A 72,089-nucleotide genomic window follows, 5' to 3' on the forward strand; every position below is an offset into this window, starting at 1 on the left:
AATATATATGAAAGAATAAATCTCACTGGAAAAGTAAAGGTGTTAATAAAGGTTGTGGATTAATGACTTTTAAAATTAGTGTGGAGGTAAAAAGACAAAAATAGTAATAATAAATATGACTTCAATTACTAATTAAGGGATATACAAGATAAAACATGTAAAATGTGACATCAAAAATGTAAAACAGAGTAAAAATGTTGAGCTTTAGAATGGGATCAAACTTAAGTTGTTTTCAACTTAAAATAGACTGTTATAGATACAAATTGTTATGTGGAAGCCTCATGGTAACCACAAAGCAAGAATCTATAGTAAATATACAAAAGATAAGAGGAACAGAATATGAGAATATCACTAATGAAAATCATCAAACCACAAAGGAAGAGAGAGCAAGAAAAGAGAAAAGAAACAGAGAGGAACTACAAAAACATATAGAAAACAATTAGATAGATGGCAATAAGCACATACCTATTAATGATTATTAAAGTGTAAATGGACTAAATTCTCCAATCAAAAGATACAGAGTGGCTGAATAGATAAAAACAGTGCCCATCCATCTGCTCCTTATAAGAGACATACTTTAGAGGTAAGGACATACACAGACTGAAAGTAATAGGAAAAGATATTTCATGCAGACAGAAACCAAAAGAAAGCTGGAAAAGCTATATTTATACCAGACAAATGAGACTTTAAAACAAAAACTGTAATAAGAGACAAGGAATAGCATTAGATAGTGATAAAGGGGTCAATCCAACAAGAGGATGTAACATTTGTAAATATTTATGCACCCAACATAGAAGCACCTAAATATATAAAGCAAATATTAACAGACCTAAAGGGAGAAATAAATATGAATACAGTAATAACAGGGTACTTTAATACCTCACTCACATCAATGGATAGATTATTATCTAGACAGAAGGTCAATAAGAAAATATCGACCTTGGGGCACCTAGGTGGCTCAGTTGGTCGAGTGTCCAACCAACTTCAGCATAGGTCATGATCTCACTATCCATGAGTTTGAGCCCCACATCGGGCTCTGTGCTGACAGCTCAGAGCCTGGAGCCTGCTTCAGATTCTGTGTCTCCCTCTGTCTCTGGCCCTTCCCCTCTTGTGCTCTGTCTCTGTCTGTCTCAAAAATAAACAAACATTAAAAATTTATTTTCAAAGAAAATATTGACCTTAAATAGCATGTTAGACCAGATGGACTTAGATATTTATAGAATATTCTATCCTACAGCAATACAATACACAGTCTTCTCAGGTGCACCTGGAACATTTTCCAAGATAGATCATATGTTAATCCACAAAACAAGTCTTAATAAATTTAAGAGGGGTAAAGTCATATCAAGCATCTTTATCAGCCACAATGATATGAAACTAGAAATTAATTACATAAAGAAATCTGGAAAATTAAAAAAAATGCATTGAGACAAACAAAAATGGAAATATACCAAAATTTATGTGACACAGCAAAAGCAGTTCTAAGAGAGAAGTTCATAGTCATAAATGCCTGTCTCAAGAAACAAGAACAGTTTCAAATAAACACCTAACTTTACACCTTAGGGAACTAGAAAAAGAACAAATGAAGCCCAAAGTCAGTAGAAGGAAGGATATAATATAGATTAGAACAGAAAACAAATGAAACAACAAAGATAACAGAAAAGATCAATGAAAGAAAGAGCTGGTCCTTTGAAAAGATAGAAGACTTGACAAACCTTCAGCTAGAATTACCAAGAAAAGAGAGAAGACTCAAATAAATAAAATCATAAATGAAAGAGGAGATGTTATAACCGATACCACAGAAATACAAAAGATCCTAAGAGACTACTGTGAACAATTATATGCAAACAAATTAGACAACCTAGAAGTGGATAAATTCCTAGAAACATGCAACCTACCAAGCCCAAATCATGATGAAATAGAAAATCTGAACAAGGGTGCCTGGGTGGCTCCGTTGGTTAATCGTTCAACTTCAGCTCAGGTCATGATCTCGTGGTTTGTGGGTTTGTGCCCCATGTTTGGCTCTGTGCTGACAGCTTGGAGCCTGGAACCTGCTTTGGATTCTGTGTCTCCCTCTTCTGACTCTCCCCTGTTTGCTCTCTCTCTCTCTGTCTCTCTCTCAAAATTAAACATTAAAAAAAATTTAAAAAAATCTGAACAGACCAATTATTAGCAAGGAGGATGAATCAGTTACCAAAGCATCCAATAAAAAGTCCAGGACCAAATGGCTTAACTGGTGAATTCTACCAAACATTCAAAGAATTAACACCAAAGTTTCTCAAATTCTTCCAAACAAATTAGGAAAGAGAGGGGAACACTTCCAAATACATTTTACAAGGTCAGCATTACTCTGGCATCAAAACCAGACAAAGATCACACACACACACACACACACACACACACACACACACACACACAGAAAATTCCAGGCTAATATTACTAATGAACATAGATGCAAAAATCCTCAATAAAATATTAGCAACCCAAATTCAGTAATACATTAAAAGAATCATTTACTATGATCAAATGGGATTTATTCCAGGGTTGTAAGGATGGTTCAACATTCACAAATTAGTCAATTGATACACCACATTAATAAAATGAAGGATTAAAAGCAACCCAAGTGTCCATCAATAGATGGTTGCATAAATAAGATGTTGCACACACACACACACTAGAATATTACCCGGCCTAATAAAGATGAGATCTTACCATTCACTACATGGATGGACCTAGAAAGTACAATGCTAAAGGAGATTATGTCAGAAAAAGGGCAAGCACCATATGATTTCACTCATATGTGGAATTTAAGAAACAAAACAAATGAACAAAGAAAAAGATACAAAAAAACCCAGACTCTTAAATACAGAGGACAAATTGATGGTTACCAGAGGAGGTGGGGAGGTGCTGAAATAGATAAAGGGGATTAAGAGGTACAAACTTCCAGTTACAAAATAATGAAGTCATGGAAATGAAAAGTGCAGCATAGGGAATATAGTCAGTAAGATTGTAATGACATTGTTTGGTGACAGATGGTGACCACACTTATCGTACTGAGGATCAAATAATGTATCAGATTTTTGAATCATTATGTTGTATACCTGAAACTGATGTAACACTGTGTTAATTATACTTCAATAAAAATAAAAAAAAATGATCATCTCAAAAGATGCAGAAAAAGCATTTGACAAAATTTAGTATTCATTTATGATAAAAACTCCCACCAAAGCTGGCATAGAGGGAACTTACCTCAACAAATAAAGACCACATATGACAGGCCCATAGATACATCATACTCAATGGCTAAAAGCTGAAAGCTTTTCTTCCAGCATCAGGAACAAGACAAGGATGTTCATCACTTTTATTCAACATGGTGTTGGATGTCCTAGCCAGTGCAATTAGCAAGAAAAAAAAGGAATACAAATTGGAAAGGAAGAAGTAAAACTGTCACAATTTTCAGATGAAATGATATTATACTTCGAAAACCCCAACAATTCCATTAAAAGACTGGTTAGAACTAAGAAATGAATTCAATACAGTTGTGGAATGCAAAAACAATACACCAAAACCTGTTATGTTTATACTAATAACAGACTATCAGAAAGAGAAATTAAGAAAATCCGATTTACAGTGAAAACCACAAGACATTAATGAAAGAAATTGAGGAAGACACAAATAAGTGAAAAGATATTCCATGCTCACAGAGTGGAAGAATTAATATTGTTAGAATGTCCATAGTGCCCAAATAAATATAGATTCAGTGCAATATCTATCAAAATTCTAATAGTATTTTTCACAGAAATTGTGCAATCCTAAAATTTGTATGAAACCACAAAAGACCCCAAATAGCCAAAGTAATCTTGAGAAAGAACAAAGCTGGAGGCACCATGCTCCATGCTGGTTTCACCATGCTGATTTCAAATCATATTACAAAGCTATAGTAATTAATTAAAACAGTATAGTATTGGTATAAAAACCAACACATAGATCAATGGAACCTAATAGCTCAGAAATAAACCCATGCATATATGGTCAATTAATTTATGACAAAGGAGCTAAGAGCATACAATGAGAGAAAGAACAATATCCTCAATAAATGGTGTTGGGAAAATAGGACAGCTACATTTAGGAATGACTCTCTTTTACCCCATTCACAAAAAAATCACCCAAAATAGATCAAAGACTTGAACATAAGACCTGAAATCATAAAACTCCTAGAAGAAAACATAGGCAGTAAACTCCTGACATTGGTGTTGGCAATGATTTTTTAAATCTGACATCAAAAGCAAAGCAACGAAAGCAAAAATAAATAGGTGAGACCACATCAAACTAAAAGATGTTTCCTTCTGCACAGCAAAGGAAATTATCAACAAAATGAAAAGAAAACTTAATGGGAGAAAATAATTGCAAATCATGTATTTGATAAGGGGCTAATATCCAAAATACTAACTCATACAACTAAAAAGCAAAAAGTGAATATGGGAAAGATCTATATAGACATTTTCCCAAAGAAGACATGCTTATAGCCAGCAGGTACATGAAAAGATGCTCAACATCATTAATCATCAGTGAAATGCAAATTGAGACCACAATGATATATCACATGCACTCGTTAGAATGGCTGTTATCAAAAGGAGAAAACAAAAAAAGACAAGAAATAACACGTGTTGGCAAAAATGTGAGGAAAAGGAACCCTTGTGCACCATTTGTGGGAATGTAAATTAGTACAACCACTGTGGGAAGCAGTATGGAAGTTTCTCAAAAAATTAAAAATAGAACTACCATATGATCCAGCAATTCTACTTCTGGTTATTTAGCCAAATAAAATGAAAGCACTAATTCAAAAAGATATACGGACCCTCATGTTCATTGCAGCATTATTTACAATAGCCAAGATATGGAAAATAACCTGTGTCCACCAATAAATGAGTGGATTAGGAAGATGTGGTGTGCATTTACCATGAAATATTACTCAGCCATAAAACTGAGTGAAATCTTGCCATTTGTGACAACATGGGTGGACCTTGAGAACATTATGCTAAATGAAATAAGTCAGACAGACTATCCTATGATATCTCTTATATGTAGAACCTAAAAACACAAACAGACAAACAAACAAACCAAAAACCCAAGCTGATAAATACAGGGAACAAATTGTTGGTTGCAACAGGCAGGGAGTGGAGGGTGGGAGAAGTGGGTGAGCTGTTTTTGTTTTTGTTTAAATAAAATTCTGAAAAAGGAAAACAAGAAAGAAAAAAGCTAAGAAAGAAGAAGGAAGGAAAAGAAAGAATGAGAGGAGGAGAAAGTAAGAAAGAAAGAAAAAAAGGGAAGGAATGGAAGGGAGGGAAGGAAGGAAGGAAGGGAGAGAAAGAAAGAAAGAGAGAAAGAAAGAAAAAAGAAAAGGCAGTGAAAGCTTTCAGTCCACTGAGTCAGAACTGAGACTAAGTCTCTGTATTTTATCTTCCCTCCCTAAATCCACTGGATGGTGACACAGCCCTGTACTCAGATGTTTAACTCAGACAGATACAAGAGGCTATTCTAGAAGTTCTTGTCTTCCAGACCTATAACATAATGATACAGTATTGAGGACTAGATATCAAATGAGATCATGGGTGAAGAGATGCATTTAAAACCCAGAGATGCTTTATAAATATAAGGTGGTGGTGGAATATTGTGATCAGTGACATTATGCCACTTGACTGGTAGAGTTGATGGCTAAGTTGTCAAACATAGGACCCACACTGATGGCCAAGTCATTACAAGTCACCTTTTCCCTGCCCAATTTAAATAGGCTGTGATCTAAGAAAGCAATGCTATTTTTGATATCAGATGCTTTGGCCACCACAAAAACCCATTTAAAACATCTGATTATAATATATGTTACACTAGATTACATATTGGTTTAGAATAGAAAACAGCTCTGACTTTTCATCTTGGGATCCCAGAAGGTTGTCTACCCATCCCATTTAGTGAGGGTGAGATTTCTTCACTTCCTGACTTTCCTCCCCCTCTCCCCTAGTGGAACTGTGGTCTATCTGCGGACACATATCCCCTGGAATCATGTAAGCCTGGAAAAGAGATGTGGAATTATTTAGTCTAACCCTTTGATGGGTGTAGTGGAGATTATAAGAGTTCACGCATGTAGAGCCTGTAGCACAATAACTAGCATGTACTAAGCCTTCAATAAAAGTTGCTATTAATAGTACTAATAGTAATATCTTGGAGCTTTTTAGTGGCAGGGCTGGGACTAGAACTCATCTCTATTCTCAATCCGGGAGACTTTGAAAAATTGTTTTAGAAGAGCTGATTATTTCTATGTAATTCATTGTGAATTCCACCATTTATATGTTCAGATAGTCCAGTTTAAGAATATCAATGCATAAAGTTTGATTTACTTTAGATTTTCAAATTATTTTTCCCATTTCCTTTCATAAAAGTAGCCCAGACATAAAAAGCAAATGTGGTGAAGAAAATCCCTGAATTATTACTTTCATTAAAATTGTATTTGCTTGAAAATTAGATAATATACCTTTATATCTCAGGGCTCCAGCTGTATAATTTAACAATAACCAGCACCTACAGACATATTTTAGCAAATATACTCCCACAGGATGCTCCAGGCTATACAAAATGCCATGGCTGCAGGAGAACAGCTAGGAACCATGACTTCCTGAGCTTTATCCAAAAACAAAACAAAACATGAAAATTATTCCAGCCCTCAATGAAACAGTAAAATATCCTCCTCCCCCTGAAAGTAATGCAGGGCATATCCAACTTAGTTAATTATACTTTACTTTGTGAACAAATAAGTTGAATGATTTGATTCTACCAGACCACAAAAATAAATGTGGCCCCATAACCTCTGTGCCTAAATAACATGATTATGACTTGAAATGAATCAAACACTGGGCATTTAAATTTAAGTAATGATAATAACAATTATAAAGATAATGGCAGGATCACATGGTAGGATTTTACAAAAACAGAGTATAGCCAAGGGATTATCCCTTCCTACCCAAAGACACAGAGAACTCATTCTTTGGAGAAAATGAACCAGAGAACCTGGTAGACGTGATTGTCCAGCCTGGTAGAGGTCAGGAGAGAAGTCAGAGGTGATATAAGAGGCAAAAAATGGGGGTTTAATGAAAGTCTGTAAGTGAAAAGATGAGATCCTCCCAGAACACTGGCTGCTAGGCTACTATAAACAAGGCAACAAAATGGAAAGTCTTAGAGAGAAACAGAACAAAACAAACCCAGATGCTTAGAAAGCCTCAGGTACCGTAATTTGGGTTGACTGACAGAAAAGCTAACTCTCAGCCCTTTCATCCTACAACGATGTCATGCACTTAGTTCCCAATCAACTTTGTAGTGCCTCACTCTTGAATGGAGAGACACAACTTCAGACATAGGAGGAACACTTCCAATAAATATGAAAAACACATAGACATTAAAAGCTACAGTTTAATGGAACTCAAGACATTTTAGAAAAGAGGATAAAACACAAAACCAAAACATAAGACATATACATAAGAGAAGATATTAAACCATGAAATAAACAGAATCTGGGGCTGGGAGATAGAGGACAGGAGGAAAAACACCTCAGAGAATCCAAAAAATATCACGGAAATTTAAAAGTACTACAGCAGAAAAAAGCCCATAAGAAGTTTGGAGTATAATGAAGATATTTCCCAGAAAGCAGAATAAAAAGACAAAAAACATGAGCCATTGAAAGAAAAGGACACAAAATTAGAAGGATAAACTAAGAAGTAAAAAATCTAACTAATATGGATGACCAAAAAAAATGAGAGAAAACAGGAGAAAGAATGTGTGTGAGAGAAAAATAATTACATTTTTAGGTATATAGTTTTTAAAAATAGACTATTTTTAGAACAGTTTTGGGTTACAGCAAAATTAAGCAGAAAACACAGAGTTCCCATATACTGTCTGCACCCACATGCACAGCCTCTTTTCCTTCCATCGTTATCTCCCAAGGCTCATTGTTTACATTAGGGTTCCCTCTTGGTGTTACACATTGGATGGCTTACAACAAATGTATGATAACATGTACCCACTGTTACAGTATCATACAGAGTGGTGCCACTGCATTAAGAAATCATCTATGCTCTACTATTCATCCTTTCATCTTCCCTACCCACTGGCAACCACTGATCCTTTTACTGTCTCCATAGTTTTGCTAAGGCTTCTTTTACTTAGTAATATACATCTAAGTTTACTCCATGTCTTTTCATGACTTGATAGTTTATTTCTTTTTAGTGTTGAATATTCCATCGTCTGGGTGTACCATAGTTTGTTTATCCATTCACCTACTGAAGGAAATCTTGATTGTTTCAAAGTTTGGCAATTATACATAAAGCTCCTATAAATATCTGTGTGTAGGTGTTTGTGTGGATATAAGTTTTCAGCTCCTTGGGGTAAATCCCAAGGAGTGCATTTGCTGTACCGTATGGTAAAAGTATGTTTAATTTTGTTAGAAATTGCCAAACCATCTTCCAAAGTGGAGTTGCCATTTTGCATTCCTACCACAATGAAAGAGTTCTTCTTGTTCCATATCCTTGTCAGCATTTAGTGTTGTCAGTACTTTGAACTTAGGCCCTTCCAATAGATGTGTACTGGTATTTTTAATTTGTACTGGTCGTTTTAATTTGTAATTCCCTAATGGCATATGATGTCAAACATGTTCTCATATGTTTATTTGCGATCTGTATATTTTCTTTGGTGAGGTGCTTATTCAGGTCTTCTGCCCATTTTTTGTTGGGTTGTTTGTCTTAGTGTTGAGGTGTTAGAGTTCTTTGGATAACAGTTCTTTATCAGTTAAGTCTTTTGCAAATATTTTCTCCCAGTGTGTGGCTTGTCTTCTTATTTTCTTGACAGTGTTTTTCCCAGAGCAAAACTTTTTAATGTTAATTGAACTTAGGTGTATATTACTAAGTAAAAGAAGCCTTAGCAAAACTATGGAGGTAGTAAAAGGATCAGGGGTTGCCAGCAGGTAGGGAAGATGAAAGGATGAATAGTAGAACATAGAAGATTTCTTAAGGAAGTGGCACCACTCTGTATGATAACCATAACAGTGGGTACTTGTTATCATATATTCGTTATAATGGTGTGCAGCTTATCAATTATTTCTTTCATGGATTGCACCTTTGGTGTTTTATCTAAAAAGTCATCACCTTGATCAAGGTCATCTGGATTTTTTTCTGTATTATATTCTAGAAGTTTTATAGTGTTGTGTTTTACATTTCACTCAGTAACCCATTTTGAGTTAATTTTTTTGAAGAGACTAATATGTAGGTCCAAATGATGATGATGAGGAGGAAGAGGAGCAGGATGATGATTTTGCATGTGGCTGTCCAGTTGTTCCAGCACCATTTGTTGTAAAGACTATTTTTCCTTCATTGTATTGTCTTTGCTCCTTTGTCAAAGATCACTTGACTATATTCATGTGGGTCTATTTCTGGGCTTTCTATTCTGTTCTATTGATTTATCTTTTTTTTTTTTTTGTCAATACTACACTGATTTGTCATAGTTTCATATTAAGTCTTGAAGTCAAGTAGTGTCATTCCTCCAATTTTGGGCTTCTTCACTATTGTTTTAGCTATTCTGGTCTTTTGCTTCTCTATATAAATTTTAGAATCAGTTTGTTGATATCCATGAAATAAACTTGCCTGGAATTTGATTGAGATTGTGTTAAATCTATAGATCAAGTTGGGAAGAACTGACATCTTGACAGTATCAAGTCCTTCTATCCAGGGGCATGAAATATCTATTTTTTTTTAGATATTTCTTTGATTTCTTTATGAGAGTTTTGTAGTTTTCTTCACATTGACTACATATTTTGTTAAATTTATACCTAAGTATTCCATTCTTTTGGGTGCTAATATCACTGGCATTGTGTTTTTAAATTCAAGTTCCACTTGTTCATTTCTGGTATATTGGAAAGAGGTCAACTTTTACATATTAACCTTGAATCCTGCATCTTTTGTATATTAACTTTTTATCCTTATAACTTCTATAGTCAGTTATCAGTTCCAGGAGTTTTTTGATTGATTCTTTTGGATTTTCCATGTAGACAATCATGTCATCTGCAAGCAATGACAGGTTTATTTCTTTATTTCTAATTATTGTACCTTTTATTTCCTTTTCTTGTCTTGTTATGTTATCTGGGGCTTCCAGAAAGATGTTGAAAAGCAGTGGTGAGAGGGGACATACTTGCCTTGATCCTGAACTTAGTGGGAAAGCTTCTAGGGGCTCACCATTAACAGTGATGTTATATATATATATATACACATATACATATATATATGTATATGTATATATGTATATATACACACACACACACACACACACACACACACACACACACACATATATATATATATATATATTTGGTAGATGTTCTTTATCAAGTTCTTTATGAATATCCCCTCTATTCAAGTTTGCTGAGAGTTTTTATCATGAATGGGTGTTGGATTTTGTCAAATGCTTTTTCTGCCTCTATTGATATGATCATGTGATTTTTTTCTTCTTTAACCTGTTTATGTGATAGATTGCATTAATTGGTTTTCAAATGTTGAGCCAGCCTTGCATATTTGAGATAAATCCTACTTGGTCTTAGTGTATAATTCCTTTTATACATTGTTGAATTGGAGTTGTAAATTTTTGTTGAAAATTTTTGCAACTATGTTCATGAATGATATTGGTCTGTAATTTTCTTCTCTTGTGATGTTTGGTTTTGTTGTTAAGGTAATGCTGGCTTCATAGGATAAGTTATGAAGTATTCCTTCTACTTCTGTCTTTGGAAGAGATTGTAGAGAATTTGTGTAATTTCTTCCTTAAATGTTTGGTAGAATTAACCAGTGAACCCATCTGGGCCTCATACTTTCTATTTTGAAAAGTTGTTGATTATTGATTCAATGTCTTTAGTAGATATAGGCCTATTCAAATGGTTTCTTCTTGTGTGAGTTTTGATAGATTGAGTCTTTCAAGGAATTGGTCCATTTCATCTAGGTTATCAAATTTGTGGAAATAGAGTTGTTCATAGTATTCCTTTGTTGTTCTTGTAATGTTCATGGGATCATTAATGATATCCCTTCTTTCATTACGGATATTAATAATTTGTGTCTTTTTTTCATAGTTAACTTGTCTAGAGGCTTATTGATTTTATTGATCTTTCAAAGAATCACCTTTTCATTTCATTGACTTTCTTTTTATTTTCTCTTCAATTTCATTGGTTTCTGTTCTACTATTTATTATTTCTTTTCTTCTGCTTATTTTGGACTTAATTTGCTCCTCTTTTTCTAGTTTTCTATGGTGGAAACTAAGATTATTGATTTTAGAACTTTCTTATTTTCAAATATATGCATCCAGTACTATAAGTTCCCCTCTATGCATTGTTTTCACTACCTCTTCAAAATTTTGGTAAGTTGTACATTCATTTTCATTTAGCTCAAAATATTTTTGAATTTCTCTTGAAATTTCTCCTTTGATGCACAGGTTATTGAGAAGTGTCTTGTTTAATCTCCAAGTATTTGGGGATTTTCCAGATACCTTTCTGTCACTGGTTTCTAGTTTGATTACATTGTGGTCTGAGAGCAGACACTGTATGATTTCTATTATTTTGAATTTGTGAAGGTATGTGTTATGGCCCAGAATGTGGTCTGTCTTGGTGAATGTTCTATGTGAACTTGAGAAGAATGTATATTTTGCTTTTGTTTGATGAGATAGTCTATAAATGTCAATTATATACAGTTGATTAGTGATACTGTTCAGTTCAACTATGTACTTACTGATTTTCTGTCTTCCGTATCTGTCCATTTCTGATAAAGGGGTGTTCAAGTCTCCAACTACGATAGTGGATTCATCTATTTCTCCTTACAATTTTATCAGTTTTTGCCCACATATTTTGACACTTGATTGTTAGGCATATATACATTAAGGATTATTATGTAAATCAAAACCTTCCTCCAGAGAACTAAGTCAAAGTCTACATTTTCTGTATCAATAAATGCTTTCTGTCAAAAATATATATGAACTATTCCAATTTTCATATATCTTAAATCACACAGAACTATCCGTAATGCTTAACCCTTGCATTTTTCTTAATTTTTTTTCTAAACTCTATTAGCTATCCTAATGCTTATCTTATAAACAGCCTGAGAGTCTCAAACTAAAATGTAGACATCTATACCTTCAGTAATATTTAATTTTTAATATTTCAGGCAACAGGGCTTTTTAACCTGTCAGTATTTGATATCTGAAATGATTTTAAGAATCCATGAGTCGAGTCTAAAATGATGACACTGGAAGTCAGGATTTTTTGATAGATTTTGTAACTCAGAACCCAAATTTTATTCTTCAAAATGTGTAGATATAATTTTCAGGTCAAATAGGTCTCCTAGCAGCAAAGATCATATCACAGTTATATTGAGTCAAGTCCCAGACCTCAAGAAAGACCATTCTCCTAATCAGTGCCAAACTGTCTCACTTTTAAGGTGTTTTTTTTTTTTTTTGTTTGTTTTTTGTTTTTTTTTTTTTTTTTTTTAGTAAGCTCTATACCCAACATGGGGCTTAAACTCATAACCCTGAGACCAAGAGTTGAACATTCCACCAACTGAGCCATCCAGGTGCCCCCACCCCAGACTTCCTCACTTTTAAGGTATCTGTGAATGAGACAGAGGGAGAGAGTTTTAATAACAGGGTTGAGTACTTTTTTATGCCAAACTAAGCACTCTAAATGCATTAGTTCATTCCTTAAATACCCCTTTTAGATAAATTGTTACTCTTCCTAGTTTACAGAGGAGGGAACTGAAGTTTATTTTATTTATTTATTTATTTATTTTTTTCTTTTTTTCTTTTTTTTTAATTTAATTTTTTTTTATGAAATTTATTGACAAATTGGTTTCCATACAACACCCAGTGCTCATCCCAAAAGGTGCCCTCCTCAATACCCATCACCCACCCTCTCCTCCCTCCCACCCCCCATCAACCCTCAGTTTGTTCTCAGTTTTTAACAGTCTCTTATGCTTTGGCTCTCTCCCATTCTAACCTCTTTTTTTTTTTTTTCCCTTCCCCTCCCCATGGGTTCCCGTTAAGTTTCTCAGGATCCACATAAGAGTGAAACCATATGGTATCTGTCTTTCTCTGTATGGCTTATTTCACTTAGCATCACACTCTCCAGTTCCATCCACGTTGCTACCAAAGGCCATATTTCATTTTTTCTCATTGCCACGTAATATTCCATTGTGTATATAAACCACAATTTCTTTATCCATTCATCAGTTGATGGACATTTCGGCTCTTTCCATAATTTGGCTATTGTTGAGAGTGCTGCTATGAACATTGGCGTACAAGTGGCCCTATGCATCAGTACTCCTGTATCCCTTGGATAAATTCCTAGCAGTGCTATTGCTGGGTCATAGGGTAGGTCTATTTTTAATTTTCTGAGGAACCTCCACACTGCTTTCCAGAGCGGCTGCACCAATTTGCATTCCCACCAACAGTGCAAGAGGGTTCCCGTTTCTCCACATCCTCTCCAGCATCTATAGTCTCCTGATTTGTTCATTTTGGCCACTCTGACTGGCGTGAGGTGATACCTGAGTGTGGTTTTGATTTGTATTTCCCTGATAAGGAGCGACGCTGAACATCTTTTCATGTGCCTGTTGGCCATCCGGATGTCTTCTTTAGAGAAGTGTCTATTCATGTTTTCTGCCCATTTCTTCACTGGGTTATTTGTTTTTCGGGTGTGGAGTTTGGTGAGCTCTTTATAGATTTTGGATACTAGCCCTTTGTCCGATATGTCATTTGCGAATATCTTTTCCCATTCCGTTGGTTGCCTTTTAGTTTTGTTGGTTGTTTCCTTTGCTGTGCAGAAGCTTTTTATCTTCATAAGGTCCCAGTAATTCACTTTTGCTTTTAATTCCCTTGCCTTTGGGGATGTGTCGAGTAAGAGATTGCTACGGCTGAGGTCAGAGAGGTCTTTTCCTGCTTTCTCCTCTAAGGTTTTGATGGTTTCCTGTCTCACATTTAGGTCCTTTGAGTTTATTTTTGTGAATGGTGTGAGAAAGTGGTCTAGTTTCAACCTTCTGCATGTTGCTGTCCAGTTCTCCCAGCACCATTTGTTAAAGAGGCTGTCTTTTTTCCATTGGATGTTCTTTCCTGCTTTGTCAAAGATGAGTTGGCCATACGTTTGTGGGTCTAGTTCTGGGGTTTCTATTCTATTCCATTGGTCTATGTGTCTGTTTTTGTGCCAATACCATGCTGTCTTGATGATGACAGCTTTGTAGTAGAGGCTAAAGTCTGGGATTGTGATGCCTCCTGCTTTGGTCTTCTTCTTCAAAATTCCTTTGGCTATTCGGGGCCTTTTGTGATTCCATATGAATTTTAGGATTGCTTGTTCTAGTTTCGAGAAGAATGCTGGTGCAATTTTGATTGGGATTGCATTGAATGTGTAGATAGCTTTGGGTAGTATTGACATTTTGACAATATTTATTTTTCCAATCCATGAGCAGGGAATGTCTTTCCATTTCTTTAAATCTTCTTCAATTTCCTTCATAAGCTTTCTATAGTTTTCAGCATACAGATCCTTTACATCTTTGGTTAGATTTATTCCTAGGTATTTTATGCTTCTTGGTGCAATTGTGAATGGGATCAGTTTCTTTATTTGTCTTTCTGTTGCTTCATTGTTAGTGTATAAGAATGCAACTGATTTCTGTACATTGATTTTGTATCCTGCAACTTTGCTGAATTCATGTATCAGTTCTAGCAGACTTTTGGTGGAGTCTATCGGATTTTCCATGTATAATATCATGTCATCTGCAAAAAGCGAAAGCTTGACTTCATCTTTGCCAATTTTGATGCCTTTGATTTCCTTTTGTTGTCTGATTGCTGATGCTAGAACTTCCAGCACTATGTTAAACAGCAGCGCTGAGAGTGGGCATCCCTGTCGTGTTCCTGATCTCAGGGAAAAAGCTCTCAGTTTTTCCCCGTTGAGGATGATGTTAGCTGTGGGCTTTTCATAAATGGCTTGTATGATCTTTAAGTATGTTCCTTCTATCCCGACTTTCTCAAGGGTTTTTATTAAGAAAGGGTGCTGGATTTTGTCGAAGGCCTTTTCTGCATCGATTGACAGGATCATATGGTTCTTCTCTTTTTTTTTGTTAATGTGATGTATCACGTTGATTGATTTGCGAATGTTGAACCAGCCCTGCATCCCAGGAATGAATCCCACTTGATCATGGTGAATAATTCTTTTTATATGCCGTTGAATTCGATTTGCTAGTATCTTATTGAGAATTTTTGCATCCATATTCATCAGGGATATTGGCCTGTAGTTCTCTTTTTTTACTGGGTCTCTGTCTGGTTTAGGAATCAAAGTAATACTGGCTTCATAGAATGAGTCTGGAAGTTTTCCTTCCCTTTCTATTTCTTGGAATAGCTTGAGAAGGATAGGTATTATCTCTGCTTTAAGCGTCTGGTAGAACTCCCCTGGGAAGCCATCTGGTCCTGGACTCTTATTTGTTGGGAGATTTTTGATAACCGATTCAATTTCTTCGCTGGTTATGGGTCTGTTCAAGCTTTCTATTTCCTCCTGATTGAGTTTTGGAAGAGTGTGGGTATTCAGGAATTTGTCCATTTCTTCCAGGTTGTCCAATTTGTTGGCATATAATTTTTCATAGTATTCCCTGATGATTGTTTGTATCTCTGAGGGATTGGTTGTAATAATTCCATTTTCATTCATGATTTTATCTATTTGGGTCATCTCCCTTTTCTTTTTGGGAAGCCTGGCTAGAGGTTTGTCAATTTTGTTTATTTTTTCAAAAAACCAACTCCTGGTTTCGTTGATCTGCTCTATAGTTTTTTTAGATTCTATATTGTTTATTTCTGCTCTGATCTTTATTATTTCTCTTCTTCTGCTGGGCTTAGGCTGCCTTTGCTGTTCTGCTTCTAGTTCCTTTAGGTGTGCTGTTAGATTTTGTATTTGGGATTTTTCTTGTTTCTTGAGATAGGCCTGGATTGCAATGTATTTTCCTCTCAGGACTGCCTTTGCTGCGTCCCAAAGCGTTTGGATTGTTGTATTTTCATTTTCGTTTGTTTCCATATATTTTTTAATTTCTTCTCTAATTGCCTGGTTGGCCCACTCATTCGTTAGTAGGGTGTTCTTTAACCTCCATGCTTTTGGAGGTTTTCCAGACTTTTTTCTGTGGTTGATTTCAAGCTTCATAGCATTGTGGTCTGAAAGTAAGCATGGTATAATTTCAATTCTTGTAAACTTATGAAGGGCTGTTTTGTGACCCAGTATATGATCTATCTTGGAGAATGTTCCATGTGCACTCGAGAAGAAAGTATATTCTGTTGCTTTGGGATGCAGAGTTCTAAATATATCTGTCAAGTCCATCTGATCCAATGTCTCATTCAGGGCCCTTGTTTCTTTATTGACCGTGTGTCTAGATGATCTATCCATTTCTGTAAGTGGTGTATTAAAGTCCCCTGCAATTACCACATTCTTATCAATAAGGTTGCTTGTGTTTATGAGTAATTGTTTTATATATTTGGGGGCTCCGGTATACGGCGCATAGACATTTATAATTGTTAGCTCTTCCTGATGGATAGACCCTGTAACTATTATATAATGTCCTTCTTCATCTCTTGTTACAGCCTTTAATTTAAAGTCTAGTTTGTCTGATATAAGTATGGCTACTCCAGCTTTCTTTTGGCTTCCAGTCGCATGATAAATAGTTTTCCATCCCCTCACTCTCAATCTAAAGGTGTCCTCAGGTCTAAAATGAGCCTCTTGTAGACAGCAAATAGATGGGTCTTGTTTTTTTATCCATTCTGATACCCTATGTCTTTTGGTTGGCGCATTTAATCCATTTACATTCAGTGTTATTATAGAAAGATATGGGTTTAGAGTCATTGTGATGTCTGTATGTTTTATGCTTGTAGTGATGTCTCTGGGACTTTGTCTCACAGGGTCCCCCTTAGGATCTCTTGTAGGGCTGGTTTAGTGGTGACAAATTCCTTCAGTTTTTGTTTGTTTGGGAAGACCTTTATCTCTCCTTCTATTCTAAATGACAGACTTGCTGGATAGAGGATTCTTGGCTGCATATTTTTTCTGTCTAGCACACTGAAAATCTCGTGCCAATTCTTTCTGGCCTGCCAAGTTTCAAAAGAGAGATCAGTCATGAGTCTTATAGGTCTCCCTTTATATGTCAGGGCACGTTTACCCCTCGCTGCTTTCAGAATTTTCTCTTTATTGTTGTATTTTGCCAGTTTCACTATGATATGTCGTGCAGAAGATCGATTCAAGTTACGTCTGAAGGGAGTTCTCTGTGCCTCTTGGATTTCAATGCCTTTTTCCTTCCCCAGTTCAGGGAAGTTCTCAGCTATGATTTCTTCAAGTACCCCTTCAGCACCTTTCCCTCTCTCTTCCTTCTCTGGGATACCAATTATGCGTATATTATTTCTTTTTAGTGTATCACTTAGTTCTCTAATTTTCCCCTCATACTCCTGGATTTTTTTATCTCTCTTTTTCTCAGCTTCCTCTTTTTCCATAACTTTATCTTCTAGTTCACCTATTCTCTCCTCTGCCTCTTCAAGCCGAGCTGTGGTGGTTTCCATTTTGTTATGCATTTCGTTTAAAGCGTTTTTCAGCTCCTCGTGACTGTTCCTTAGTCCCTTGATCTCTGTAGCAAGAGATTCTCTGCTGTCCTGTATACTGTTTTCAAGCCCAGCGATTAATTTTATGACTATTATTCTAAATTCACTTTCTGTTATGTTATTTAAGTCCTTTTTGATCAGCTCATTAGCTGTTGTTATTTCCTGGAGATTCTTCTGAGGGGAATTCTTCCGCTTGGTCATTTTGGATATCCCTGGCGTGGTGATGACCTGCAGGGCACTTCCCCTGTGCTGTGGTGTATAACTGGAGTTGGTGGGCGGGGCCGCAGTCAGACCTGATGTCTGCCCCCAGCCCACCGCTGGGGCCACGGTCAGACTGGTGTGTGCCTTCTCTTCCCCTCTCCTAGGGGTGGGATTCACTGTGGGGTGGTGTGGCTCGTCTGGGCTACTTGCACCCTGCCAGGCTTGTGATGCTGGGGATCTGGCGTATTAGCTGGGGTGGGTAGGCAAGGTGCTCGGGGGCAGGAGGGGCAGGCTTAGATCGCTTCTCCTTAGGTGATCCACTTCAGGAGGGGCCCTGTGGCAGCGGGAGGGAGTCAGATCCGCTGCCGGAGGCTTGGCTCCGCAGAAGCGCAGAGTTGGGTGTTTGCGCGGAGCGAGCAAGTTCCCTGGCAGGAACCGGTTCTCTTTGGGATTTTGGCTGGGGGATGGGCGGGGGAGATGGCGCTGGCGAGCGCCTTTGTTCCCCACCAAACTGAGCTCTGTCGTCCGGGAGCTCAGCAGCTCTCCCTCCCTTTGTCCTCCAGCCTTCCCGCTTTCCGAGCAGATCTGTTAACTTATGACCTCCCAGACGCTAAGTCGTGCTTGCTGTCGGAACACAGTCCGTCAGGCCCCTCCGCTTTTGCAAGCCAGACTCGGGGGCTCTGTTTGGCCGGCGAGCCGCCCCTCCACCCCGGCTCCCTCCCGCCAGTCTGTGGAGCGCGCACCGCCTCGCCGCCCTTCCTACCCTCTTCCGTGGGCCTTCTCGTGGGCCTCTCGTCTGCGTTTGGCTCCGGCTACTCCGTTCTGCTAATCCTCTGGTGGTTTTCTGGGTTATTTAGGCAGGTGTAGATGGAATCTAAGTGATCAGCAGGACGAGCAGTGAGCCCAGCGTCCTCCTAAGCCGCCATCTTGCAAAACCCCGGGAACTGAAGTTTAAAGAGGTTATATATGCTGTCTTAGGGCACATGCCTTAAAAGTTGGCCAAGCAAAGATTTGAACCTGTATCTGACTCCAGCAGAGCTCAGCTATGTTCGATCAAGTACTGCTTTGTTCATCAGCAATCCTGGATCTACAGGAATGCAGGATAACAGACAGCCTGGATCAATAATTGCAAATTAAGAGTGGAATCCCTATGCTTTTGCTGTTAAATATGACTCTACCAAGGTGCAGGCATATTATTTGAAATTAACATGACAATTGTTCTACAACCCAACCCACAGGTGTCCCTTACTATTTGTAAAGAAAAGCAGTGTTCTTATACATTGCATTCTTACCAACACTGCTTGCTGGGTCATCTGCTTTTGCTACTAAGCCCAGCTCTTTCTGCACCCTTTGAGCACCCACATGTATTTTGTTATCTAGCCCATCATCAGAACCAAACTGCTTTTACAAATTCAGTTGGCTCCTCCACTCAAGACTTCCTGCCTTTAGACAAAGAGACTGACACTCTCTTTCAGAGCTTTCCCAGTATCCTTGCTAAGCCACAGAGCAGACCCTGATTTTGTCCTCATCCCAGTTTTAAGTGCTTCTAAACTTAAGAGGAAAAGGATGGTAAATAGGTCCCCCCACCCTTGTTTTCTTTTTGAGAGAGAGCATGCATGCACGCAAGCAGGGGAGGGGTAGAGGGAAAGGGAGAGAGAGAAAATCCCAAAGCAGGCTGCATGCCCAGCACAGAGCCTGATTCGTGACTCGATCTCACAGCTGTGAGATCATGACTTGAACCGAAATCAAGAGTCAGATGCATAATTGACTGAGCCACCCTGGTGCCCCAGGTTTCCCTTTTTACTAAAGCCAATCATTAGTACGCCCTACTGGCCCACCATATTGAGAGGATTCTAAGACTGTCTAGGCTCACTGGAAGAGAGAATGATGTTTGGCTAGCCATCTGTGGTGGGGTCAGAGAGAAGCAGCACATGTTAACAGGAACTTGCAGTCCCTTAAGGGATTGCTCAAGCACTCCAATTATTGCCTCATGAATTCTCATGGTTCATGAGGAACATGTTAGCAAAGTAAAGTAAAAGGAGCCTGGGTACCATATGTCACTATCTCCTTTTAAACTTTCACTTTTATTCCCAAGGCAATTAATTTAAAAATTCATCAAAAACCCTCTTCCCAGGGTGACTAAAAAGATTTTTTCCAGAGGTTGAAGGTCATTGCCACACTCAAAGAAGACATAGGACTGACTGCCCTTGACCGCAGGATGACAACAGCTCCCTGAGTCAACCACAGAGCATGTTACAAGTGAAGGAGGGCAATCAGCCAGCATTTTAGGATGTGGTTGTGACACTAAGCAGAGTGAGCTCCAGAGCCCTGCCACATGTATAATCAATTCCACGAAGTTCAGCAGAAGGAAGGAGAAGTGGTGTGGACAGCTGACAGACCTGGATTCTCATCCATGCTGTTTCACTGCCTGAACTACCTGTTACACATTCATAAAGGAGAAGACTCGATATTGTGAAAATGTGAATTTTCTCCAAATTCATCTATAAATTCCAGATGAGAACCCCCAGAGCATTTTGATGAGCCGACTCTAAAACACATACGGAGGAGCCAAGGACAAAAGTTTTGAGGAAAGTCAGGATGCAGAGTTGGGGCAAAAGGAGCAGGGAGATTTCCTAACTAGATATGAAGAGTTTTTGTATCAAAGCTGTAACAAGGCAGTGGTATATTTGTGTGGGATAAATAATTAGAATGATGGAATAAGAGCTGAGTAACAAACACACATGGGTATGGGAGGCTGATATACTTATGTGTACCCATTTATTCATTTTATGTGGATAGAACACCTACCATATGTCAGGTACTGCTCTGGGAGAAGGAGCTAAGCAGTAAAAAATGAGGCGAAAACAGATATAAATCTCTGATTTCGTAAAAATTTTGTTGGAATGTGGGAGAAATCAAAATAATATGAAAATACTTTGCATGTTAAATAGCAATGTCTTAGGGGAAAGCAAGGAAGTATTAAGGAGAGGTTGAGACTTTATTTGGGGTTGCCAAGGAAGGCCTCCCTAGGAAAGGGACATTTTTATTTATTAAAAAAACTTTTTTTTAATGTTTATTTATTTTTGAGAGAGAGGGAGAGACAGAGTGTGAGCCAAGAAGGGGCAGAGAGAAAGAGGGAGACACAGAATCTGAAGCAGGCTCCAGGTTCTGAGCTGTCAGCACAGAGCCCAATGTGGGGCTCGAACCCACGAACCATGAGGTCATGACCTGAGCCAAAGTCTGGTGCTTAACCCACTGAACCACCCAGGTGCCACAGAGAGGGACATTTTTAAAGGATACCTAAGGAAATAAGGAAACAACCGGCTCCCCCAGGCTTGAAAGAGTGGAACCTTTTCATCTAGCCCCAGCTTTTGGTTCTCAAACTCCTGTGATTGTGTAAGCAGCTGAATATATTTTCAGTGGTTAAGGATGTGCCAAGACCTGTCAGTGTCCCAAAGGGGAGGATCTAAGCATCTAGATTCAGGCTGACCAGATGCCAGATCCTCAGGCAGCAGCTTATAAAAATATACAAATATATACAGTTCTGAGGGGCCACAGGCAGAAGCCCTGCTGCCCCCCAGAACCAGGTAGTAAAGAGGCATCTCCTGGCAACACAAAAATTGGGATTCCAGACAGGGGAATGGGCTCCTCCCTGGGGTGACACTTTTTATTCCAGTGCCATGTGACAGGAACACAGGCTCCCCTAGCCTCAAAAGCCATGTGATCAAGAGGCAAGCATCCCCTGGGCAGCAGCTGCAAAAATCAGGGCCCTAGATGCATGTAAAGGGTCCCTCTTGGGAGACACAGTGGAGCACAGCAAAGGGAGCACAAAGATGGCACCTTCCAGTGTCCGTCCCTGGAGAACATTCCAGTGGTTTCCTGAATGCGTATGCTCAATCAGACGCCAGTTTCTCAGGCAGCATCTTTAATAGAAGCAGGTGAGCCTCCCTCACTTTGTCTGGGAGCCACGGCCGCCTCAGGGCCTGGTGGGGATGTGGGCCCTTTTTAAGAGCCCTTTCTCAGATCACTACTGTTTTGTGGGTCTTGGGACATGAGCCCCTCTGATTTTCAAAATTAGATTTTTTTTTTGGAGGTTCATCTCTCAAGTGTGTGTCTTCAAAGCTGGGATTCATGATGTGGGGTTTGAGCCCTTTGCTCCTCAGGGAGAAGCTCTGGGTTTTGAGTTCCCATCCAAGTGTGGGTCACAGTGCCAGGGACAGGATTTATGGTGAGACTGTGTCTCAGCCTCTCTCACCCAGTTTTCTTCTCATTTACCCAATGTATAATCATTACTCAGCCAGCCTTGAGGGATTTTTAAGAGGAGACTGTTCCATATGTAGCTGTAGACTCAGTCTGTGGAGGAGGTGACTTCAGGATCTATGTTGCCAGATGATTTGTAATTGGCTTCTCTGCATCAGTAGGATGGCCTTGGTCCAAGGGGCCATTCTGGCAAGGGAACAGTGTGACAGACAGAATCCTATTTATAGTGCAAGTGTCCCAATGTACAATTAGGGAGTGTGGGTCACTTCCATCTAGATTATGCCTTCTTTTGATGTACAGGCATGATAGAACTCACCATCCATCCATTACGTTCCTAAAAGGTCTCTCACAAAACAGAGGGTGCTTTCAGAATTCCTAGGAAAGTGAGCTGGATGTATATTGAACTCTGGTATTCTTCTGAGCTCATCTTACCCTTTAACTTGTTATATCTACTCAGAGACAATTGGGAAGGTTTTTCCTCTGCTCAGTTCTCACTGGGGTTTTAGTCATTCTATTTCCCTGTCCCCATTAGGAAATAACTATGTCTTAAATAGCTGGCCAAAGAAGAAGATGAAATGAATTAGAGTTTAAATAAGATCTTCTGAGTATAATTTTTTTAGTAGGTAAAACCTTCCTTATATTTTACATGAGAGGGGCCTTATTAAAAAACCTGAAAACTCTATTTTTTCAAGTAGTCTCAATAATTTGATAGTTCTAGGAGAATGGCTGGGCCATTCAGTTTGAAGCAGGCTGATTTTCTAGGGTCCAGATCACATAGCCAAGAGTTTATAGAGATTCCGGCACCTCTAACAATCATGAAAAGGCGACTTCTACACAAAATGCCATGGCGTGGGTGCAGGGACAGCCTCCGACCAGGCTAAAATCCTGCAATTAGAGATTCATTACTTTGGCTGAAGATATTTAACACTCAGCAAATAAAAAAACAAAACAAAACACATGTCAGAGTCGGCATGGTCAATGTGATGAATTTATCAAAACCTTTAATGAGAGCAGGTCTTGATATTGATGGATGGAACAAAACAGACAGCTAGGCACTGAGAGAAGGGATTGACAATGGCAGGGAAGTCAGGGCAGGGGAAGGGGAGCTTGGAAGGAAGGCTGAGAAAGGGCAGCTGGGGATGGGGAAGGGTGCAAGAACATGAAAGATCAATTTCACCTGTTTTGTTCATTTATTTATTCAACAAAGATTAGCTAGGAATCTACTTTGTTGATTGAGAAGCACTGGGGCTGGGGAAGAAATAATCATGCTCGCAGGGGGTGCAGGTGTAGGGGAGAGGCAGCCATATCAGCTGGTATGGAAAGCACAATGTACAAACTCATAAAATGGGGCAGAGAGGGTGGTGTGATCCCAGAAGAAGTATGTGGGGGATGGAGTGACAGAGAGCCATCTCAGAGACACTGATGTTTGCATTTGGTTTTAGGGCAAATCGAAAGGTTTGCCTGGAGGGCTATAGACAGGAGCAGCCTCTGTAAGCTGAGGGTTAGTCTGGGCAAAGGGCATAGAGATGAGCAAGAGTTTATGTAGGAGGTTAAGATGAGCCATTCCACGAGGCTGGAAATCATGAGGTGCATGGGGAGGCTGGGGAAGCCGGTGAAACCCAGGCCAAAACACTGTGGCAGCCCTTCATCCTTCTTACAGTGCTTGAACTTGATTCTGTAATTGATAGGGAGCTTCTGACTGAGCTAGGGGCTGGCCAGATTTGCATTATTGAGAAATGGCTTCTGGCACATTCTACAGCTTGAGGCTGTGCTGAAAAGGGGACTAGGACTGCCTAAAAGCTGTGTCTATAGCCTGCAGATATACACAAACCTCAAGCAGTTGTACAGTTGTGTCTAAGTTGCTAGTGTGTGACTTTTAAGCTCTACAATTCAAAGCCTCACAAAACCAGGAAGAGATAATAGAACAAAAGAATGCAATGATTTAAATCTTGAATGAGTTATACAGGTTTATGCACAGGTGTTATTATTTGTATATTCATACTGAACATTTTCAGGTTGTTATTAACACGTTTGAATAGTCCATCAACACGAGACACAAGAAAAAACAATAAAGTGAAAGTTTGTTAAGCCCACTCAAAAGTAAGTGTAATCCTAAGACTGAACACTTCAAGTGTGCCAAATAAAAGACTCCAATGTTTAGTAAAAACTTGTTTTTTTTTTAATTTTTTAATGTTTGTTTATTTTTGAGAGAGAGAGAGAGAGAGAGAGAGAGAGAGAGAGAGAGAGAGAGCACAAGTAGGGGAGGGGCAGAGAGAGAGGGAGACACAGAATCTGAAACAGGCTTGAGGCTCTGAGCTGTCAGCACAGAGTCCAACACGGGGCTCGAACCCACAAGCCATGAGATCATGGACCTGAGCTGAAGTCAGATGCTTAACCGACTGAGCCCCCCAGGTGCCCCAGTAAAAGCTTGGTTTTAATACAAAACATGATTTTTAGATGCAGTTTCACAAAATGATATGATTTCCCAATCCAAAAGACAGTCTGATTTGAGGTTGCGTTGTCCCTGCTGAAGCCAGGAGCTTTCTGTCATTTCCCACCCTCATCTGGAATGTTTCCGTGGCTCAGACTCCGTGAGGTATGAGCTCGTGGACCAGGGCTCCTGTGACAGTCATACTACGCCAAGGGTAAGAGGCAGATCATGGGAAAAGAAATGTTTAAAAGGGAACAATGTTGCAAACAGAGAGAGAGAGAGACAGAGAGAGAGAGAGACAGAGAGGGAGAGGCAAGCCAGATCCTCTTACTCTGATTACGAGATAAAGTCACAGCAGGTGCTGGGACTTAGGTCAAAATTATAAATAGAATGGAAATTCTAATGAGACTAGCAAAGGACGCTGAAGTTGAGAGCTAAGACCAGCTTATGGAGGCCTCGTGATCTCAGATAGCATTTTTTCATGATAGCACTTTCCTCATTTCCCAGCTCTACTTTCCTCTCCTCCTGCCTTTATACTTCATTTCAACAATTATTTATCCTCCTATGCACATTGTTTTGTATCAGATTTAGGCTGACTATTCCAATGAGTCTACCAAGGTGTTTATTTATCCCTTCTTTTGTCCAAAACAAGATTTAAGTTGGAGCTACGTGGTAAGTCCCTTTAGGACAGGGGAGGTATGGTACTTATATTGGTTTCCTGATAGTTCACGACCTACTGTGCATTAGGCGCTTTGTACAGAATGGCTGAAGATAACTTGGCTTCTGAGAGGTTTGATTTCCTGCTCTGCCACTCACAGCATGTGACCCGAGGCAAGGAGTTTAACCCCACTAAACCTCAGCTATCTCACTGTGTTCTTCTAATACATGAAATAATATATTTTTAAAAGATCCCCAGTACCTAGCACATAGTATGAGCTTAATAATTGGGTAATATTATTATAATTGTGTATAGTTTTAAAATTACAATAAACAGTAAAACAATTTTATTCCGTTATACCACTCCTACAAGTAGATCATGTTATTTTTACAAAATGAGACCAAAATACTCTACCTAACAGAATTAACAACACACTAATTTTAGTGGGTATTCAAGTGAATAAAAAAGTCATGGTTATACTACCCAAAGAAGTGACAGAAGAAGGAAATGATTTTTAGATAACCTGAGAAGTTCACTGGAGTTACAGAGGGCCCCAACCCAGACTGTTAGTAATGAAAACAATCCTGCCTATTTGCACTTTTCAAAGGACTTCCCCACTTCACAAAGCCTCATTATTTGATGGCTGACAAGATCTGAATTCTCTAGGAAATATCTATAATGTCGTTGGCACACAGGCAATTTTCTCAGTGTCCTTGATTACTGGAAACAAGGGCATTCTGTTTGGGCCTCAGGTTCCCTATGCAACTTCAGATAGAATCTACTTTTCTCCTATCAGTCCCAATCCTTCTTCAGAAAGTGAGAACCATGGAATGACTAAGAATATGGGCTTTGAAATGATTTTGGGTCACCCTGGGGGATCTTACCAGGCTCTGGGACGAAAAGCTTGTATTCAGCTTTTAATTTGGACTTCACACAACCTTGTGAAGTAGGTAAGTATTATTTCTCCCTCTTTCCAAGAGCGGAAATTCAGGTGCAAAGAGATGAAATAGTAAGACCACATACCTCATATGTGGAAAGGCTGGGGTTTGAACCCAGGATGGTCTCCAAAAGCTAGCTCATAACCGCTATGCAAAGCTGCCTTCCCATACCTGGGTGTGCCAGTCACCAGCTGGTTGACACTGGACGAGGCATTAAATCTCCCAGAGCTTTCTTATTTGCACAACTTAAGTAATATTTTATAAGGCTTTTGTGAGAATAAATTTAGGTGGCATTTATGGATGAGTGTGTGTATCTACTAATGGGCAGCTCTTGAGGTTTGAGTGGGAGTTTTGAAGAGAGACATCTTAGGTAGTCAAATCCTGCTCACACTTCCCCATGGCACCAAGGATCACAAAACCACAGGGGACCGTGTGGTGATGGAGAGCAAGCATGTGTCTAGCACCTACCTCAGTGCTTGGCCCAGACTGGGTGCCCATTAAATGTCTGCTGGATGAATTGATTCAGCATCCGTGTTACTTGCGATTCAGATGCAGCAGGAGAAATAGTTTCTCACCTCCAGAAACTGAGTCCTAAACACAAGGAGACAAGGCAACAGAAAATAAAATAGTTTAATATGTGAGCGAGAGTCAGGAAGGCAGTTGGAAAAGGACTCTGGGCACTGAATCTTGGAGGATACCTGGGAGTCCGTTATGTGAAGACAGGAACATGTATAGAGATCAGTATGTTCAAAGGCACTTGGACATGAGGTCATTGTAAGAAGTACAAATTGTTCTGTGAGGACAGAACATGTGGTGAGTAGTGAGGAGTGGTGAGGTGTGGTCCTAACTCTGAATGCTGCCCTGAGGAATTGGGATTGCATCCTGAGGGTAATGTGTGGAGCCTGGACCTTAATACAGGCAATGTCAAGAGCACATTTCCATTTTGGAAAATTTAGTGTGCAGTATGGTTGGATTAGGAAGAGGTTGAATATAGAAGTTAAAGGGTTATGATAGTAGAAAAGACATTTAGCTATTGCAGCAGGGATGGGGAGGTGGAAATGGATTTTAACTGTATTTAGGAGGTGGAGTTAATTGGACATAAAGTCAGGTTACAAAGAAAAGGAGGAATGCTGTCTAAGGTACCCACTTCATTTGAGCAATTACATATATGGTGGTTCCATTTATAATACTAGCTACCATTTATGGAGTGCTTTATTATATACCTGGCATACTGCTTTGCATGCATTATTCCGTTTCATCCTCGTATCAGTCTACAAAGTAGTGATCATCTCCGTTTTATGGATGAAAAAGGTGGGGTTCAGAGCAATTAGGAAGCTTGCCAATATTTCATATGGAGCAAATGGAGTTGGGATTTGAACTCGCTATGTGTCTCCCAAGCCCATGCCATCAGTCACTGTGGCAGGTACAGACACTTCCTGTGCTGAGGGACCAGGAAGAGAAGGTTTGGAGAGGGGACGGGAGAAGATGGTGATCACATGGCATAAGTGTGTTCCCACATAAACCCAACCCGGCAAGTTCTGTGCTGGGTTTTGCTTGCATGGAAGCAGCATTTCTCTTATCTGGGGGTATTGGTGAGTGGGGGGTAGGAGGTGCCAGGAAGGTGCTCCCTATCAGCATCCTGCTGACATCATGGTGCTCTCCTGCCTCCTCCAGAGTAGCTGTTGATAAAAGAGAGATTAAGGAGAAGGATTCTTCAGGTCAGTGTTTCCAGCTTTAGTGGAAATGCCAACAGAAAAAGAGGCCCAGCATCTGAAGCTATAGGCAAGGGAGCCCAGGGCTCCAGGGAGGTAGACACAGCCAACATTTCTTGGTTAAGGACATTACCCCCATAGTCTCCTTTAACTGCTGAAATCAGAGCAAATAAACATGCTGCCACAGCAACCAATAAATACATATTGGTGGAACGGATGTCAGTGAAACGTAAGCAATGAGCTGATAGTTGGTTCTTTTGGCATTTGGCCAATTCAAGAGCCCATTCAGAGCCAATTCAAGAATGTGTGTGAATCCTTGGGTGAGGCAGGCATAATTTCAGAGGCTCCAAGCAGACCTTTCCCCTGTCCCTGTCCTTTTAGCTGCAGAGACCTGCAGCTCTTTATTCTAAACAAGGGCCCACTTACAGCCTCATTAGTCATTTTGTGTCTTTAGGCTCCTTTCTTGTGAACACTTTTTGAGGGAAGGGTGGGAGAGAATACTCCCTGTGCCTGTCAGCTCCAGTGCCTGTCAGCAGGGAGAGGAAGGAAGCCTGACTTGGGAAATGCATGCTAACTGATCAGGGTTTAACCATTATGCTGTTTTTATGCAGTTCAGTACGGGTTGCTCAGTAAATGACGGGCTGATAGAAATTTATTTCACGAATTCATTTATCATTCTTTGCCATAACTTAGGCTAACTAGAGAAAAAAACATATCTGGAACCATGACTTCTCAGTGTCCCTCCGTGTACTTGAACTTCAGCACTGTTAGGAGGGTCATTTATGACTCTACCATCGAAACTCCAACATCTTTGAAGGTACACTGTTGTTACGTGGACACGTTAGTACTTTTGCTTTCTCACCCTATGGCATGTGTTTGTGTACATGGAGGGGTATTGGGCAGGATGGAGAGTGTCAAGAATTAATGGGCATTGCCCAAGAAAATGAATCAGTTGACTACTTAGTGAACACGATCTACCTGGAAGTAAAAATAACTGTGGAGCAGAAAATCTTATTATCACGCATATCATAATTACTATCTGGGACACGAAATGACAAGAATGTGTGCCGTGTCCATTTGGCTACTGGTTTTTCTATTCCCTGCCCCCAGGCAACCTAGGAGGAGTCTCATTCTTTCCCCTTGCAAAAGTGCCAAGGATTTCTGCTTCAGCAGTGATTGGGGGCTCCCCCACCTTGGTGTTTTACTAACCACACCACCCACAGCAAGCCACGAATCTGAGGAGATAGGCAAAGAGTCCAAATCTTCTGGTGGTATTCCCAGGAGCTAGGACATAGGGAATGAACCAATCAGATTATCAACATCAGGCCACATTTGTCCCTTTCCCCCAATCCTTTTTAATTGGGCAAAGTATTTGTCTTAAAATATAGCATGTATGGGGTGCCTGAATGGCTCTGTTGGTTAAGCGTCTGACTCTTGATTTTAGCTCAGGTCATGATCTCACGGTTAGTGAGTTTGAGCCCCGCATTGGGCTCTGCTCTAATGGCACAGAGCCTGGTTGGGATTCTCCCTCTCCTTCTCTCTCTCTTCCCCTCCCGTGCTCTCTCTCTCTCTCTCTCTCTCTCTCAATAAATAAATAAAATAAAAAAAAAATCTAGCAAGTATGATACAAATCAGATACCTAACAATAATATCTATAAAAAAATCATCAAAGAAATCAGTATTTCTGTCCAGCGTTAACAGAGGATTAACATAGCTCCTTTTCCTAAGAGTTCTTTTTCTTTAAACTAGGCAGCAGTAACCAAGGATAGAACAACCATGACCACAACAGTGGTGTTAAAGGTTAAACAACCTTCTACTGCCCTTGTTTATGTTTTATCATCAGGTGAGCCTTCCTTCCCTTCAAAGGCCTGTACAAATGGCTGGCGACTTTCAATCATCAAATCAAAGCCCTTTGTCGCAATCATTTCTTTGGTGTAATGCAAGATATGCTGTGAGTAATTTGATCGGCTCCGTCATTTCCATAATTAGAACAAGAGCAGTCTTCGTGAAGTATGTGCTCATACCATGGTGTGAAGTCACACAGAAGTGAGCGCACAAAGCCCTTAAGTTGTATGGACCTAACATAGCAGCTATTTTTAGAAATAAATTTATTTATTTACTTACTTGTCTGTAGCAGTTTGTCCACCACCCAGCTAGACATCTTTACCTTTCTACTCTCCATTTGGCATATCTCTTGATGACCAATGAAATGCAAGTCAGAGCGTTTCACTTTAAACACATTATTTCGCTGTGTGTTATCTATGTGTGTTATCTATGGGCAGTGAGTGATGGTAGAGACAGAATAGGATATGTAGCCAACCTGTATATAACCTTGGGCAAGGCCAATAAATCCTGTGAGTCTCCGTTTGTTCATCTGTGAAATGGGGGATAAAATAAATGTAAAGTGCCTGGCAGTTGATAGACATTGGCTGTGATTTATTATCCATTTGGAGCTATATGAGCTTGCGTTTATTGTTTGTTACTTTGAAAATCTTCATGGCTGTTTCATGGGCAGTTCCCAGACAATTGTGAAGTTCCTCTGAGGACAACTTTCATTTATTTTACATCACTTCCTAGGTCTTTTGTTAATAGACAGAGGTCTGGCTCACTGGATTCTTCATCATACAATGCTATGGTTGACTGCATTTCATTCTAAATAATTTTCTTCTTTAGACTGAAACCTAGTTACTAGGTTTCTATGTTTGAAGACCCCTAAGCTTAGTTACAGGAGGCCGAAACAGAAAAAGCAGCTCTGGGAGATCCTTTTATTTCCTACATCATTCCTATCCCCTTCTAGCTGAGAAAGCGGAGTTTAACCAGTCCTTCCTGTTGTTCCCACCTCTGTATCTTAGCTCTAAGATCTAGGCCATCTTGGGCAAGTGGACAAAGCTTAGTTTTTGTCTGAAAGGGGGGTGTCCCTTGCTGGGTGTATCTTGCTCAGAGCATTCTAATTTATTTATGGGACTAAAGAGTTGGGTGAAGGGGGTGGAGGGTAGTCTGAAGGCACGTATTTTTAATGTGATTCTGGGTCCGAGTAGCGAGAGCTTCCTGCCCCCAACCGGCCTCTATCCTCCTCATTTACATATTGCTTCCTGGCAGCCAGTCACCAATTATTTAGCTTGATTCCCTCCCATTCCTGAGAAAGGCGCACCTGCTTAAAGCTAACATTTTCGTGACAGGTTTAGGAGATTCAAGTTGGAGTTCTGTTAAGGGATGACTGTGTACCCACATATTCTGGTATAGTCTTTTTTCTTAAAGTATTAACTTGTCATTTTAGAGCTAAACTCTTCCTCCCAACTCCCATTTACAAAATAAGGAATAATCACAGCACTCGATGTATTTCACGGACCCAGCAAGTAATATCTGCTGAGAGGAAAAGTGCTTTTATAAATTCTAGTGTTATTTTTGTTTTAGCTGTTTACATATAACAGCTATACACAATTTTCATGTTCTCGATGTTCTGTGCGGTAGTAAAACTCCTGTTCCCAACACATCTTGATGGCAGTTGCCCAGAAGATTCCTGTTTTGTCTTGTAAGCAGTATCAAGCTTAACAACGGTGAGTTGTTTATAGTAATTCTTTATTTCAATATGGGCTTCTGATGTTTTAAGTTCAGAAAATAGTCTCTGTGCTAATTCTCTAGTCATATGAGGAGTCAAATGAGGAGGCTCATTTCTGATGATTGCTTAATCTTCATCCCCCGGAGAATCTTTGCACCAGAAGAAAAAGTCAAAAGGCATTCCACACCAACTTGTCAGAGCACGTCTCCTTTGCTTTGCTCTTTTTTGCTTTTGCTCTTGAAGTCTTCTGGCATGACTGAAGCCTGGGAAGCAGCATGATTTGAGATGAAAATCCTGTAGTTGTCAGCATTAAATGCTGTAGATGCATTTCTAGCCTCAAAATTATATGGAGATAGAACCTGGTCAGTTCAGGGGTGGCTTGTCCACCTTATCGTAGAGTCTCAAGTTTAGATAAATGGCACCATTTCACACTGTATTGTATCAGATTTTAGGAGAAACATTTCCTTCAGGGTAGAACTTGCCTTCAAATCTATAAACAGCTCACTGTGCCGTAATAATGGGAGAAGACATTTTGCTAAAACACGAGCAACTGAGCCTCTTGTTTTCAAAAAGTAATTAGGAAATCCTCTCCTTTTTCTTTTTATCCTAGTAGATCAAATTTCTGACTGAAAGGAATTGAAAGTTTTGTTTTGCTTTGTTTTACATGCAACTCCCACCGGGAGTTACCAAGTGGAATTTATTCTTTATGTGAGAAGGATAAAGTCACGAGACGAACAGTGAGGGGGCAGAGAGAGGTTTTGAACATATTAGAATATTGAACCCCCAAAACTCAGCTTTTAACATGTTTCAGCAGACCGACTATATGAACAAGAGGTGGTACAACATGGTGGTTAAGAGCACAGACTAGGTTTGTAGTTTGACCCACTTACTGGCTGTGTGACAGCAGGTAAGGTATTTAATCCCTCTGTGCCTCAGTTTCTTTACCTGTAGAATGAGGATAACAGTACCGCCACTACCAATACCTACCTCAGAGGGCTGTTGCAGTGATTAATGACTTAATATTTATAAAGTGCTTAGAATTGTACCTTGGCACATAGGATGTGTAGGCTGCCACTATCACCACAGACGTAGGACTCTTTATTATAAAGACTGAAAGATGGCTTTTCTGTAATTATGCTGGAAGTTCCTTTAGGTCCCGGCTTCCTATCTTATGGTTTTAAATTTATACCAGCATTTCTTCTGTTTTAGTGAATGAAGGCCCAATTCCACCTGAAACCTCAATTCTAACCATTACCTAAAAGCCTGAATTGGTAAGTTATGCACTATATCAGGAAAGTATTTTCCAAGACTCACTTGATGATTAAAGTTAACTGATAAACAAATTGGAGAACAAACAGGTATATTCAATCGTTAAACTACAGTATTTTTTGGATCATGGTAAGAGTGTGTTGTAATTATATACATGCCAGCTTGTAATTCTCAGTGTGTGTGATTATTTGATCGGTCCGTGTCTTCCGAATTAGACTTTAAACTCCACGAGGAAAGGTACTGTGTTTTGCTTACCATTAAATTTTAGCAACCAGTGTCTGATGTATAGTAGGCATTCAAAAGTAGTTGTCAAATGTATGAATGAATGAATGAATGCATGGCTTGGTAATTACCAAATGATACTTTGAAAGCCATTGTATTTATATAATAGACTCCTAAGAAATTCACATGTAGTTACTAGGGTTATTCATACTGTTAGTGTTTCTAATAAGAAAATAGAAGGCTGACAGAGAAAGTAAAGTACAGAGAAATTCATTAATTCAGCAAAGAGGTGGACTTGAGGATGAGCTTCCAGTCTTCTGAGTCCCAGTGTGGGTATCTTTCCACTAAGATGAAAAGGAGAATCAAGAAATGCCACCTTCTTTCCCTCTTCAATCTTTTTCTTACTTCTCCCCTATAATCATTCCATGACTTGTGTTCTATAGATGCGGAAGGAAGAAAGGAGAAAACCTTGAGACGTTTGGTTAGTACTCTCCTTCTGGAAGGAAAGTAGACATCAAAGTACAGAATTGCTACATACCTATGACGCACAGCCCTGTCTCTTAGGGCCCAAGTCCTGTGACAGTTTCTGACATTCTGATAAAGTTAGAGTATGCTGCTGGCCCCCAGGCAGGTGGCTCCAACGTCAAAGGGTTGGTATCAGCAGTGACAATTTAAAATGAATGTGCCATTTTCCTAAAAAATTACCATGTAGGCAAATGTATAACTTTTTATTTAGCTCCTGAAAATACTGTACATAGAAAGACATTCTTAACCATCTGGAAACTATTTTGAGGAAATTAAAGTTTAGGAGCTCAACTATATCAGTGATTCCCTCTTGCCTTTATTATTTTTATTATTTCCCTGTTGCCTTGCCCTTAAATCAGGTCTTAAAACTTGTTTCCTATAAAATAGCTTCCAACAAATTTGTGAGTCAAACTCTTTGCCCTTTCTCCTCTTTGACTTTCAGACATTCTTCTGGTTTTGTTCCAAGTTACGTGTATGTATCATAGACATAAATGTTCTTTCTTTTTTCTTTTCTTTTCTTTTTTTTTTTTTGTACTCTTAGCACATGTGGAGATGATTTAGTTTCTGAAAGAAAATTCTTTGGACACCTACTTTTTACAAAATCCAAATCCTGTGGAATCAGAGTGAGGTTTTTCTGTCTCAAAGTGTAAACCAGAAGTATAATCAAACAAAAATTTTAAAACATCAAATTAGGCCATTAGAGCAATGTTCTCTATCACTAAGATGAGAATTTAATGTTAGACAACTTACAGTAATTACTATTACTCCATGCACAACTCTACCCAGTTTGGTTATGTCACATGGAGATGTGATTATCTGTTGGACCTGTTGGCTCCCTGGTTTCAGTTCAGCCTCTGTGCTGGATTAAGTTTCCATGAAACCATGATTAACTAAAATGCTTCAGGAATGATGACTTGTGTTTCACTTAATTTTTTTTGGTTAGCTGAAGTTTAACCAGAAAATGTTTGGCTTAAATCCTTGCTTAAAAACGTTCTAAAATCATTTCATTTTCTTGCACCAAAAGGATAGCACAGTGGAAGAGTCTGTCATTGGTAGTTAAAAATATTACAAGTCCCATGGGGTCATTTTCTGATTATTAGAAAATGTTCCAGATGGAGGGAGACCTGAGAGGTTGAAGTGAACATGGAAATTAGTTAAAAACTAGACCCCTGGGGTCAAATAGCTGGTTACCTCTATTTTTAAAGAATGGACAATAAACTACTATTTGTTGAGCACCTTCTATTTATTTGCCAGGGCTTAGACTCTCCAATTCAGGAGCCCAGTTATGGTGGAGGAGAAAGGAATATGCTTACCAATAATGACTGCACAATGTGATAAGTGCTTAAGAAAGTATGCAGCAAGTGCTGTTGTAGCACAGAGCAGGGAACTACTGATGGCCCGAGGAAGTCAAAGACCTCATCATGGGGCAGATGACGGTCTGGGTCTTGACACATGCTTAGGAGTTAAGTGAAGAGGAGGTGGGGCATCCTTGGCCGAGGGAGCAGACTTTGAAATAGAGATGTAAATGAGAAATATCTGTCTAGGGACTGGTGTGTATGCCTGTGTGTCAGGGCAGGGAGATGAGTCTGCACAGCAGGCTGGGGGAGACTATAAAGGGCCATTTATAGAATTCAAGTGCTATTTTATAAGTAACATATAATAGTGGAGTTAAACAATCTGATTTGTGTTTTAGAAAGTTACCCTGGCAAAGGTGGGAAAGAGCATTAGAAGGAGGAAGAGACTATTTTGATGAACTCATTACTATTTCTAAAAAATCTTTTACTGTTTTACTGTTTTACTGACCTGAATTATAGTTTGAAACATTATTTTACCTTTAAGTAGGAAAACATTTCTCTTTTCTTCTCTCATTTAGGTTCTCATAATATTCTCTCATAATATTATTCTCTCATAATATTATTATGATCTTCCCTTTGAATATTGAGAAACTGAGGCACGATGGCCATGTCACTTCCTCAAGGTTCTGAATGGAATCCATTGAGAAATTGACTCAAAGCCAGGTCTCAAAGTTTTTTCCAGCAATTGCTAGACCACACTCCCCACTATTACAGCATATTTATGATATAATTAACTTTCGGAAAGCCATATGGCTTTTGTTACAAAGACTAAAGGAATGTGCTTTTCATAACGAATGGCATATGGCCTCCAATAGCTCTTTGCTTGCATGTTTTAACAAAATGAACATGTACATAAATTAGATGCCTCAGGTCAGTTAGCAAACTGAGGTTGATTTTCTCCTGCTCTCCCTAATTACAATTGCATTTCTAACAAATATGAAGGAGTTTTTTTGGCAGCCTGTGGGTGTAAACATGCATAGTGTGGCTCAGATAATCCTTTTCTCCGATGGCATTGCCCCTTTAAAGAGTCAGCATTTGTCTCTTAGTCACGGTGGAGTGTGCAGAAATAGGTGCATTTCTGATGAAGCTGCATGCTTTTAGAAGAGTGGGAAAACTAGTTGACTTGAATGATACAGTAGGCAGAAGGAACAGCCGAATGAGAACCACTGAGCTGAAAGTTGACATTTCCCTTTCGCCATTTTAAGTGACGCAGGGTTGATAGATACATGATAGATGCTCACGTGCGGAACTAATTTAATAGCAGTTAATCGAGAGTGCTCACACTTAATCTCCCCGATATTTAGAAGCCTTTCTATTTTAAGTAACATGCCTTAAAGTTCTGCCCTCTTAGTTCACACTGTGTCTCATCCTATTGTTGATTTAGCAGGTTTTCTGGTAGAGTCTGAGAATGAGCTCCTTGCAACTTTCACATTATCGTATTACAGTATTCACCACTGATTATTTGTACTCAAGGTCAATGACATTATCTCATTGGAATTCCCTGGACTCTGAATTCATAAGATAGTCCAAAATGCTCTTGTCTGTAATGGAAAAATACAGCACAATTACTGTAAGTCAGTTGGTTCATAAAGGATCTGCGTTTTAAATGTAGCTACTAATCCTGTTGGCAAATCGCTTACTTTTTTTTTTTTTTAGTGCTTGTGTTTATATTATAGTAATAATTCAATTTTTTGTTAATTAAGAGGAAGTATATCAGCAATAAAAGGAAATTTAAAATAAAAACATTTTTTAAGGAACTAAAGTAAATAAGTAAAAATACATTTTAATTAATGTTAAAATATTTAAACCCTTTTATTCAAAACCTTAATTTCCTAAGAGCAAACCCCACATAATTTAAGATAATTTATTCATGAAGAATAAAACAAATATGTTAAATAATAAATTAAACTTTAGGTCTGTCTTTTTCCCATCTAAAATGACTCCCTCAAATCTTGTTCATACAAAAGGAAAGCGCCTTTAACTTGTGTTTTAATTCCTCTTATATTTACTATAATATGTATTCCTTTTTTGGACAAGTTATAGCTTCTCCTTTCATAAAATAATATCTTCCATTATGTTATAATTACAAACTGTGGACTCATAGGATCAATGAATCATAGGGCTGGATAGAATGAGCCTTCAGCAATCATTCCTGCCCCCAGGACATCTCTAAACCATGAATTGAATAACAAGGTGAGTAAGAGACACCTCTAGTCAGAAATATGGCTTTAGCTAGATGAAGAAAAAAGGTAAACCGGGGAACTCTTTTCCTCTTTAGCAAAAATACTTCTTCTTTCCTTTTTTTTTTTCCCAAAGTGTACTCACCCTGAGCTGATATTATTAGGCTAATAATCCCACGAAAAAACTTGTTGTGTGTGAAAGTGTGGAATCATTTAGACTTACTTCTTATTTGAGAATTGAATACTAGGATCTGTAAGACTCCAGACAGTGATGTTTGAGAATGAACGATTCTGCCCCTATCTGTTTAACCATCATTTATTGCATGACTGCAAAATATAAACAACAGTATGAGGGTACAAGATTTCTAAACAAATTATTGCTGCATAATCTATAGAAAGCTGAAAAAAAACAATTTGGAAGAGAAACATAACACAAGTCAGTTGGAGGTTGGAAGAAAATATTCTTTTCTTAACTGCCACGATTCACTCCTGTTAAGGCCACGCCCATCTTGCTTAGAGGCTTAGCTTAGCCTCTCCATCTTGCTTAGCAGGTGGAGATAGTTGTATTAGAGAACATGCTTCCAGACACTGAGCAGTATGGCTGTCTGTGTAGAGAAGTTTAGGACCGACCAAACATGGACACAAAACAAGAGACCTGGTGTCTCTTTTGCTCAGGCCCATGGTGCTGGAAGGAGGGGCAAGTGTCACAGTCTTCCTACTGCCAAGAAGCTCCGTAGCCTCCAATGCGATCAGAAGTGGCATGGTCAACAGTACAAGAAAGCCCATTTGGGCACAGCCCTGAAGGCCAGCCATTTTGGAGGTGCTCCCCATGCAAAGGGAATTGTGCTGCAAGAAGTGGGGGTTGAAACCAAACACCAAATACTGCCATCAGGAAGTATGTCAGGGTCCAGCTGATCAAGAATGGCAAAAACACAATCACAGCCTTTCTACCCTATGATGGTTGTTTGAATTTTATTGAGGAAAGCAATGAAGTTCTGGTTGCTAGATTTGGTCACAAAGGTCGTGCTGTCGGTGACATTCCTGGAGTTTGCTTTAAGGTTGTCAAAGTAGCCAGTGTGCCTCTTTTGGCTTTATACAAAGGCAAGAAGTAAAGACTAAGATTATAAGTTTTGATGGTGAATATATGACTGTAATAAATTATCATATGCCAAAAAAAAAAAAAAAAAAAAAGAGAGACCTGGCTCACTAGAATTATTTTGAATACTTGGGTTAATTTGAATTTTATAGTCTAAAAAGGGTATGATTTGCAAAGACATAAACAACTTGTTTCTCCAGATTTTCAAATCCTGTGCCAAATTACTTAAACAAACAAATATGGTTGTAATATAGATAGGGGAAATGGCAAGACCAATCATGGCTGGCTTCAAAGGAAAATGGATCTTGTCCCTTGAAGATTTATTTTGTTCTGTTGAGTACCGTATTGGGTCTGAATATATTAAGGTGGCCTTAGTATGAATTTTTTGAATGTTAGACATGCAGAGAGCTGAGCTCAAGTTGGGAAGAGAGAAGAAAAGAGAGGGAGAGGAGGAAAGTAGCCAAGGAAGCAGTTGTGATGCTGGATAACTACAGAGGGTGAGGGCAGTGAGGGAAAATTCCCAGGTATCGGGGTGACTGAAGAATCCTTAGGAGCAAGAATGTTTTATATGTGATGAGAATGTTTGCGTTTCTGCAGTTGTAAATGATTCCAACTCCTCAGCCTTTAGTAAAGTCTGTCATAAGTGTTTGTGCTTTGTGGGCTTCTTTTTGTTTTCAGATTGAAAATTATGGGAAAGGCCTCATTCCACGTGGTGTGGGATAGGGTGAGCACAAGCAGGAAGAGCCATCACATGAACAAATTAAGCAGAAGCAGGCATTCAGAGGCAAGGAAGCCCTGAAAACATACCAACAACAGCTTCCTCCTCCCCGCCCCCACCCCCCCGCCCCCAAATGTGTAGAACTTTTGGAGAGGACTTTGGTCTTCTACAACCCATGGGATGTTTGAATCAAGGAGGAAGTAGATTCCAGCTGATATTTGGGTTACATCAATATGGCCTGAAATGATTATAATTAACTAAGGGAGGAAGTAGAGGTGAAAAAATTTGATTTCTTGGGCTTCACTTTCTATTGTAGTCTTAATTATTGGTAGCACGTGATGCTGTTGGCATTTTCTTCTACAAACGTACCAGTCTTTAGCATTTATTTTGATTTTTCAAGTCAAGTTCAAGCTAGTCAGTTATGCATCTGGTAAACCAAAAGATATTGCTGAAATCTGTGGCAACCGTTTTGAAACTATTTTGTGCATTTGCATTTATTGGAAGTGTAATTATAGGCTGTCTTGCTTTGTAGCATTCCAAATGGCGTGCAGGGGAATTTGTTTGTATGTGGAAATATTTATATGAAGTAGTGCTGTATGTGGCTTGAAGACTGGCATCTACATGTTTGAAGATGCCCACATTTTTTTGGCTTATCATCACTAGTAAATAATGGCCATGGGCCATAGTGAAAAAGTATCAATGACCCATTGCTTGAACTTCCTTTGAAAAGGGCAAATTTCTGTTTTCTCCAACAGAGATCCATGGGGGATGGGAAGGGGGGGGAAGTTACAGAGAGGGAAGGAGGCAAACCATAAGAGACTTAAATACTGAGAACAAACTGAGGGTTGATGGGAGGTGGGGGAGACAGGAAAGTGGGTGATGGGCTTTGATGGGAAAGTGGGTGATAGGTGATGGGCTTTGAGGAGGGCACCTGTTGGGGAGAGCACTGGGTGTTGTATGGAAACCAATCTGACAATAAATTACATTAAAAAAATAAAAATAAATTAAAAAAATAAAATAAAAGGGAAAATTTCACAACTGTCTAAAATGAAGATGAATCTAAAACTTAACTTGTTTATGTTAAGTTAAAGTTGTTGTTTATGTACTTCGATTATGCTACATTGTTAGAAAAATTGCACATAATTGGAAGAGAGAGAGAAAAAAAGATGGGCAAAGAAAAGCAGAGATGTTGTAAGATAATGGCATGGATAACATGCTTAATTCTTTGTTGGGGAAGTCTCTCATACCCTATTTTTAACAGATATGCCTTGCTCTGCCATATCTTGATATTCTAATAGGGTCTTAAGGGAAAATTTATTTGATGGAGCAACTCCTATAAGGTATATCTCACCATTTGAGAACCTTCCAGAAAAAACTGAAGTGTATAAGCAGAACAAGTGCCTTGACTGCTTATCTACATTTAGCCATAACTATGCTATTCTAATGGTTATGGGAAAGGATAAGGGCCAAGTTCTTGTCTGACTTTGAATCTAGTCGAGTCCTTACATGCTATGAAGCTTCAGGGCAAAGCTTAATTTTCCCAAGACTCATAGAACCTACTGTTTAGTGATACAAAATTATATTTCTGCTTAAAAAAAAAACACAGTTGAACTGATTTCATAAAAATCTAAAATTGAAGCCAAATATTAGGTGATTTTAATCCAAACAAATATAACTCATAAAAACCTAAAATTTGTTGTATTAAATTTGGAAACTATATCTTTTGTTACTTTTCAAGGTGAGTCTGGGAACTATTTAGACCACATAAAGTCACCTTGTTCCAGGCTTTGGAGACCACCTCATTCTGTTGCTTACAAGATCCTAAGTATGTTCTCAAAAATCTGTTCTCATCTCATGTTATCCAACCTTTATTATTAGAAGGGTGCGTGCGTGCGTGTGTGTGTGTGTGTATAAAACTATTTTATACTTCCCCTTATTGAACTTCATCTTCCTAAATTGGGCCTCTTTCCTGTAAGCATTTGGGGGCATTCTCATTTCTTCCAACTTATTATTTAATTCTTCCCAGACTGTTGACATTCACAAAATAGCAAGAATACCATGTACAAATGTAATCATTGATGAAATGGTGATGTGGGTAGGATAAGTAAATCCTATAGCATGGCACTGGTGCCCTCCCTCTAGGGCAATATGGGTTGGTTAATCATCACTCTATGGGCACAGTTGTTCAGCCAGTTTAAAAATTATTTATTCAAGAAATATTTATTGAGTGCTCCCTGTGAGCCAGGTTTTATGCTCGGTGTTGGAAACGATGAATGATACTGTTCCTGACCTTCAAGCACCTCAACAGCACAAAAGGCACGGGAATGAAGAGTTGGTATGAAGTGTGATAGTGTCAGAGGTATACATTAGGTATACATAAGAGACTAAGACCCTGCCTAGTATTGTCTGAAAGAATAAACTAAAGAATAAATTGGTGCAGCCACTGTGGAAAACAGTATGGAGGTTCCTTGAACAATTAAAAATAGAAATACCATGTGATCCAAATCCAACTACTAAGTATTTACCCAAAGAAAATGAAAATACTAATTTGAAAAGATATATGCACCTCTATGTTTATTGCAGTATTATTTACAATAGTCAAGGTATGGAAGTAACCTAAGGGTTCATTGATAGATGAATGAATAAAGAAGTTGTGATACACACACACACACACTAAAATGAAATATTATACAATGGAATAATATATATTATTGCAATGAAATATATATGAAGTGTATATATATAAACAGTGATGTCAATCAAACATCACTGTTTATATATATACACTTCATATATATTTCATTGCAATAATATATTACATATATATATATATATATATATAGAGAGAGAGAGAGAGAGAGAGAGAGAGAGGAATATTACACTGCCATAAAGAAGGATGGGGTCTTGCCATTTGTGACAGCATGGATGGATCTAAGGGGTATTATACTAAGTGAAATAAGTCAGAATGAGAAGGACAGATACCATGTGATTTCACTCATATGTGGAATATAAAAAACAAAACAAATGAATAAACAAACAAAAACAGAATTAGACCTATAAATATAGAGAAAAAACTGATGGTTGCTAGAGGGAAGGGGGAGGATGGGTGAAATGGTTGAAGGGGAGTGGGAGATACAGCCTTCTAGGTATGGAGTGAGTAAATCATGGGAATAAAAGGTACAGCATAGAGAAATTAGTCAGTGGTATTGCGATAGTGTTGTATGGTGACAGATGGTAGCTACACTCGTGGTGGGCTCAACATAACATATAGAAATGTTGTATCACTATGTTGTACATCTGAATGTAACATTGTGTATCCACTATATACCACAAGAAATTAAAAAAAGAATAAACTGGGGAGAGTAAGAACTTTCTGTATTTGTTCAAAATGTATTCCACTTATTGTATAAATTTTAGAAACACTTAATCACATTACCAAGGAAATCCTATCAGAATGTTGACTGTAATTGCATTGAACCTTTAATTTTATAAATTCAATATTCTTACCTAGAACTATGATATAGCTCTCACTTAATTCCCATGTATTTTAAAATGATGAGTTTTAGGTATATTGTTTTTTGTTGGTCCTGAGAATAGAACTTTTTTCATACTTTATAAATGCTTTTTTTGTGTGTTTCCAAGAAATCTGTGGGTCTTGACTACTTTATACCCGTTTTTCAGTTGGATTCTATGAAGACTGATTTCTAAATCAAAGTCTTTAAGTGCGGATAATGATAATTTAATCCTTTTTAAAGAATGTCCTAGTTGTGTATTTCATCACACTCCAGATCTTTTAAAATATTGTAATATAAACACTTGCCATTAGTCACATTCGCTTGCATTTCAAACACCTACGTACGGTCCAGCTTCCCAGGATACTTAAGCAGACTTAAATTTCAGCAGGAAGTAGAGATAGGCAGTTTTGTACCTCACATCCCATGGAAATGCAGCTTTCTCCTTTTCCAAGATGTGCTTACTGCTTAGTGATATCACAGATGTTATTGACATTTTACTTTTTTTTTTAAATATAAGACACATAATTGGAAAATTTAAAAATTATTGAAACTAAGAATAGATATAAGAGTGAGAAAATATGGAGTGTAAAAATATGGAGAAACTCTTTCATGAGACCAGTTTATGATGGAGGTGATGTAATTCACAAATGCTTCATCAGGGATACATATGGATGTTAGCAGAGTTATGTAATCTTGATCAACAGATATGACACGTGGTTCTGTCCTATCATACGTTCTTTTCCATCTATGCCCCTATTTCCTGAAATAGGACTCACTGTAATGGCAGTAGCAGGCATCCTTATTTTAGTTTTTCAAACATGGAGGGATATGTACATATTTACATTTTAGAAAGGTCACACTGATGGCATGGTGAAGGATGAATAGAGGTAGACAGAACTGACAAGAGTCTGTCTGGTTAGGGACTGAAGTAATATTGTAAAATAAGAAGTAGAGCACATCTCTGAGGTGTGAGGAGGTAGAATCAGTTTTTCTGACTGGGTGACTAAGAGGCCTGTGATACTAATATTGGGACCAGAAGAAGAGAAGCAGGTATGGGAGAGGAGATAGTGGGTTCAGCTGTGCGCCCTTTGGGTTTGAGATGCCTGTGTGATACCAAGTAGCGATGGTAGCAGACTGAAACTTTGTAACCATTAAACAATACGACCCCCCCCCCCCATTTTCCCTTACCCCGAACTCCTGGCAGACACCATTTTATTTTCTGTCTCCATGAATTTGACTACTCTAAGCACCTCATATAAGTGAATCATACAATATTTGGCACTTTCTGTCTGGCTTATCGCAATAGGCATAATGTCTTCAAGGCTTATCCATGCTCTAGCATATTAAAGAATTCCCTTCCTTTTATTTAAAAAAATTTTTTTTTCAACGTTTTTTATTTATTTTTGGGACAGAGAGAGACAGAGCATGAACGGGGGAGGGGCAGAGAGAGAGGGAGACACAGAATCGGAAACAGGCTCCAGGCTCTGAGCCATCAGCCCAGAGCCTGACGCGGGGCTCGAACCCACGGACCGCGAGATCGTGACCTGGCTGATGTCGGACGCTTAACTGACTGTGCCACCCAGGCGCCCCTCCCTTTCTTTTAAAGGTTGAATAATATTCTGTTGTATGTATTTGCCACATTTGGTTATCCATTCATCTGTCAGTGGCCACTTGGGTTGCTTCCACCTTTTGGCTATTGTGAATAATGCTACTGTAAACATTGGTGTACAAATATCTGTTCTGGATCTTTGCTTTCAATTCTTCTGGGTCTATACCCAGAAGCAGAAGTGTTGGATTATATAACAATTCTATGTTTAATTTCTTGAGGAACTGCCATGCTGTTTTCCACAAGAACTGTACCATTTTACTTTCCACCAGCAATGCATAAGTATTCCAATTTCTTCACATTCTCAGTGACACTTGTTATTTTCTGTTATTTATTTATTTATTTATTTATTTATTTATTTATTTATTTATTTGTTTATTTATTTAATAGCCATCCTAAGGGGTGTGAAGTGGTACCTCATTATGATTTTGATTTGCATTTCCCTAATGATTAGTGATGTTGAGCATCTTGCCATGTGTCTGTTGGCCACTTGTATATCTTCTTTGGAGAAATGTCTATCTGAGTCCTTTGCCCATTTTTAAAACATGGTTATTTATTTTGAGAGAGAGAGCGAGAGAGAGAGAGAGAGCGCGCACATGGGAGGGGGGCAGAGAGAGAGAATCCCAAGTGGGTTCCACGCTACCAGCACAGAGTCTGATGTGGGGGCTTGATCCCATGGACCATGAGATCACGACGTAAGCTGAAATTGAGTGTGATGACTGAGTCACCCAGGTACCCCTGCCCATTTTTTAATAAGGTTGTTTTTGTTGTTGTTGTTACTGAGTAGTAAAGAAGATTTACAGTCCCTAAGGAGAGGGATCAAATTCTGGTCATTCACAGAATTTTGATTTCCATTATTTGCAACAAACAACCTTATTCCTTTAGAAAACAGCATATGAAAAGTTGAATTAAAATATGATTAAGTGGAACTCATTTTAGGTACATTTGGCAAAGATCTAATATTTCTAGCTATCTTTGCCTAGCCAGATGCTTGAGATAATTTTTCCACAAAATGAATCAATGCGTATATCTGTTTTGTCCACATTCATAACTATTTCTGAACTCACTCAGAAGTTCTAAGAACTACTGCAGACTCTCGTCTTGTCTACAAAAATACCAGATAAATATATACAAATGACAGTGTTTTTCCATTTTCAGGATATATTTGGCATTAAATTCAAGACAAAAGAAGACACAGACTTTAGCTTGTGGTTTGAGTCCCCCAACCCTCACGAAGGTATTTGTTGCCATTGCTCTATGCACATCTGAATCTGTTTATAATTTGAGAATAGAGGTGAGAAAGAATGTTGTTTTTCTATTTTGTGACATTTTTGTGGTGGTGTAGATATTTTTATTAAATCCAGCCATGAAATTTCCTTTTTCTGAAGAGATAACACATGAAGTATTTTAAGAGTAAACTATTTAACTAACTACGCTTATATGCGCTAAATAAATCTGCACTCAATTGTTTGTAATTGGTTTAGCTGGCTGATTTGTGGGCAATAAATTTTAATAGATTTCTATGATATTCAGCTATTTCTACATCAACAAAAGGAACCATATTATTTTAAGATGCCCCAGAGTATAAAGTAGTGTTTATAGAGGCACTCAGTAAAATGCTGCTTTGTAAATGTCCTAAAATCATTTTCATATGTTATCATTTATTTATTCCCAAGCAGATTGTAAGCAACTCAAAGGAGCTGTTTTTAATCCCATTTTATTGCATAATATAATGGTCTTCGTACAGTGATAGCTAAATAAATGTTGCTGACTGATTGATCTGGCACTAACTGAAACTCTTTTATTGGCTATTCAGAAGTTGTTTTAAATTTGGGGTGGAAGGAAAAGAGACTTTAAAATGTATAGTATTTCTGTTAGATAACTAATGCTTTAATGCTTTCTGAGGATTTCAAATATAATGGGTGAGTAGACCCATGGGTTCTATGTTGTAAGCATTCCGAATTGCTCTTTGTCCATATCCTATCCAGTTTTATTTACCATAACATTAATGAAATCAACTTTCATCAGCCTGTGGCAGACAATTCTATTTTTAAAATTCACTTGCTCTTCTTATGCTATACTCTGAGTTTTTCTTAGTGGCATCTGCAGTTTTGTCCCTGCCACGGCACTTGGTTAGAGCTGGGAAAATCTTCAGTCTAATAAGGTTGGGAGATCACTTTTCTCACCTCTTATAACTTGGAGAGAACCAGCTGTTTCTGGACCAACAAAGTGAGATATGTATTTCTAATTCTCTGGAAACTACACTTTCCAATATGGTAGCCACATGTTACAGCCTAGTACTCAAAATGTGGCTAATCCAAATTGAGATATGCTATAAGTGTAACATACACAATGGATTTCAAAGACAGCGCCGAAAGGGAAAACATCTTCATTTTTAAGATACTTATTCCAGGTTGAAATGACATTATTTTGCATATATTGGGTTAAATAAAATATATTATTAATCTCTCACTTCTTTCCCCTTTGTTTTAATGTAGCTGTTAGAAAATTTAAAGTTACGTATGTGGCTCAGATTAAATTTCTGTTGGACAGGACTGCTCTAAAGCAGGATTTCCCAACTCCACCGGTGTTGATGATATGGGTCAAGTAACTTTGTTGTAAGGAGCTGTTCTTTGCATTGTAGGATGTTTAGCAGCATGTCTGGCCTCTACTCACTAAATGCCGGTAAACCCCTCCCTCTTCAGCTATGACAACCAAAAGCGTTTTCAGACATTTTTCCAAATATCCCCTGGGGGGCAAGGTCGACACAGGTTGAGAACCATCCTTGAGCGTGTAAAATAGCAATTGTAGTGGGATTCCCTAGAATGTTGCTTTGTACACGTTCTAAGATTCTTTAGTAGGTTTAAAGATTATTTTATCCAGTACATCACACACAATTTATGGGACCTATTTTTAACCTCACTTTGATGCATAATACATAGTGTTCTGTGCACAGGGGGAAGTCAATAATTGATCTTGATTTTTTTCAACTTTTTCAGTCCTAATTTTCACCACCCCCAACTTTTCTAGGCAGTTAGTTCACAAAGTAGAAGGGGCTGTTGGTCATACATTAGTCCTTTCAAATCTTGGCATTTAGTGACTGCTGTCAACAGTGCTGTTTTCAGATCCATGAGCAGTGCTATGAGTCAATCAATCAGACCAGACTTATCTCAGGGACAAAGCCCGCATCACCATCGGTATACGAACTGTCTGGGGAAGTGTTGAAGACCAGCCAGGACCCCTGAAAGAGCCCAAAGATACTATAATAGAAGCTCGCTAATTTTAGAAGAAATGATATTCATTTTGGTCACAGCTGTTGGCATTCCAAGTGGTTCTTGTTCTGTCTGTTGAAATGAGGAGGCTGTGTTAGAGGTTTGGTTCAGTCTGAGGATTTGGTGACATCATTTAGAGAATCATTTAGGCTGTCAGTGAATATGTTTTATGTATAGTGAATAATTATTTAAAACTGGTTTATGAGGAAAGGGATGGGATTCCAAAAGCTGACTGGGGGTTGGTTCTAGAAAAAAGTGCCTTATGAGAGGATTTTCTTAAATTGAAGTGGGGACATTGTTTTGCTGAAGAGCATCCAATGTCACTGGCCACTTGTATATAGAAATCTGGGGGCCATTGCAAGATTTGCTGGCCACATAGCTTTATCTCTGACTCTTTCCTTTCTTCCTCATATTTCAAGCATTTGAGTGACTTGCTACCAATTTATATGGTCACGGTGATGGCATTGTCTTTTGAATACCATGGTTGTGATATATTTGTAACTTAAGAAAGCCCCTCCATCCAGTGCCACAAACTTTGTAAATCTCACATGGCTTTTTGCAGGGGGCCCTAGCAATTCTGTCTCACATTGGTTAGTGGGTCAGTTTCTGGCTCATATTGTGGCTTATTTCCTGATATGCTGAGAAGCCACTCTGAATGTGATCATGGCCTATTTATCACAGTCAAATCTATGGGTAACTCTGGTTGAACTCAGTTAAATTTAGCCCATATTTTACAAAAGAGAAATTTTCAGGGTGCCTAGATGGCTCAGTCGGTTACGCGTCTGACTTTTGGTTTTGGCTCAGGTCATAATCTCATGGTCGAGCCTCACATCGGGGCTGTGCTGACAGCACAGAGCCTGCTTGGGATTTTCTCCCTCTCCCTCTCTTTCTGCCCCCCTCCCCACTGCTTGTTCTCTCTCTCAAAATAAATAAGTAAATTAAAAAAAATTTTTTTTAAAAAGAGAAATTTTCTATTCCCTGAAAGTCTAGATTCCTTGGCTCCTTGATCTTTCTTCTAAACTATGTGCTAATTTCCTTAAGGCCAATATTTATTACCAGGGCTTTAAGTGTAGCTAATTCACTATTGACCCCTGACGTACATACTTTGTTACCGAGTGGAGAAAAGTGTTCAGGAAAAACTCTACCCAGAAGACAGCCTTTTTCACTTAGAATTTAAAAGTTGGAGAGCTTCAAATCAGGCTGCACGTAACAGTTAGTTGTTCTTTTGATTATGACCTTAAATTATTAGTGTACTTATTTCTGCCAATAGACCCAGAGTGCAGTAAGTGAAGGAACCATGTCTTCACTCAAAAATGTTTGCAGTAAGCACTTTAATGTATCAGAAGGCAGTAAGTTTTTCACGGTATTGGAAAAGCAAGGAAGCCAGATACAACATGGCTTCACATGATTTCACTTTCTGGACTTGTTGACGATAAACCATGTTGCTATCACGCAGACACAAAAGAGCAAGCCGTGTCCACTTGCCCTGCTAGAAGTAATCTAATTAGGGTACTTGAATTTACCTCCTGACTTGGTAGGTCTTCTTCTCTTTTAAAAATAAATCTTGAAATGATGTTTTTAACTTTAGAACAATAAAAAAATCCCACTCATCCCCTGTCCCCTCACCCCAAAACACTGTCATTATTGCTTTTTGAGCTACATGAGGAAAAGACTAATTTAGAAATCATCATTGGAAAACAGTGAGACTGGGAAATTTAATCAAGTAAATTTAGTGTCAGGCATTCTGCAAATGGGCTATGGTCTAAACTTGGACATAAATCAAACGCATTTGGAAGTCACTTATACTTGGCTGCATAAAATACAATTTTGTGTAATTTGAATACTTTGGCCAATATTAATCTGTAACTGGCAATATGATTTTTTAAATAGTAGGGTTTCATCAAAGTCTCAGGGGCCACAAAGTGCTATTTTACTCTGAATTTTAGTAAATTATAGAGTATCCTTTTTTGAGCAAGCAAATAAGCAATAATAGAAATAACCCACCCTATCTGGACCACCCTATTTTGTTTCTACCTTTTTACTCAGTCCTCAAATTCCAGAAAATTGTTTATTAAAAACTTCGCTTGCTCAAAGAGAGATTTATCAAATGTGCCTGCTAAGTACAAGTACATTCAAGTTTTTTGTTTTTTTGTTTTGTTTTGTTTTGTTTTTTGAGAGAGAGAGAGAGAGAGAGAGAGAGCGAGCGAGCGGGGGGCGGGGGAAGAGAGCACAAGCTGGGCAGAGGGAGAGTGAGAGAGAGAATCTTAAGCAGTTCCACACCCAGTGGAGAGCCCAGTGTGGGGCTCAAACTCAATACCATGAGATCATGACCTGAGTTGAAGTCAAGTGTCAGATGCTTAACCGACTGAGCTACCCAGGCATCCCTATTCAAGTTTTTTGAACTCTGATTACCTGAGCCACTTGTTTTGTCTCAAATCCTGTTTTGCATTGTTTTGCTTTATGTTGCAATGAGCCACTTCATAGGTGTATGTTTTATTTTCATTCCACCTCCATGGCTAACCAAGATTATAAAGCACCTGAAGATCAATGCCCAGTAGCTTTGATATAGTTTGTATTCCCTATGGCACTGAGGAGATCATTGTAAGCACATAGCAGACCGAATAATATTGAATTGCCAATATTAATTTCGTAAAGAAAGGGCTTTTCATTGGTTTTGTTCCTTATTATATCTTTGATGCTTATAACAGTCCCTGACATAGTATAAGTAGCCAGCAAATAGTTTTTGAATGAATGAATGAATTGACCCCAGTGATAATTTATACTAATTAGGTCTTTCTTAAAAATGCAGAGGAGGGGCGCCTGGGTGGCGCAGTCGGTTAAGCGTCCGACTTCAGCCAGGTCACGATCTCGCGGTCCGGGAGTTCGAGCCCCGCGTCAGGCTCTGGGCTGATGGCTCAGAGCCTGGAGCCTGTTTCCGATTCTGTGTGTCCCTCTCTCTCTGCCCCTCCCCCGTTCATGCTCTGTCTCTCTCTGTCCCAAAAATAAATAAACGTTGAAAAAAAACATTTAAAAAAAAAAAAAATGCAGAGGATAGTTCATACTGGCACTATTGACAAGTGTTACTAGAGTTTTGAGTATTATTCACTGCTTTCTCTCACCCTGTTTTAGTGGACTTTTTAGATCAATACTATATAAATTACTTGATAGATACCCCCCCCCCCCCCGCATTTTAATTTTGCGTTAGTCTGAACCTGGCCTTAGAATCTTCATTCCAAAGAAATTTGCAATCAAAGAAAACAAGGAAACATCCCCCTGCCCCTAGGACCGTGAGCACTCTCTCAGGCAGAGCTGGGGAAAGGACAACAGGCACCAGCTCAAAGTAAAAGTAATCCCATTTTTCTTGATGTGAGAGTGGGAGATAATTCCCTCTTTAAGCTCCGTTGGGTAAAAGAAAGCTGGTTTAACTTTTTTCCTTATCTGTTGTTTATCTATGTATCTACCTACCTACCTACCTACCTACCTACCTACCTACCATCTATCATCTATCAAGAGAGGGCCAAGGATTGCACTTGCTCACTGTTTGCAGGGACAGCTGTTCAAACCACCTAATATGTATTCAACTTTGTGCATGTCACTCATTATATAATCATAGCAAAATTTATTAAATTCTTACTAAGTATGCTAGCCATTTTGACTTACATGGAAAAAAAAATCTCATGCAACCCTTAAAACAATTCCTGAAGTTGATACTATTTTTTATCACCTCTATTTTGAAAGTAAGGGAACTGAGGCTCCGAGCAGTCAAAGTACAAGGTTCAGAGGCTAATAACACATGAGCATCCTCTCTCCGCCCGCAAAAGCAGCTCCTTACCCTTCGCGGCTTCTCGCTCCCCAAATTCACCTCTCCGCGCCTTGTGCCTGCTGAATTCTGCTGAATTCAGGTTGTGCAGATTGTTGTGTTAATCCTCCAATCAGTTTTCTAGGTGTGTAGGATGGTTTAGTGTTTGTCTGGCTGTATTTCATTGATGCGAGACACACAAAAAACTTCCATGCTGTTCTGCCATCTTGGCTCCTCTCTAATAACACATGACCAAAGTGAGATTTCAAACTGGGAGATATGATTCCAGAGTGTGGACTTTTAATACTAGGATAAAATGCCTTAGTGGCACTTATATTATTGTTTTTGCTTTTCTTACTTGATTGTGAGATTCTTTAAGGCATGAAAGGAATCTTGTTCATCTTTGTATTCCTCGCAATACCTTTCGCGTACCAACACCTTGAACATAGTGGATGCCTAGGAAATGTATGAGATGGAAGACAGTGCTTTTAGAGTTGAAACATGGAGACCTATGTGCCACAGCAATTAACAAATGACCCTGTGTTTTCTCTGAATCTCACTGACTTGGATGCATTTACACATATATTTTTAATTTTTAGCAAGTTAAAAAAATATAGAAGTAAGAAGAAAGCTCAAAAATACTATGACTCACTTTTGAGTCATCTTAATTTACCACTTACTTTTTATCTTCTTTTCTTCATAGCAGGTAGTGTGAAAACCAGCTTGGGAATACTGGTAGTTAAGAATGTGGGATTTGTTTGCTTTTGCCTTGGAAAATAGAATCTGCTGCACACGATTGAGTGAGCTTTGACCTGGGGGTACTCAAAGAGAAGGTAAATTGTGGCTGTTGTTACAGAGGTGGTGAAAATATTCTATGAAAACATTTGGATGAGTTGGACTTGAGAATATTTTTTCCTTCGCTTTGGAGTCAGACAGATGGGAACTGGCCAAGAAGGTTTGTGTAAAGTGGCCTTCTCTAATCTGGGTGTCTGCCAGTGAGGTCCTGGGGCAGTTAAGTTTTTATATTGATTTCAGATATCTTGTATCATAGTTACATTATATGGCTATGAGCATCGGTAGCAGCATCTCTGCAAGATGATAATGATCATCATTGTCTGAGGAGCCACTAATGTGATTGGTTATAGTCCAAGAGGTTGACTAAGCCGTGTTCACCGGAAGGCTTACTGCATTAAAAGGCAATGCATATTTATGCATATACTCTTCTATTCTGCCCCTGCTATTATATCCTTGGGTGAGGGAGTGAAGCCAAGGTCTTTTGTAAAGATTCAACCTCTTTCTCCATCTGAATTTGCTGGTTCTCAGATTGTCATTTGTGATAGGAAATAGGATATCCTGTTCAGGCCTGCTAAGGTAGTCCCCCAAATCTAAGACTGGAAGCTATTTCTTGGTATTTAAGGTCTTTGATCAACTCTTAGTAGCATGGAGCTCATTGAGTATATGCTTCCTCATTAGTGTGCAGGGAAGAAGGATGTTTGGTAGAACAGGACTTGGATATTTTTGGATTTCTGGTTATCATACTATCTAAACTGTATCAGTTTTATCTTCTATAAATATTGTCAAAGTTTATGAAATTATTTTGGATGCTTCAGGGTTAATAAAATATAGATAATTTTTTATCTTAACGCATATTGATAAAGAATAGTGGGAGTAACGTAATTACATGATGGTGGTTTGGCAAGTACAGACTCAAAATAAGTAGGGTTTTGGTGGATGGGTTTATATTAACAGGATTAATTTGTTGTATAGCCCAAGGTTATTGTTCTTTCATTCCTGAAGTTCTCGCTAGTGGAAATAGATAGAGAAGTTCCCCGTATAAGATGCATTTTAGATCAGAATTCTGCGTTGATTATGGAATGTTGGTGAGGTAGAAAGAGAACAGGTCTGAGGGTCAAGAAACGTGGGTTTCTCTCATCAACTCATTTTTTTTTGGATTGGGACAAGGGACAACGTTTTTGTGTTCCCATCTGCAAAGTAGAATAACTGACTGGTTTCTATGTTGCTTTTCCCCTTCCAGTGCTCTGTGCTTGATGTGTCCCTGTTTGAAGGCAAGCCCATCTTAGACTGAAATGCACTTGCTGGAGAAAAGATTGGATTTCAGAAGTGGAAAATTTGTATTGCTCCTAATATTCCCTTGTCCCTCCTTCTTTCTCCCTTTTGGTGAAATGTGGATGGCATAGTAAGGAAATTCAATAGATTAATGTCCTTAGCTTTGTGGAAATCATTTCTCTTCTTCTTCTTCCCCTGGCCAGCTAAAGGTCAGTGCCATTAGCTTGTTTATCACACTCTCCTTTTCCATTCCTCAGCCTCTCCCTTAATTAAGATCTCAGTGATAGGCTAGTTGATTGTCAAAAAGTTCCAGAAATGGCTTGGTGTTAGTTGTAACACCCTACATGGGTGACAGTGGGAGCTCCAGGGGTCTATTATGAGGGTCAACCAGCCACGATGGACAGAATGTATTCCTGGAATGAGGCCCAATGCAACATGGACAAAAAAATGTTAAGTGTATGTTCCATTTGAGGCATAGGACTCTCTCCAGAAATAAATGCATGTGGCTGGCATGTGCTTCTGAGGTTTGTGGGAGCACCAAGGTGGAAATGCTGGACACTTAAAGAGTCAGAGCCCATATATACTGACTCCTTCATTTCTCACTCTGTGAGTAAAAATAGCCTTAAGACCTGGTGATGATCTCAGTCAGTCCTTGCTTGTCCTTCTCTTCTTCTATGAGCTATTGTTTATTCTGTAGAATTTTTACGAAGTCTCTTATAAGCAGGGTACCTAATGAAGTTTTATTTTAAAACTACCACACAAACTTTACAGGAATTTGTCTCCACATTTAAATCTGGTCCAAGATAGACTCCCCCTCCACCTATTTATATTAGAGAAGAGTACTCCTGTGTACTTTTTGGCAATGCAATGTGCAAGTACAGTTAACACCTCCAATTTTGGTCAAGCTGGATCTTCTGATATATTTCTCAATTAGAAACAAGCTAACAGGGGCGCCTGGGTGGCTTATTCAGTTGAGCGTCCAACTCTTGATTTCTGCTCAGGTCATGATCCCAGGTTTCGTGAGTTCGAGCCCTGAATCAGGCTTTGCTTGGGATTCTCTCTCTCTCTCTCTCTCTCTCTCTCTCTCTCTCTCTCTCTCTCCCTCTCTCCCTCCCTCCCTCCCTCCCTGTCTCTTCTCCGCTCACACTCATGCTCTCTCTCAAAATAAATACATAAAAACTTCAAAAGAAACAAACTAAGAAATCAAAACACACAGATTTTTTTTTTCCTCATGAGGAGTGAGTGTTGAAATGAGAGGTTTTATGTTTTGTTTTGTTTTTTCTTTTCAGAACCTTACAGGATAAATAGACTGTTCCATCTCCATTAGATTTTAAATCCCATGGAGGAATCATTCATGCTTTCCTGTTTGTTGAGTGGGTTGTCCATGGTCACATGATGACTCCAGTTCAAGGATGATGTTCCATGTGGTGCTACCACTTCCTTCAACAGTCACAGGCACATCTGGCTTTAGCCTAAGGCACACAAATCTTCTGGAGGTTTGAGGGAACAGCAAGACCACAGCTGAAAGCACATAAAAGTGAGAAAGCTCTTGAGATTCTCTAGACAGCCAAATATTTACTGTGTGTCTTTCTGAATACGGTGTTGGGCTTGTTGCAAAGTAAACACCTCAAGGCCAGGCTTGCATCAACCTGAAAGAGTGGAACATTTTCCTAGTGATTCAGTTCTTTTCAACAAGGATTTATTGAACTACCCAACACTGTTTGCAATGGAAAATACAAAAGAAGTCCAGCAATTGAGGGCATGATCACAGCTCTTGAGCAAATTTTGATCTGCCTGAGAAAACAAAATTTAACGATAAAAAGTATAATGCAGTATTTAATTGATTTTGAAGGGCAGATACCTTCCAACTTCCTAACATTTTTCACGCCATGGTGCACACAGAAAAAAAAATACTTAAATAGTATATGGATAAATTTGGAAGTAATTGAGGGTTACATATATGGGATTTGAGTGAAAAACAAAAACAAAAACAAAAACATTTTTATACTGTGCAATTGTGGTAAGAAAAATGTAATGCAAAAATATTAGAGGATATATCAGATATTGAATTTGTGGAAACTTTCCAAAAATTTTTTTTTCAAATATTTTAAGGAGACTTGAAATTGCTTTTATGAACATAATCATTTTTTTTTAACATTTATGTTTGAAATGGCTACATATAATTCCTGATCAAGACATTCTAATGATGCTAACTTCAGAGTTTTGAGAACCACCATTAGTGAGAAAATTGGTTCAAACACGTATGTGAAACAAAGTTTAAAACAAATTTTACCCCAATTGAAAAGTTGATATTAGCTGAAATTTTATTTAAAGACTGTAACAGCTCTTCCTTTGCTTTTACTGACAAATGAAGTTAATTTTCCAGGTTTTTCAAACAATAATGAAACATTAATTTGTAGAATTCTTGTGAAGTTTTTTATCGAGATGAAATTCATAGAACACATGATTAGCCATGTTATTTTATTTTATTTTAGTTTTTAATGTTTACTTATTTTTGAGAGAGAGACATGGAGTGTGAATTGGGGAGGGGCAGAGAGAGAACTGAAACATTATACCTATTGAACATCAATTCTTCATTTTCCCCTTCCTCGTTCTACTTTTTGTTTCAATGAATTTGACTATTTTAGATACTTCATATAAATGAAATTATGCAGTATTTGTCTTTCTGTGACTGTTTTTTTTCAGTTAGCATAATGTCTTCAAGATTCATTCATGTTGTCACATATGGCAGAACTTCCTTTTTTTTTTTTAAGGCTGAATGATATTCCATTGTGTGACTATATCACATTTTGAAAATCTTTTCATCTATTGTTGGATACTTAGGTTGTTTCCACATGTTGGCTATTGTGAATAATACAGCAATAAACATGGGAGTGCATGTATCTCATTGAGATCCTGATTTTAGTTCTTTGGAAAAATACTCAAAAGTGGGATTGCTGGATCATATGTATGGTAATTATATTTTAATTTTTTATACTGCTTCTCATAGTGGCTGCACTATTTTGCATTCTCACCATCAGAATAGAAGAGTTCCATTTTTTCCATATCTTTGCCAACACTTATCTTATGGTTTTTTGATAACGGATGACCTAAAAGGTGTGAGATGGTATCTTGTGATTTTGATTTGTATTTCCTTGATAATTAGGAATGTTGAGAATCTTTTCATATACCTGTTGGCCATTTAAATGGCTTTTTTGGAGAAAAGTCTATTCAAGTCCTTTGCTCATTTTAAACCAGGTTATATGTTTTTTTGCTATTGAGTTGTAGGGGTTCCTTCCTTATATATTTGAATATTAACCCCTTATCAGATATATAATTTGTATTTTCTTCCATTCCAAGGTTGCCTTTCACTCTGTTAATTTTTTTTTTTTTTTTCTCTGTAGAGGCTTTTAAATTTAATGTAATCCCACTTGTCGATTTTTGCTTTTGTTACTTGTGCTTTTGGTATCATATTCAAGAAATCATTACAAGACCAATATCATGGAACTTACCCCTATATTTTCTTCTAGGAGGTTTACAGTTTCTGGCCTTACATTTAAGTCTTCTTTGGGTTGATTTTTGTGTATGGTGCAAGATTGAGGGTCTCAATTTCATTCTTTTATGTGGATGTTGTTTTCCCAGCATCATTTGTTGAAGAGATTATTCTTTGTCCACTGAATATTCCTGGCACCCTGTTGAAGATCAGTTGTCCATATTTGCATGGATTTATTTCTGGGCTCTCTATTTTGTTCCATAGGTCTCTATGTGTATCCTTATGCTAGTACCACACTGCCTTTTGATTACTTTAGCTTTGTAGTAAGTTTTGAAATCAGGAAATGTGCATATTCCAACTTTGTTTTTACTTTTCAATATTGTATTGGCTATTCTGGCCCCTTGCAATTCCATATGAATTTGAGGATTGAATTTGCATTTCTACAAAAAAGAACTTTGGAATTTTGATAGGGATTGCATTGAATCTGTAGATAGTTTTGAAAAGTATTACCATCTTTATACTGTTTTCTTCTAATCCATGAATATGGGATGTATTTCCATTTATTTAGATCTTCTTTAATATCTTTCAGCAGTGTTTTATAGTTTTTCAGTGTACAAGTCTATCATCTCTGTGATTAATTTTATTTCAAGATAGTTTATTCTTTTGGATGTTATTACAAATGGAATTTTTTGGATCTTGTGCCCTGAAAATTTGCTGAATTTCTTACATCTAGTAGGGGTTTTTTTGGTGGAGGGGGGAGGGGTAGATCACCTTTCAGATTTTCTCTCTGTATAATCATGTCATCTACAATAGAGATAGTTTTACTTCTTTCTTTCTAATTTGGACTCTTTTATTTCTTTTTTCTTGCCTAATTGTTCTGTCTAGGGTCCCAATACAATGTTGAATAGCAGTGGTGAAAGCAGGCATCCTTTTCTTGTTCCTGACCTTTGGAGGAAAGCTTTCAGTCTTTCATTATTAAGTACCATATTAGTTGTTGATTTTTCATAAATGTTGAAATCTACATTATGTTAAGGAAATTCCTTCCTATTTGTAGTTTACTGAGTGTATTTTATTGTAAAAGGATATTGAATTTTGTCAAATGCTTTTTCTGTGTCTAATGAGGTAGTCATGTGTTTTTTAGCTTTATTAATGAGGTATATTACTTTTATTGTTTTTCTTATGTTGAATTGCCTTAGCAATCCTAGGTTAAATCTCACTTGATGGTGATATATAATCCTTTTAATGTGCTGATGGATTTTTTGATAGTATTTTGTAGAGGATTTTCACATTTATGTTCATAAGGGATATTGGTTTATAGTTTTCTTTTCTTGTGGTTTCTAGCTTTGGTAACAGTGTAATGCTAGTTTCATTGAATGTATTAGGAAGTATCCCCTCCTTTTCTATATTTTGTGGAAGAGTTGAGCAGAACTGGTGTTAAGTCTTCTTTAAATATTTGGTAGAATTCATCATTGAAGCTATTTTGTCCTAGAATCTACTTTTTTGTGAGGCTTTTGATTACTGACTCAATGTTTTTTACTTATTGTAGGTCTATTGAGATTTTCTATTTCTTCCTGAGTCAATTTTGGTAATTTCAGGTTTGTAGGAATTTGTCCCTTTCATTTAGATTATCTAATTTGTTGGTGTACAGTTGTTCATAGTGTTCTCTTGTAGTCCTTTCCATTTCTATAAGGTTTAAAGTAATTTCTCCGCTTTCGTTTCTGATTTTAGTTATTTGCATTTTTTCCTCTTTTTTTCTGTAGCTAAAAATTTGTCAATTTTGTTGATCTTATCAAAGAACCCACCTTTGATATTGTTGTTTTTCTATTCTCTATTTTGCTTATCTCCATTTTAATCTTTCTTATTTATTTCCTTATGCTAGCTTTGGGTTGATTTTGCTCTTATTTTCTAGTTTTTAAGGTACAGATTCTTCCCTCCCTGCCCCCGCCACCACCCTGCCCCACAGGATTGTTTAAGGGTTGCAGTTACCATTGGTTTAGACACTTTCCCAAACCACTTTTTTCCAGAAATAATATTCCTTGTTATGTGTGGTCACTAGATTCTTTATTCCATTATCTCTGTGGACAGCCAGTGATCTGGCAGAAATTTCCTTAAATTCCTTGATTCAGTAAGAAAAGAAGAAAGTAAAAGGGTTCCTGGGTGGCTCAGTTGGTTAAGCATCCGACTTCAGCTCAGGTCCTGATTTTGTGGTTCGTGAGTTTGAGCCCTGTGTCAGGCTCTGTGCTGACAGCTTAGAGCCTGGAGCCTGCTGCAGACTCTGTGTGTGTCTCTCTCTCTCTACCCTTCACCCACTTGTGCTCTCTCTGTCTCTCTCTAAAATAAATAAACATTAAAAAACTTTAAAAAAAAGAAGAAAAAAAAGCTGTTTGACTCTATAAATCCTTTGACAGATTCCATCAGGGAAGCTAGCTTCAGCCTAGAGGATTATAAAATAATGGCCACCCTCTGTGGTTGTCCCTTGGTGATCTACCAGAGAGATCAAAATGTACCAGCCACTGATGTTTGGGGTATAAAATCTTTATATCCCACCTGGGTACCAGCAAGCCAGATTTGGAAATTAGGCCATTGTAGTCATAGCTGCCTGTTGCAAAGCTGTAGTAGGAGATAGTATTTGCTAAGCGAAATGTCAGTATTCACTGGAATTTATTAGCCTCTTCTTAAAAATTTTGTCCTTATTTTTTTATTTTTCCCAAGTTTTAATTTGAATTTGAGTTAGTTAACATACAGTGTAATTAGCCCCTTTCTTAATTGCACACCCCCGCCTTGGATGCTGTAGGTGTGGAACTAGACCCCGGAGTTCCCAAATAGTTGATTCTGATGGTTCTTGCCAAGGATTGTTTTGGAAGAGGTACTGATTCCTGGAGCTTCCTATTCTGATATTTTCTGTAGTGTCACTCTTCACATGATGTCTTTTAAATAAATATCCTGCAACTAGGTTGTATAATATTAAAAAGTTAAGATCAACCTTAAGTGGACAAAGTATCCAAAATAGGTGAAGACAGAAATTTGGGTCTGCTGCTTAGATATAAGCCTTCCAGGAGTTCCTGTCCCATCTAATTTCCCATCTCTGACCCCACCACTAGCCCAGTCTTGGACTACCCTTTGCAACTGTTTCATCCATTATGGATGATGGCTAGTCCAAAGCTGGCTACTGACACAGATGACCTGGCAGTAGAGGACCCTCCTCATTGTGCTGTGCATGCCGGGTGGAGCAGCACATGGTAGAAACAACTAGTCATGATGCTTCTTATGGGAACCAAGGGGATTGTAGCTGCTCATGGCCAGAAGTGGTAAGCCTGGAACACTCCAGTCACCCCAGTTACCTCAAGCTCTCTCTGGATGCCCCAAGTGGTGAAGAGACTGATTATGACCAGTGTAATCCATTCTTAGGCCATAAATGTGTTTGGCATACTGTTTGGGAAGCCCTGGGTAGGCAATAATGCTAAAAAGATTTGGTTTTGTTTTTAAGCTAAACATGATATGAATAAAACATATGATCTTACTTCATGGATAAGTAACACTCATAAGCCTGTATACTTGGTAAAGAGAAGATTTGGGGTTCAGACCTGTAGCTGTCTTACTAAAACCCTCATTTGTCTCCTCTGTGTTGTGCTGCCTCTGTCTTGGCGAGTGTAGGGGTGTTGAAGACCAGAGTGATCAAAGAGGGCTTCCTGGAGTATTGTAGTTACTACTTACCATTGTGCTTACTACTCCAAGTAGGCCAAGTAGATCTTGGGGCAGCAGAGAGCAGGAGAGGGTGCATTTTACGTGAAGAGAGCTGCAGACATTTCCAAAGGTATTAGAATAGCGTTTACAAATAAATTTGGGGAAGAGAAGTGAGGGTAGTGCCTCATCATGTATAATTCTCTTCAATCTAAGTGGGATGTTTTCAGCTTTATGGTGTCTTATAACATTTCGTTCCTCACTAAACTGATGTATCTGTTCTTTAAAGCATGAAATTCAAATGGTGGAGGGGAAAGTGCCCCAAGTAGAAGTCAGAGAACCTAGTTCTTGACAATGATGGGCAAGTCATTCTTCTCTATTCTGATATCCCTTCAACACTCTCAAATTTGGTTCATCTGCTTCTCAGAGTGATTGACCCAAAGCAGGCCTCAAAGTTCTTTTGTGGATTCACTGCTGGGAATATTAATTTATTGATTTTAGTACTTTAGCCCGTGGATGTGTAAAATAAATTAAGCCAATAGCCAATCAAGGCTACAAATGAGAGCAATAGACCTTTCCAAAGTGTATTGCATTGCTTCAAAATCTGTACAAATAATCTTCCTCTGTTGATAATCCATTGATTATCGAAAATAATGTTGGTGTGGTTGTCTACAAGTAATACCATTATTGTTTATTTTAAAAGAACAATTCTTGGGGCGCCTGGGTGGCGCAGTCGGTTAAGCGTCCGACTTCAGCCAGGTCACGATCTCGCGGTCCGTGAGTTCGAGCCCCGCGTCGGGCTCTGGGCTGATGGCTCAGAGCCTGGAGCCTGCTTCCGATTCTGTGTCTCCCTCTCTCTGCCCCTCCCCCGTTCATGCTCTGTCTCTCTCTGTCCAAAAATAAATAAACGTTGAAAAAAAAAAAATTTAAAAAAAAAAAAAAAAAAAAAAGAACAATTCTTAATCATTGGTGTGTGACCTTTAAGTAATCTCTTGGTGGGCTTACCAGGAGTAAAGGGTTTTCAGGATGCGGCAGTTAGCAACATGACTGCTCTGAGAATCCATCCTTTTTGTCTGTTGTTTTTGCCCTTTGTCTCCAAAAGTTGTGGCTTCAAAGGAACAAGAGGCCTTATTAGCAGTGGTAAAGGCACTAGAGTGAACGGCATGTCATTGTTGGCAGGCCTAAGCTTTGGGAAAGTTCCTGGCCACAGAAGGAAGCGCTGCTCCCTTTATTGCTTGTTTTAGGCGAATTATTATGTTCAGTGCAATGAATAGTTATGGTTGGAGTAGGAAGCTGGGAAGTGTGTTTAAATTAGAATCAGATGACTAAGGGCAAGTGAGTACACATATTTCACACGCTTTCTCCAGTGAGGTGGAGCAGATTATACATATGGGTTTAGAGACAAGAAAATAATTTCTAGAAATTGATCAAAGCTCAATATTTTAATACCATAGCATGAAGGAATTCATACTTAGGGAACAAGAATGTAGCTTGATCCTTGGTTCCTTCAGAAGTGAGTAGCTGCCGTTATGGTTCCTGTGGATTGTCCCTGCCAGTGGATTCTTCCTGCCATCCCCCTGTGCTGGCTTTTAGGTCCTTCACTTGCTTATTACCTCCTCTAGTGAAGAGGATTGGAAGCCAGCACTGGGAACAGGGCAGGAAGAGCAACCCCTGGTTGGAAATTTAGTTTCTCATTTTTAGTTATGAGACAGGGTTTGCAGTGGAGGAAACTGATGCTCATAACATAATGTGTGGTTTGGGAGGCAATCAATAGGAAATTTACCCATGCTGCCCTTCTTTCTCTCCTGCCATGCCCCGCATGATCGGGACCTGACTGTATAGCATTCTCTTATGCTCTGGAAGATGCCCTTTGAGGGTATATGGAAGGGGGAAGAGGAAGCTTTCCTCAGTCTTTCTTGATATGGATCCCACTCTTTTAAGTGTATAGTGTTCTCTTGGCTGGGCTGTTATTATCAGACCAGTGGCTTTCCTCTTTTATAATTACGATGGAAATGGGTGCAGAGAAAACAGATTGCAATTTGGAGAGTTGTTACCAAGTTTCTTTGTGAAGTGGTAGCTGTTTTAGGAGATGAAAATGCTAGTTTCCAGCACTGGCCTGCTGCTGACCTTTGGCTCCTAGTTAAGAGTTATGATTTTGCGCTGGTCTGGAGTGATCTGTTCTCACTTCTGTCCATGGGAACTACTTTTAAAATATTTTAACTGACATACATCTTCCTGTCTATTGTTATCGACAGGTACATTCTGGTGATTTGGGTCTTTGTGGGCAGATTGGTCAGTGAGTCACAACTTTGTAGATTCTGTCTTTAAATATCATGATAATGGTGATGGCAGTAATGAAGATGATAAAGATAAATGAAGCCTGCAGCCCAAGCTAACCTGTTCTTGAAGTCTGGACATTCACTGGACGTTATGGAGACTGAGGGGAGCGGAGCATTACTGGGGTTAGATAGACTGAGTGGGCCACTTCCCTCTCTGTGACCTTGGGCAAGTTATTTAACCCTGTGAGGCCAAAGGCTCCTGATATGAGAAATAGGGATTCTAATAGGGGAGATATTTAGAGTGGTTTTTGTCATTCTTTTTGGTTGTCCAGCATGTGGACTCTCCTTCCTGTGTTTAAGGCGTGCTTTCACCATATAACGTCAGCTACTTGCTCTCTCAGCCTCTCTTGCATCTGGGATGCAGGTCAGAAGGAACCTGTCACAGGGATCATGGCAGGAGGACTGAGTTCCGAGTTCCCAAGGCAGCCATGGCAGCAGGGACGGCAGTGCCAGTGGTGGCATTCAGGAGCCAGGGTTAGGACCGTCCACAGTACAGCCCGCACTAGCCACTTCCCAGAGCAGCGGTGGCCGCCTCATCAAACCAGTGTAGTGGGCTGATTTTAGGTGGTGTTCCTGTCTGTAGAACCCCTAAAGCGGTTCTCTAGCCCTTCTGGAAATCCTGTGAGCTGCCTGGTATCCTTAAATTAGCCAAAATTGGTTGTTATAGCTTGCACTACAAGTTGTGCTTGGCATACTGTCTCAGAGAGGTGAATATTAAATGAGATAATACAAGCGCCTGGCACATGGCAAGATCCCTGGTGGGTACTCAATGAATACTATGTTAATAATAGAAACACTAGTAGTAGTAGTAGCAGTAAGTAAGTAGTGAGTGACCAGAAATTAGATCTGAAAACAGACCTAAGGTGGTACTTTTTAGGGAGAGATTTTGAAGGTAATTGCTGGAAGGAATATATAAATACAAACTTAATTTTTATAGAATTAACTGGAAGGGACTGACTGGATTTAGTCCAGCTTTCTCATTTACAGGTAAAGAAGGCTCAAGGATGTTGAGTGAATTACTCACTACCACCACCAGCGAGTAAGTGGCAGAACTGAGCTGGAACCAGAGTTTTATACTTCGGAGTTTTTTGTTCTTTACCCCACACACTGCTTGCAGCTATTTCAACTTAAGGATTTAATAAACATATGTGTCTGGTGTGGGTTAGGTCCTCTGAGGAACTGTAGAAGAGCTATGGGTGCTACTTGGCCTTGTTCATGTTGTTTCTCTTTATCATAGTTGAACCTGGTGGGGCAAAACGTACACATAAGGAGAGCAAATGGAGACCGGAGTAGAAGGGCACAGCACAAGCTGATCCCTGCGGCTGTGGGGCTAAAGCCAGGGAAGGTCTCATGGAGAGGATAAGAATTTGAAGTGGGTGTGCGGGGGTGACATTTATGTTATTTTAAAGTGTAACGCCAAAGTAAGACATTTGCTTGTGGGTTTATTTGTTTGTTCTTGAGAGAGCATCAGGGCGGAACTTTTAAAAATACCATGGAAATTATAGGATATGGATTATGATGCCTAAATAAAACAAGGTTTTAAAATCTCTGTTGTAAATTCTTAGAGGGACATTCTATGGATTGTTTGTCTTAACCATTTTTGGAAATTTAAGTCATATTCATCACGAATTGAAAACATTAATGCAACTCTCTTCATGGCATTTTTATGTCATTTGGTGTTTTTAAGGAACATTCGTGTGTGTGGCCTTTGGTCACTATGACAGCAGTGAAACATAGGTAGGCTAGACATCTTTTTAAATTTGAAGATGAGGAAACTGAAGCTCGGTGTGGTGAAATGGCCTGCCCGCACCATGAAGCAAGTTGGTTTATTTAAGAAAATGAAGTTCAGGCGTCTTGACTTCTAGTCTAAAAGTCTATCTGCTGAGAATCTCCAAAAAATTCCTATGTCAAAAAGCAACTTTAGGAAAATTGTATACCGTGGTAATAGCCTCTATTTTCATTTCTTGGATATGCCCCTCTCCCTATCTCAAAGCTGGTTTACCCCTGAGAATAGAAGAATTTCTATACACATCTCCAGTTGTCAGTTGCCTAAATGATGGTTATGAAATCAGTGCATCGGGTTACGGACTGCTAACTGTCTTAGGCGCTTCAGGCTATAGAGATGTCATGAACTGGATCTTATGGGGACTGAAGATGCTTGCTGAGCCTGATATTTCCTTCTGGAGTATGTTGATGTAAGTGGTGATAGGTTGTAGTTTTTTTCTTTTTGAGCTAGACAATCTCGCATCTAGAACTCTTCTCAAGAGACAGCACTGACATAATTCTGTCAAAAGGTGAAGAAAGTCATTTTCTGCTTGCTAGCCAAAGAAGATAATGAGAAGAAGAATCTGAAACTTGGAATCTCTAATCCATAGGTAGAGAGTGCCAAGAATCAGTCATGCCTCTCTCTCTCTCTTTTTTGTCTTAAGAACATGTCTCCTTTTTTCTCCCCCTCTCTTTCTCCCTCCTTTCTTACCTCCCTCCCTCCCCCGTTTTCTCTACTCCTCTCTCTTTCACTAATAAGATTTTCCTTCGCTGGAAACTATATCCTATTATAACATTGTTGTCCAATCTAGTTCTTATTTTGACTTTTCAGCAGCATTTAACACTGTAGATCACTCTGCCCTCGGCTTGAAACACTCTCCTGGTTTCTTTTCTCTACTGGCTCTCCAACTTTCTCTCCATTCTTCCTTAATTCCCTTTTAGGCTCTTGTTCTTCTGTGTAGCCATTAAAAGTTGGAATTCCTAAAGGCTCAGTCCTGGGCCCCGCTTGTTCTTTTCTCGCTCTTCTTTTTCCTTTGACAAGCTCTCTGACCAAGGTTGAATTCTTGTCTACATGGCTGTGGCTTGAAAATTTGTTTCTCCAGTTTAGGTCTCTCCTTTGAATGCTAGGACACATGTATCTTTATGTATCCACTTGATGGTCTCAAAAACACCTTAAATTCAACACGAATAAGACAAATGAACCATGTTGCAATTGCAGTGACCTGGCATTCATTATGCTCTCTCAAACCCCATATCTAGTCCATCAGCCACTGTGACATTCTCCACAGGCATCCACTTCTCTCCGTTTCTGTTGCTACCACTGGTTGAGGCTTAAGTTGCCTCTCACCTGGAAGATTGCAGGAACCTCCCAGCAGTCTGCTGGCATCTTTGCAGCCTTCTTAAGTTATTACAGGTAAACCATCTGGTCTAGGTTGTGACAATATTGACATAAAGAGCCTTAAATATATTCAAGTCCAGGTACCCAATAAGCACATGGTAAATACTTGTTAGCTATTGTGTTTCCCCTGTGATGTAGGATGCCTGTAGTAGGGAGAGGTCATCATGCTAGCATTACTTCTAACCTCAGTTTCCATCTTCTCCTTCTTCAAACTTCAGAGCACAGGCCAGAGAAATTTTGTTTTTGCAACTATATCAGGGACAAAATAAAGTGCGAACTGGTTGAAATAATCAGTGATTCATAGTTTCTGTCCTCGCTCAAAAGATACAGGGAGAGGAGCAAGAGCAATTATAGCTTTCATCTAAGTTTACATACAGATGAGATAAACTAATATGTAATTGTAGGTATGTTATGCACACCAAGAACACACAACACACACACACACACACACACACACACACACACACACACACACCCCTCATACCCAGTGCCTAATTCAGGCCTGGTACATAGTAAATATTTGTTGAATAATGAATGAAACAAAGCCAGCTCCTTTCAAGTTTGTATGAATTATTAGCTGCTTGTATAACCCGTTTGTAGATCAGCAGAAATGAAATAAAAACAAAGCAAATTTTTTAGTTAAGATGCATTCTTAAAGAATAGTTTTTAAAAATTATTTTAGGAATACACTTATCCCTCACAAATTCTTAGAATCAAATAGGACTCTATTTCTTAAATTCTTTTCTACTCTGTCCCTCCAGTTGCAATCTTCAGAGGGAAGTATCCTTCTTTTCCACTTTATAGATTAGGAAACTGAGACATATCCAAGTTGGGTTTAGACTTGAATCTAAAATTTATAAAACTAAATTGAGAAAAAGGCAAGTAATTACACAACAGGAAATTTCCTTTAAGTGTGATATTTCATATGGGTAACCCCACAAGGTCAATGATGGTATGAAAAATACACAGCCAAGATGCAGTATTTTTAAGTGTTCAGTTTTCCCTAGATTGATCTATAGATTCAACGCATTCCCAGTCAAAATCTCAGGAGCTTATTTTGGTAGAAATTGAGAAAATGATTTTAAAGTGTATATAAAAATGAAAAGAACCTAGTTTGACCAAAATTTTATACTTATATGGGGCAATTGTATATTTGCAAGGAGAAAGTAAACCTTGGTTCTTATCTCAAACCCTATACAAAATGGTTCTTAAACCTAAGAACAGAAATGATAAAAATTCTAGAAGAAAATAGGAAAAAAATCTTTGTGTCCGTGGGGTAGGTTCTTGGATTGACACAAAAATCTTGAATATTAAAGAAAAAAAACATTCGACTATTAAATTAAAAGCCATTGCTCTCAGGGGCACCTGGGTGGCTAAGTCAATTAAGCATCTGACCCTTGATTTTGGCTCAGGTCATAATCTCGCAGTTTGTGAGGTCGAGCCCTACACTGGGCTCTGTGCTGACAATGTGGAGCCTGCTTGGGATTCTCTCTGCCTCTCCCCCACTCACATGCAAATACACTCTCTCTCTCTCTCTTTCAAAATAAATAAATAAATCAAACTTAAAAAAAAAAAAGCCTTGCTCTTCAAGTGACACCCTTAGCAAAGTGAAAAGATAAGCCATAGAATGGGAGAACATTTTGCCATGTTTATATGTTAGTTATCTATTGCCACACAACCAGTCAGCCCCAAACTTAGCAACTTTAAACAATAAACATTTATTATCTCACGTTTTTCCAAGGGCTAAGAATCTGGGACATTGCAGGTAAGCTCGTGGTTGGGGTTGTAGTCACGTGAAGGCTTGACTGGGGGAAGATTCACTTCCAAGCCCACTTATGTGGCTGTTGGCAGAATATCCACCAGCATGTGAGTTTCTCCATAGGTTGTCTGCCTGTTTTCAGGGTATGGCAGCTGAGTTTTCCTTGACTGAGTAGCTCAGGAGAGAGCATGAGAGAACACACTGGAAACAGCAGCTGCAGTCTTTTTATGCCCTACTCTCCAAAGAGGTATCTCATAACTGTCATATTCTATTCACTAGAAGTGAGACCCTGAATCCAGCCCACATTCAAGGGGAGTTTAACTAAGTTTCACCTCTTGAAGGAAGGAATATCCAAGAATTTGTGGACCAACCTTGAAAGCAACAATAACAGATAGCCTACAAAGAATTTGTGTATAGAATATACAGAGGACACTTAAATGCTTTGATAGGCAAACAACTCTATAAAAAATGAATAAAAGAATTGAACAGGAACTTCACAAAAGAAGATATTATCATATCTAATAAGCACATGAAAGGATGTTCGACATCATTGGTCACTGGGGAAATGCAAATGAAAACCATTATACATCTACCAGAAATGGCTAAAATTAAAAACATCGAACATTTTGACTAAATGTTGGCAAGGATGTGGAGAAATTGGAACACAACATTGCTGGTGGGAATGTGAAATAGTGTAACTACTTTGGAAGACTGTCAGTTTCTTAAAAAGTTAAGCATATACCTAATGTATGGCCAACCCACACCACTGTGGGGTGTACCACAAGATAGGTACCCAAGAAAAATGAAAACAGATGATAGCATAAAGGTTTGTACACATATGTTCACAGCAACTTTATTCATGATAGCTAAAAGAACTGGGAATCACCCAACCGTCCATCGACAGGTAATGGAGAAACTCAATGTGGTACCTCCATGCAATGGAGTACTTACTACCCAACAATACAAAGGAACAAATTACTATTACACAAAACAACATGGATGAATCTCAAAATTATTATGCTAAGGGAAAGAATTCAGACACAAAAGAGAACATACTTTGTGAATCCAAATATATAAAAATCTAGGAAGTGGAAATTGATCAAAAGTGACCAAAGCAGGGGTACCTGGGTGGCTCTGTCGGTTAAGCGTCCGACTTCAGCTCAGGTCATGATCTCACAGTCCGTGAGTTCGAGCCCCGCATCAGACTCTGTGCTGACAGCTCAGAGCCTGGAGCCTGCTTCAGATTCTGTGTCTCCCTCTCTCTCTGTCCCTCCCCTGCTCTCACCTGTCTCTGTCTCTCTCAAAAATAAATGAAGATTAAAAACCTTTTTTTTAAAGTGACCAAAGCAGATCAGTTTTTGCTTTGGGCTGTGGGTACAGGGAAGAGGAGAAGAACACAAGGAATCTTTGGGGATGGGTGGAACTATTTTGTATCTTGATTGTCAGGGTGGTTTCAGGAGCATATACATCTGTCAAAACCTATTGATTTGTATACCTTACATGGTGAGGTTTTCTGAATATGAATTCTATCTCAATGAAGTTGACTTTAAAAAGATGAAATGGGGGAATGTAAAAATAATTTTACATTCTAAAATTATTAAATATCACTTTCTATGAGTACACTCACCATTTTCATAACTTGTGGCTTGGCAGACCATTGGAATGATCTGATTTTTGGTGTTCTGGTCTGTGTGATATGTGTTTTTGGCAGAGTTGTAGCCAATGGGGTGGGGGGTGAGGTTGTTCTGTGCTCGATTAGGCAATCTCTGAGGCTCCTTCCAGTTGATGCATAGTCCTGTCTCCTGTCCCCACCTGGACAAGAGCCCAGGCCTTGGAATTTGACAGACATGGATTTGATTCTGGCTCTGCTATTTCTAGCAGTGTGACCATGGGCCAGTTACTGTCTCAGTTTCCTCAGAGGTAAAATAAGGATATTATTCCTACACTGAAGTGAGTTGACATATAAAACATTCAACACACAAAAAATAAGGCACAGAGAAGCTGTTCAATAAATATTCATTTTTTCCCCTTCCCTTCCAGAAATGTCTTAACACTATCAAGTTGGAAATTATGAGCCCAGGACCATCAACAATTTTTGAGATTTGTTAATGAAATCTGTGTCCTTTGACTGTGTGGGCAAAGTATAATGGCAAACTGATTAATAAAAATATATTGAAGGACATTGGGCACCTGGATGGCTCAGTCGGTTGAGCATCCAACTTCGGCTCAGGTCATGATCTCACGGATCAAGAGGTGAGCCCTATGTTGGGAGCCCCGTGTCCGGGTGCAGAGCCTAGAGCCTACTTCAGATTCTGTCTCCCTCTCTCTCTGCCCCTCCCTGTCTTGCTCTGACTCTCTCTCTCTCTCTCTCTCTCTCTCTCTCTCTCAAAAATAAATAAACATTAAAAAAATATATTGAAGGACAAAAGTAAAATAAGAGTTGGGCACCTGGAAGGCTCAGTCAGTTAAACATCTGACTCTTGATTTCAGCTCAAGTCATAAACTCACGGTCTCTGAGTTCAAGCCCCACATTAGGCTCTGGTCTGACAGTGCGAGCGTGCTTGGGATTCTCTGTCTCCGCCTCTGCCCCTCCTCCACTCACGCTTTCGCTCTCTCTCTCTCGAATAAAAAAAAAATTAAAAAAAAGTAAAATAAGGGTTATATCTTTTCTTTATTTTAAATCCTTTCTTTTTTTGAATCAGTACTTCAAATTCCAGACACAGAAGTTACTTCTTCGAAATAGAAAGCTCTGTAGTTTATATACATATCACTAGTTTATTGATGAGCCTAACTTTAAAAGTGGAAGATTATGGGACAGTTAGTCCCATTAGTGCCCTTGCCCGTGAAACTATAAAAGGAAACCTGAAGCAAAGGCTCACAATAAAACAGAAGCTCAGTGGCAGTGTTATACCGTCCATTTTACCTCTATTGATGTTTTCAGGGTTTTTTCCCCCACATTGGTGAATATTACCTATGCCTATCCTGATCTAAAACATATATGAGCTGTGTAATGTTTGTATTGGAAAAAGCAAATAGTAGATATTGGATATGGAGTGAAAAATGCAAGAAAAATAATTTAGAAAATAGGTTATTTATTTGACTTATTTTAATTGGTTTTATTACAGTTTGTTGAATATTTCACTGAAGAATTTCAAATGTTAATTAGGGTTGTTTTTCTCATCTCATCAATCAGAGCACACATCCAGGAGTGTGTTTTTGCTAGTTGGTGCAATAGCTTATTGTCAGTTATGTTAAGACCCATTTCACCCAATTAAATGGGAGTAAATGTTCCTTAAAAACAAGTTCAGCTTTCAGCAAATGATTTAATTCAGCTAGTAGATATTGAATGCCTACATTGTGTGGTTTGTGGTTGACTCAAAGTCTCCCTGTTTCTGTTCCATCCTCCACTTCTTTCTCATGTCATTTCCTTTTGTTCACCTTTCTCTGTTACAACACACGCCCCCATTGGGAAGCAGGTTGGGACTTATATTTCCAGCGGACACCCGCACTTGTGAGTGCCCTGTATACCCAAGTGACAGTGTGCAGTTGGAGTAGAAGCAAACTACAAGTCCAGTTTCCCTCATGTCTCATGTCTTCTTGTACCTCTTCTTCTCATCTAAATAGGTACAAGGTGTTGGATATGGATGCAGGTGGAGTTTAGGACCCTGCCTTGGGCACATTACCAGGTAATGAATACACTGTCCACCCAAGGCTTCAACTGCCTAGCAACTTCTCTGTTGGTGAGCACAACCATAGTGGTAACTGCCAACAAGCCAGGGGCCCCATGTAGATTTCATGGACTTTAGAATGGAAAAACATCATATTCACACTGAACCACCCTTTCCTTTCCAGTTTTTCCATTAGAGTGAATGGAGGTTATAACCAGGACCAATCTTCTGAAACATTGAGAGGGAATTCAGTGCCTCAGCTTTGCAAAGACATAAATATCCCCCTCTGAGGTTGAAAATGGAACAACCAGACCGTAAATTTGAGCTCTGTGATGTTTGCCCCAGCCTCTAAGGAACATGCAATGAACCTTGTGTAAATAGAAAGCTGAATAGCTTGTTTTGTCTGGGATGACTTATGGGTAGGGCTGCCTTCAAATGACAGAAGTAGACCAGATGACCCCTCAAATTCTCCCCGAAGCCCTTTATTTATAAGCCCTTGGCAGGACATTCCAGGTTTTCCCCAATTGTCTCCAAACCATCTGCCCAAACTCATGAACTTGATTCTCTCCTGTAAAATTTCTATTTATGTCAATTTGATATTTTCATAATAGCCCATTCATCAATCCCTTTCTCCTCCATAGAACTTATTTATTTATTCAACAAATGTTTACTCAGTCAGTACTTACTCTGTGCCAGGCACTGTTCTAGGTGCTGGGAATCAAGTGGTAAACAAGACAAAATTCTCTGCTTTGTAGAGTTTACATTCTAGTGGAAGAAACATTGAATAAGATAATTAAAATATAGATTCGATAGTGGTTAATACTAAAGAGAACATCTAAAGCAGGAAAAGGGAAAATGAAACTTTGGGGGGTGGCAAGTGTTGAAATTTTAAATAAGGTTGGCAGGGAAGCTCCCACTGAGAAAGTGGTT

At 38.8% G+C, this 72,089-nt stretch overlaps 1 pseudogene; it reads left to right on the plus strand.

The window, feature by feature from the left end:
- Window positions 1–30,082: 30,082 nt before the first annotated feature.
- LOC125171041 (40S ribosomal protein S23-like) lies at window positions 30,083–38,095 on the plus strand (annotated as a pseudogene).
- The last annotated feature ends 33,994 nt before the right edge of the window (window positions 38,096–72,089 follow it).

Source organism: Prionailurus viverrinus, chromosome B4 (assembly GCF_022837055.1).
Source record: "Prionailurus viverrinus isolate Anna chromosome B4, UM_Priviv_1.0, whole genome shotgun sequence".
NCBI classification, from domain to species: domain Eukaryota; kingdom Metazoa; phylum Chordata; class Mammalia; order Carnivora; family Felidae; genus Prionailurus; species Prionailurus viverrinus.